The sequence below is a fragment of the Zosterops lateralis genome (assembly GCF_965231275.1).
Source record: "Zosterops lateralis genome assembly, chromosome: 2".
In the NCBI taxonomy this organism is placed as follows: Eukaryota; Metazoa; Chordata; class Aves; order Passeriformes; family Zosteropidae; genus Zosterops; species Zosterops lateralis.
In genome coordinates this window covers 86,980,643-87,046,711 of record NC_139763.1, presented here as the reverse complement: position 1 = coordinate 87,046,711, position 66,069 = coordinate 86,980,643, and the positions used below count along the sequence as shown (strand labels likewise).

Below are 66,069 nucleotides of genomic sequence, written 5' to 3'. Positions count from 1 at the left end.
GGGAGTTTGGGGGGTTTTCTTTGGTTTTTTTCTTGTTGTTGGGTTTTGTTTGTTTGCTTGTTTTATTCTGCCTGTTCAAAGGCTAAAAGCAAAGATCTATACTTGCACCCCTTAAATCCCACTGACTCTAATAGATTTGGCTGTTCACGGTGCTGTATGAAGAGAGTTGCTGCCAATTAGCAGATGAGCTGATTATCCAGCCTGAATATTTGTTGCTAAGTTCATGGAGATGGACGAGACAATGAAGTCACTATTGAAGCTGTGGTGGGTGTGTCTCTTCTGTGGGTCACTTTTTTAGGGCTCCTCTGATGAGTCCTCAAGGGGACTTGGACCAGGGTTGTGCTGGCATGGGAGAGGATCAGCAGAAGCAGGACAAATATCTGGATTCAACCTCAGTCACCCAAGAGGAGATAATGTGATGAGTTCAAGAAGAGGTCTCTTCTTGCACCCTCAGCAGGAACAGAGCTGGGAGAATGTCCTCATTCACCTTTTGTGTGTAAGGGGCACATAAAACTCTGTATTTGCCAAGACAGGACTAATGTTCTGTGAAGCACTGTGTGCACTGGATAAAACATCCCAACCTACGAGCAGAAACTTTGTGGATTCACTTTAGACCTCTTTTGTGATCACTGTAGTTAATTTAGCATCTTGACTCCTAAACTCCTTTCCAAGGTAAGTCACCCCCAAGCTGGATATCTCACCTTGCTCACATGCAACACCCAAGGCTCTCAGTGCATGACACTTTCCAGCTGCTACAGCAATACAAATAGCCACTAAAAACATCCAACCTCATTAATCATCTTCGCTCACACTGACTTTATAATTAGCATGCAAGAGGCACACACCAACTTAATGAAATTAGCAGTAATTAGTGGCCCTGACACGCATAGAGCCAACAGAGGGACCAGCTGGAGCGTGGGATGTGCAGGTCCTGTGGACCTCATGCCCACAGCACAGCACCCAGCAACACCTTGGGATATCAAGGGTGCTGAGTGATCTCTCATCCTGGAGATCAGGTAGGTGAATGCTAATCAACAGCAGCTTGCATGATCCCACAGAAATGGAATTAAGGAAGTTACTCTGCTGATGTAAACTGATGTCAAACCCCTAATATTTATAGGTTGGCTGAGTATCAGAGCTGCAGTGATTTATGGGGATGTCTAACCTTAGCACTGCTTTTTCCTCATAGCTGGTGTGTTGACTCAGTGCCGAAGAGCAGAACGGAGTACATTTGTTAAAATATTGCAGTAGTGTGGAAGCCTGGGGATAAATCCAACTTTTCAGGTAGAAGTGCTGAACAGAAGAACAACCAGATCTTCTCTGCAGCCAGGCAAACCTGTCCAGGCAGTTGTGAGTCATTGCTTCACAGGGTTTTATTGCTTAACAGGGTTTTGTTCATTTAGAGCCCTTTGGGAGTTGATTTGTTTGGGTTTGGTTTTTTCTTCAATTTGTTTGGGATTTTTTCTTTAATCATCTCATTTTTAACATCCCACCTTGGCTGAAATGAAAGCAAGATTAAGTGCTAGTTACGAAATGAAAAACAACAATGAACCTGCAAGCCACAGCATGAAAACAGAGCTGCTGCAGAAGGCATATTTTTATGCAGGTTATCTGAAAAGCAAACAAACTCCAGCTGTTTTCTTGCTGCTGACATTAATTAAAGCAGGAGGGCTGATTAATGCTGTGGACTTGTTTCTGCTGAAAATCTCTCTGCCACATCCCCCTGGATTTGACAGTTCACTATCAATTTGCTTTGCTACTGAGGCACACATGCACATCCCTCCAGAGTGGTTGTGGCTCTTTTGTGACACCCAGGACATCTGATACTAAGTGACTTTGTCCATATGCTCACGTCATGTAGTGTTCATGTTCAGGATGGAGTAAAAAGCCTTTTTCCCATGCCATGAGCTGTGTTACATCCCAGCAGATCCCTTCCTCTCCAGTAAGCACCACAGGGCACATCAACAGCCTCTTGTAAGGTTTGTACAACCATGAGAGCAACAACCCCAGGTCAAACTTGTGATCATGAGGCTTTAGGGGAAATCAATGTCTAAACATATGCAGGGCAGAACCCTAAATCAAAATAAAAACCTGGCCTTTCTTACCTTAATTAGATTCAACTTTGCTAAACACAGTGCTGGAGGCAATTACCTTCAGCAAGGATGGTGATTTATATCTGGAGTAGAAACATCCTCACGTGGGAAGACTGGAGGTAAAGAACATATCTTTACAACCTCCAATTTCAAATGAAACCTTAGTGTTAATTTGCCTGAGTCCATGCCCGGCTTGGCTGTCTCTGCTTAAAATGTCATAGTTTAATTGTATATATATACACTGTCTGATAATATCAGAGATAATATCAGATCAGCTTGAAGCTTCAAGCTCCTAAAGCTTGAAGTTGGAAGTCAGCAAACTAGAGAGGGCAGAAAGAGTCTCGTTTTATTCATTAAGATGTGACAGTAGTTTTCAGTCTCATACATGGGTCCTGGGAAGGAACATACATCTTTATGAGCTGTGAAGGTATGGTTCATGTCAATGTGAAGACTAAAACTCTACTGCTCTGGTACTAAAGGATATTTTTTTTCCATGGCTTGGCTAATGAAAAGTGACTGATGTGATTCCTGCAATCACTTGCACTCACCCAGATATGAGGCCGTGGGACCTTTCCTGACAGAGACCTCAGGCTGACAACATTAATCTATTGGCTTGACTGGAGCAATGCCTCTTCAATCAAGGTGCCCAGAGGAAGGGACAAGCCCTGTGTCCCTGGCTGAAGTAGCTCACTGGTTAACCCAGATCAAAACTGGCACACAGTTGTGCGTGGCAGTGGGAGCTGTACCAAAAGCACAGGGGTGTTTGTGCCTGGGACTTATTTTGATTTATTTTGTTTCCCCTTGGGGGATGAGATGGGCAATGAGGGCTGGCAGGATGTTTCATCCCTACAGCTGCCCTGCACTAGCACAGCTCAGCCTCTTTGAAGCCTCTGGTGACAGGGATCCTACAGCCTCCCCTGCCTCCCACTCCAAAGCTAGACTTGGAAAGTATTCTCCAATAGCTCAGTTAGATACAAGCCTTGTCCCTCCTTTGGGCTTTTTACCCTGTAAGAAGCTGAATATGAAGGGGAATTTCATCTTCATTTTTCTCTGAATTATCAATGTCACTAAACTGGTTTTTTTTTCCAGTCTTCAGAGTTGAAATAGAAACTTTTGAAACACTTTTTCCTCTATCTCTTTTTGGCTTCAATACCTTCTTTCTGGCAAAGACATCTAACAATGAAAAGACATTTCAATGGCTGTGTGTATCAGCCATTAAAACACCATATGCAAAGATGAAGTAATCTGGATGCTTTGAGATGGATTTATATCCTTGGGCAGTAAGATTTCCCAGCCTCATACATGGTGATTGGTCTTTCTGTGCTATATAACTACTGCTGGGTCTGTTTTTTCTCTCTTTTTCCCTTTTAAAATACATAGATGTGCATGTGAGACAGTGCTCTCCCCCAGGGAGATCTTTGAGCAAGATCAGGGGCTCTCAATGGATGCAAACCCCAGGTCAGGCATCCCAAACCCCTCCCACCAGCCTCATGCAGCAGAAATTATCTCCTTCCACAGCCCAAACTACCTGAGGTCCTCTATAAGCACTGTGGCAAGTCCTAGGCTTTTAGGTTGCAAACACTTGCCCAGGTAAAACAAGAGGCTCCACTGAGAATTAAAGGTAAAGCTAATAATTTTGTCTTTGCTTTTCCTCACCAAATGCTTCACACAATTGTTTGCTAATTAACACAAATGGAAAGTCAATAATATGACCTGAGTTACCAAAAAATAAGGAGGACTTCAGATTCTAAGGAAGACTGCTGGATGCTGTCTCAGATTGCTAGCCTGTATATTAATTATTTTCCTGCTGATTCAGAAGGAAGATAGCCAGGCTATGAATCAGCCCTACCTTCTTGCAACACCTATCATTTCCCTAGATCTCCTCTCCAAATCCCAGCCAGGTCTGGCAGTGCTTTGTTAATGAGATCAGTAATTGCAGCACGAGCCATATAGTTGCAGAGTCAGGAGAGAACTGGAGTAACTCTGCTTTCTTCCACATTGCAAGGAAAATGCTAACTGTGACCTGGATATAATTTTCTCCAGAAGATGGATTGATATTTACTTTTTTGCAGCATCAGAGGGTTCCTGATTTCTTTGTCATTGTCCAAAAAAAAAAAAAAAAAAAAAAAAAAGCGCCTGAAACAAAAAACAAGCCCAAATTCCCAGCTCCTGACCACTGTCCAGCAGCCAAGACACGCCTCCTTGTGTGAGTGAAAGTAGATATGACATAGATTTAATGATGCAACCGCTTCTTGGCAGCACCACAGCTCTCCTCAGAAACCGTATTGTTATTCGCTTACTTGACTAATACAGTTGTGTTGTGCAAAAAAATGGGAGAAAGCTATTTGGAGGGCCAAGTAAATAAGGTTTGGGAAAAAAAAACCAAACCCATAGCTAAATCAGCAGAATTTGCTGAAATTTAGGCAGGCCTTGGACATATCATAATTTTGGGGGTTGTGGAGAAGCATTTTTGGGAGCCCTCTGAAAACTTAAGGGGTCTTGTCACCATATCTGCAATGCCTGAGGTTGCATTGGTGATACAGGGCATCTAAAATTAGAATCATGGAATGGTTTGAGTGTAAGAGACCTTCAAGATCATCTAGCTCCAACCCTGCTGCCATGGGCAGGGACACCTCCCATTAGACCAAGGTTGTTCAGAGCCCCCTCCAACCTGGCCTTGAACACTTCCAGGAATGGGGCAGCCACAACTTCTCTGGGCAAATATTATTATCATATTTTCCTCGACCGAAATATTACTGTTCTCTAAAACTCTGTAAAAGAGGGAAATCGAGGTATATAAGATGCCATTGGTTTAATTAGCATCCAGATTACTGATGTGTGAGGGGACTGTCTGCTCTAAGTGCCAATCTCATCAGCTGTGCTGGATAATTGCTGCTTTTCCCAGTGCATTTTAAAAAAGCATATCCGGAGCTTTTAAAATTATGCTTGAGTTCGTTTCTCAGACTGGCAGCAATGAAAAACTACTGGTGTCAAAGATCTCTGAAAAAGTACATTTGGGAACATCTCCTTCTCCTACATAGCCTTTTTGGCTACAGTACAGTATTTGTCCCCTAAAACATAAAGCTTGGAGAGGAGGAAGCGGCAGAAGTCAATCACCAGATGCAAGAAGCGAAGATGATTTCTGAGCAAACGTTGAGCACCCAAGTCAAGGCTCTTGTGAACTCCCAAGCACAGCATCTCAGTCACAGTTCAGGGCCTAGATGAGGATGTTAAGAAGTGCTTTTCCCCTGGGGTTTTCACAAGGAATTACATCACTATTGTTTTTCCCCCACAGCCTACCTTTCCAGCCTGTCTGTACTGCAGCAAATAAATCTTGACTGGGCTGATGGTTTTATGCTTGCCTTGTGTTTGAAGCTCAGCCCGGATGAAACTGAGGTGTGGAGGTGACCTCTCCAATTAATACCCAAGCAATTTCCCCTGAGTTCTGTAATCAGAGACACCTGGGAGCAGATTTTGGCGTTGGTTTCCTCACCAACTGCAGGAGTCAGCACAAGTGCTAGAGTTGGCTGCACACTGATGTTAGGTCAAGGCTAGGCTGATAAACAATACATAGAAGGAAGTACCCTACAAGCCTCCAGGACATGTCCTAGAGATGTTCTTGGCTGAAGAAGAGAAAGCTGTAGAATGAAAATATCTGCCTTGGAAGTGGTGGGTGTCATGGGGGATAGTGATGAAAACATGAGGGCATGGTTCCTGGTGCAGAGGGAAAAAAGGGACCATTGGAACACATGACCAATGTGGCAAAGTATCCTCAGCCCCTCCAAAACATCCATTTCCTTAAACTGCAATGGATGTGAGTGGCCAATCCATGGGTCCTAGAGTATGTTGGAAAGTAAGAAATATATTGCACAAAGTTAATAAATTCCTGGAGAAATTTGCCCTTTCAGACCACTGGCTACTCATCTTACTGTCTTGTTTTGCAGGGAATCATCTGAGTCACTTTTGTGTTCTTCTGGGAGCTTTGCTCTACATTAGTGGTAGCATGGACTTGGTCAAGGTATTCCCATGAGGTCCAAGATTTGCCTGGTTCTCCTCCCCTTTGGTATGGCCACTCCAAAAGCCAAGGAGGGCAGTCTAGAAGTAACATCTGAGGATCACTGCCTGGAAGGACAAAGCCTTCTGCCACAGGAACCAGGCAGTGCTTTGATGTATCTACACCTTAAAATGGCCAATATTGCTAGGCAACTGGGAAACAAGGGGAAACTCAAAACACAGCAGGGTTTTCCAGAATTTCCTCAGGAAAAGCTAATTCTCTCTTTCTGTGAGTCGTTCAGGAGCAAGCCACTGCTTTTGCATAGAGAGCATGTCTGATAGAACAGGGAAGCTTTTGTCAAGGTCTCTATTATACCAGTGTAAATCCAAAGTAATTCAAGTGATCCAAGAGATGATTTAGGCTTGTCAAGCCCAGATCTTATATCACAATATGCTACTTATCTGCAAAAAGAGTTTTGTGGAAGAGCCTTAATATGCAGCTCTGCCTTGCCCAGCTCAGGAGCTTCTGGAATTAGGAGTCTGTGTGCTGGGAGGTGAAGGCAGAAATGGTGGCAGAAGGGGAAAAAACTTTTCCTTTTCCCTTTCCTTTCCTTTCCTTTCCTTTCCTTTCCTTTCCTTTCCTTTCCTTTCCTTTCCTTTCCTTTCCTTTCCTTTCCTTTCCTTTCCTTTCCTTTCCTTTCCTTTCCTTTCCTTTCCTTTCCTTTCCTTTCCTTTCCTTTCTTCTTTTTGTTTGTGTGTGTGTGAAGAATAGGATCAACAGGAAAATTGCCTGAAAAATGCTTGTCAGGACTGTTTGGAGTCAGCATTTGCTAGGGTGACTTCTGACCTGTCATCAACAAAGAGCAGTTGAGAGGACAGTGGTGCCATTTGCTCCTTTCATTCCTCTCCACTCTAGGGAATGTAGGATTGCTGGCAATCTGCTTGTTTTCCAAACAGTCTTGCTTCTCACTGTGGAAAATCCTGTATAAAAATCAAGGTCATTGACTGAACATCTATAACACTGTCTGCTCTCAGGCAGAGGTGCAGGTGCTCCCTTGCCAAAGCAGCCAAGCCCTGGCCCCCTTCAGGAGGGTGGTCATGGCTGAATGGTGACTGAAGTCCCCAAGGGTTTGTGGCCAGGGATTGTAGAATGGTTTGTGTTGGCAGGGAACTAAATGGCCATTTAGTTACAGACCCCCTGCCATAGACAGAATACTTTTCACAAGACCTAATTGCCCCAGGCCCTCATCCAGCCTGGTCTTGAACACTTCCAGGGATGGAGCAGCCACAGCTTCTCTGGGCAACCTGTGCCAGTGTCTCGACATCCTCACAGGAATGAATTTCTTGCTAATATCTCATCTAAACCTTCCCCGTCACTTTGAAGCCATTCCCCCTTGTCCTATCACTCCATGCCCTTGTCAAAAGTCCCTCTCCAGCTCTCTTGTAGCCCCTTTAGGCACTGGAAGGTGCTGTAAGGTCTCCCTGTAGCCTTCTCTTTCCCAGGCTGAACAACCCTAACTCTCTCATCCTGCCTCTGTAGCAGAGGTCCTACCCACCCCTGTGTGTGTTCAAGGGCAGGTTGGATGGGGCTTGGAGCAACCTGGTCTAGCAAAATCTGTTCCTGTCCAGGGCAGGGGGGTTGTTATTAGGTGATCTTCAAGGTCCCTTCCAACCCAAACCATTCTGTGGTTTTGTGAAGCACTCACGTAGGAGATAAGAGCAATGCAGGGTAGGAAAAGTGTTGGAGTAAGTCCAGCTCTCTTCTGATTATGCAGTGCTGAGCAAAAGGCTGCTCACATGGCCATGGGACTGGGGACCTCAGCCCCATTTCCCATGCTTGTGTCACCTGGTGTCACCCCTAAGGAGAAGGATTCAAGGAGGATTCAGGATAGAGGAGGTGCTTAAGCAGCCAGGTGCTGCCAGAGCTTGGTTTGTGATACCTGAGTTACCTTCTGTAGATACAATCCCAGATAACCTTTCATCTGCTGATTTACCTAGTTAGATTTTCAGGGAAAGGCCAGTCTCAGCATCTCTCAGGGCCACAGCTCCCACCCTGATCTCAGGAGCAGCATCAACCCTCTCCTCCAGTACAAACCCCGATGCCATCATTTCATTCCTCTCATCAAGGAGCTTCTTGCTGTTTGCCTTCCATGTTGCTTTACAAGCAGACAATCCATGAGAGAGCTGCTTGATTTGTGACCGTGTAGAAGTGAGTGCTGATAAAGACAATTAATTAACGGTATGGATTTCCCAGCAGAGTTCTCAATTAGTGTGAGCTGTTTGCCAACCGGCTGTGGTGCAGATCATGGTGCATGTGTGCCCTGAACTGTGGCCAACGCGTTCAGTGAGGCAGAGGCTGGATTTCATCAAAACTTATGGTTTCCACCTTGCATTGCATGCAGAAATTGGGAATAAAGGGGTCTTTGCATAATGAACAGTTACAATACGGATCTTTGGGTAGAGATGCCATTGCTGCCATTAAATACTTGGTTGTCGTGTTCATGCTGCTCTCCTGGGGATGGTCGTGCAAGAAGCTACTGGGCTGCCAGTGACCCCAGGTTATCCCTACCTACTTTATGAACAGAATTTCCTACTTAAACTGGTCATAGACTTACTGAAGTTGGGAAAGTGCTCTAAGGTCATTGAGCCCATCCATTAACCCAGCATTGCCAGTCCACCACTAAATCATGTCTCAAGTAGTGCATGGTGGAGGAGAGGCCTGACCCTAGACAATTTTAAACTATGACGAAAAGGGTATTCTGAGGTCTCATAGTAGCAAGAAGATACTGATGAAGTTCAAATGGGAAATGAAATGCAATATTAGCAGAATTGATATGCAGCTTCTGAACTGTCAAGAGAGGTGGCAAAATCTCAGGCAAGGGGCTGTCTGCATGAGTGACCAAAGTTATCCCCAAGTACCTTAGGCGTCCTCTGAGACCTCCTCCCTGCTAAGCACCACCCCAGCCTCTGGAAAAGGTATTTTGTGGAAGGAGGATTGCTGAGTTCAGCCCTGAGACAGGCTTTGAAAGGGGAAAGTCCCCCACCCATGCTTTGTCGGGCTCTACACAATCTTGCTGAACATCACAACTGCCTTTCAACAGGCACAGCTTCTCCATCATGGTCAAGGGCAGCATTTGGCTTCTCATCCAAAAGCTACTTCTGCCAAAAATATGAAGAGCTGCTACAGCGTGCCTTTTTGTTACAACTGCTGGTCTTTTGGTCACCATGACCCCCATAAATAAAAGAGCCAATTAATGCCCATCTCCTCCCACCGGTGATTGACTATGACCTTGAGTGACCTTGCTTAATTTAACTTTCTCAACCAGCTATTTTTGACAGCGAATAATTTAACATCCTTGTGACCCCAGTCTTGCGTCTCTCCTGCCAACTGGCTCTGCAGTTTAAATGAACAGCAATAAATAAATACATATCTGCAGAGGGACCTAAATGACTCCCATTACTGGAGCATCTGAAGGCCTGCTTAAATAAATCAAGTGAGTAGGAGATTATGCTGCAATCATGTGGAGAGGGAAAGGAGAGAATACATTACTGGCATTCCAGAGGCTACAACTCAGGGGCGAAAAACTTTGCAGATTTCAGAACAATGAGGTTTAATTCAAGTGCACATGGACACAGAGGCTCATTTTGTCTTCAAAGAGGAGCAGCAGATTGCAACCTGGAGGGATCATCAGTGCTTAGAACTCTTACCAGGCAGCTGCTGCCTTAGGGATGGGGCTGTTGGAGGTTGCTCCCTCTATCTCCATGGCATTAAAGTGAGGATACCACTGAACCAACCGCCCACCTGCAGTCATCATCTGACTTTTCTCACCCAAACGTGCCCTCAGGAGGGGAAGGCTGGCCTTGCAGGAGCAAGAATGGCAGGATTGAACAGTTCTTCAACTTCTTTGAGCAGGCAAACACTCACTTCAAACCATCCCGGGATTAAATCTCACCTTGGAGGGTCCCCTGCATGAGAAGGAACAAATATTCCTGGGAGGAAGGAAAACCTCACTAAGTCATCAGCTTTGAAATCCCAGAGTGAATAAAGATATTCTATTTGTTGGAGGAATCACCAGCTGCAGCTTTTCTCATCCACTTTGCCTTTTACCTTATTCCTGCTTATTTTTGGGGTCTGGTTTTAAAGCATCGTTATTTCATTCTTTCTTTTCCCTGTGCAGCCTTCGTGGCAGCCCTGTCACTGTGGCTTCATTTGCGTGACACTGAGGAGACATGAAGTGTCATGATAAATCGAATTTACGTAACTGCCGAGGCTGAAATCGAAAATGCAACTAAGTTAATCAGGAAGATCTGGGCCAGCCACGAGTGCAGGCTGGGGCTCCACGTCCCTGTGGGGCAAGAGGAACGTCTGGGGACCCACTTGCTGCTTAAATGTGCTGGAAGAGCTTTTCCCTAATGTTTTCCAGCTTTTCCCTAGTGCTTTCCAGCCTGCTAACAAAATAAAAGCCAGGCTCCTGCTGTTGATTTGTCTCAAGGGTGAGTCCTTTTTCTCTTCTCGTTTTTCCTCTTTTTAATCATTTCATCCAGCTCTGCACAGAATCACCCACCACCCCTGTGGGTGACAAACTCCTCCCTGTGCCCCTCTGTCCCCCTCCCCAGCAGTGAGATCCTCCCCCCAGCAGCTCAGGGGTCAAATTGGTGAAACAGCTCAGCAGGAAATTACTTTTCATTAAAGCAAACCCACAGTGGCTAACCGGGCAAGAGGTACTTCTACTAGTGAGAGACAGGATAGATAGTCAAATGAATTAATTTACACTGATGGAGTGTCTCAATTAAAATACATCACAAATCAAAAGAGGCTTTATGCTCTCCTTGTCCTCCCAGGGGGCAGCAGCAGCACCATCCATCCCTGCCCTAGTCTGCCTAGCAGTTGGTTTTAAGGCTATTAAGGGGATTCTGGGGTTGGAGACCTGTTTAGGACCTACTCTCCCCCGTTAAAAATCTTCAGAGACTGAGGGTTTGTCTTTTACTTTGGTCTTTGCCTTTTGCTGCTGGAGTTTCTCACGGAGGAGGAGTGATGGTTCAGCACTGCACATGGACAGGCTAGAAACCTAAATACAGCAGGGGTTAGAGTTAATTTCCTCAGTGATTTTGATGAGAGGAGAGAACAGAGGTGTATGAAACACCTGGTTTTGAGCAGCCCTGAGATCTGTGGGGGAGAGGGGAAAACAAGCAAAGAGAAGGAACATGTTAGAAAACAGCTTTTGCTGCCAAACAAAGAGTTCGTGGAACTACAGCTTTTTTGCTTTCCTATTCATTTAACTAATAAATGAATTAAAATAATTGTAGGACAAATATCACATGAATTGAATAAGTAATGAAATTACAAAACTAACAGGAAAATACATTCATATGAAAAGTTCAGGAGCGTTTTGGATAATGAGAAACCGGAGGAAATGGCTGGTCCTAGAGGAGGTGAATCACTCATGTGATTCGTGGTGACCACTTACAGCTGCAGGTGACACCTCCATGGGAACAGAAGCCTGTGCCAGGCCAGTGCTGCTCTGGGCACGGCCTCCTTTCTAATTTTATCACCAAAATTTCACTGCATTACCGCTAATGTGGCAAGCAGATGTCCCCAAGCATTCACGCTGTCGCTGGCAGGCAGCAGCTAACCCTTAGGCCTGTTTCTTTGTTGTTTAGAAGAGTCTGATCACCCATGATTTTAAATGTGAGAAGTTTATTCTTGTCCCTTCCAAATGTTTTCTTTAATTGTTCTCCCCTTGCCATCTATTTTTGGCTTAAATTATGATCAACTATGAACACTACCAATGAAGCTTGTGTGTCAGGTCAGCACATCAGATCAGAGCTGCCCCTGACAGAGGGTCTGTAAAACTTCACTGGTTCCTTCCCATCGAGGGGGAAGTGCTTTTGTGTGGCTCTTGTTTAGTTTTCACCTCTTGAACGTCATTTTGTGAGCTGGGAAAGCTTTCCACCAGTCTGGACACCATGGCCCCATCACCAGCCCCGTGATGCCTGTTGCACATCGAGCTCCACGGATGTGCAGGTGGGCCAAGTGCATGCTCAGCTTTCAATCCCCCCTTCCCACTGCCTCAGCTTCCCTCTTATAAAAGAGAAAAGGGGATTAACCTTGGTCTTGGGCTGGAAATCACATCTCCTCAACCTCTGTGATCATGCCCCATGCTATTCCTTACGGGGGATGTGCTCTTTGCACCCAAATCCTGCAACCTCTGATGACTTTTCCCTGCACCCTCCATGGGTAATGTCCCAATTCTTCCCAGCTCCCTGGTGTCTAGGTGGCCCAGCTGGTGCTGGTGATGGTGCTCCAGCTTGTTCAGCTTCCAGTGCCAGTGCAAGGCCCCAGGCAGTGCCAGCAGGACCTTGTCCTATTATCCAGTGCCAGGGCAAGGCTGGGAGAAGTGCCAGTGCCTGGAAGGTCCCAGTGGCTCGTGCCAGCTCCAGGTATGCAGGTGCTGGTCCCAGTTCCAGTTCCAGCTGGTGCTGCTGGTGTCAGGGTAGTCCCAGTTCCCCATTCCTGTTCCCACTGACGGCCCCATTTTCTGGATGATCCCAAGTCTTGGTGCCCGGGCCCTGTTGGACCTGGATCCCGGTTCCCGGTTCACCAGGCTGGTCCCCAGCTCCTGGCCCATCGCCAGCTGGCGCCGTTCCCATTTCCCACTCCCGGCTGGTGCCAGTCCCCATTCCCAGTAGTGACCACAGCTCCCAGCAGTGGGGAGTGCCGGTTTCCGGTGCCAGTTCCCGGTGCCGGTTCCCATTCCTAGTGAGAGTTCCCGCTGCCGCTTCGCTGTCCAGTTCCCGATCCCGTTCCCGGTTCCCAGGGCCGGTTGCCATTCCGGATCCCGGTGCCGGCCCCCATTCCCGGTGCCATTGGCATCCCCGGCGGCGGGCTCTGTGCCGTGTCCCGGTGCCGGTTCCCTGGGCTGGCGCTGGGTACCGGCGGTGCGGGGCGCAGGCGCGGTCCCTGCCCGCCCGTCGGGGCGGCGCTTGCGGGAGGCGAAGCGCTGCGGGCAGCGGGAGGCGCGCCCGGAGCGGCGGCACCGGCACCGGGCAGGTAAGGCAAGGCAAGGCGGCCTCCGGCCCCGGGAGGGGGTGGCTGGTCCCTGCGGCCCCGCCGCTGCTCCCTCCACGGGGGGATGTGTCCGCGCCCCGCCCCGCCCCGCCCGGGGGTCCCGCCGCCTCCTCGGGGGATGCTCGGGGCACCTGTGGCTTTGGGAACCGGGGAGCGGCTGCGCTCCGGGGTGCGGGGCAGGGTGTGTTTGTGTGTGAGCGTGCGTGTGCCTGGAGGGTTTTGGGGGAAAAGAAGCCCGAAGCAGGCAGCCTCCTCCTCCTCCCCTGCGCGGAGCTCGCTGCTGCCCTTGCCTTCAACAAGCGCTGGTGTTTGGGGGTGCTGGAGGTCGGGGGACATGGGGAAGTTGCATCCCGGATGGTTAAAACTCCACAGCTGCCCCCTTAGTTCAGCTTGTGGAACCGGGCTGGACAGAAACTTTGAGCACCGAGGCCTCGGCGCTGGCTGGAGAGCAGGGTTTCTGCGCTTAGAAAAAATCGTGAGGTTTCAGTATTGTTCTTTGTTCCGTTTTTTTTTGGGGGGGAAAAACGCAGGGGTTTATAGAAAGTCTCCTGGAAAGTTAAGGCAGGAGAGAGCTCCTGCTCTCAAGAAAGGCTGACTCGCTGCTGGGATGCAGGAGACTGATGGCTTTGGGGGTTTCCAAGCAGAGATATGAATCTGGATTTCCCAAATCCCATCCTTTTCTCCCTTCTCTGAAAAACGTTATTTTGAGCTTGAGACACCAGCTTGGTGCTTTCTAGCTGAGGGTGTCCCATTGGTTGTGGCTGTGGTCTTGTATCCCCCACCTCCCACTCTGGTAGCTGCAGGTGAGTGTGGGCTGCACGCCTGGCTCTGCAGATCCACCCTGTGTCCTGCTTGGATACATTACCAGTTATTTATCACCAGGTACCATTTCTGCCTGGATGCTGTGTTAGCTCTGAGCTTGGTGGGGAGTACAGCCACGGCAAATGGAGCTGGAAGCAGAGCAGCGAGCTCAGTGTGTGGTGGAGAATGCTCTTAAATCCTCAGCTGCTTGTCTTCTGCATCCAGCAAGGACCATGCTGCAGGCTTTCCCCAGGGCACCTTTTATCTCCATCCCATCTCATTTCTTCGAGGGATCCTCCTGCCAGGGTCAGCCTGGGTTCCAAGCGTCCTGTACTGATCTTATACTGGAGGGAAGGCAACATGAGGTGCCTGGAGGTGCATCTCTCACCCCTTGCTCTGCACATGGATAATGGGTAGCCCAAGGTACAGGGAGCCTGGATGGCCCTGCTGCTCAGGGTAGCAGTGAATTGAGGAGGAACAGATTTTGGGATACAGGTGAGAGCAGGTACCACCTGCTGGCAGCATCCTTGGGGCAGCAAGGACTAGGGCAGGGGAAAAGCAGCAGAGTCAGGCATGGATGGAGGTGCAGAGCCTGATCCAAGTGCTCACCACTTAGCTCCTGCTTGGTGCAATATGTTGCTACAGGCACATCTGTCCATCTGTCCTGGTGGGATCTATTTCCCCCTGTCCTTCCCAGGAACATCAGCTGCCTCCTACTTATTTAAACAGTTCTTTCATGGGAATCACCTGGGGCTCAGCTCCAGTCCCTGAACCAGGCAGTGGGGCTGTAAAACTCAAGAGGGAGTGAGGGATGCTCTTTCAGAAACCCTGTCTCTACCCTTAGGAGTGGGATGTGAGCTCTAAACCCCTCCTGCAATGGGTGTGTGTGCACAGGTGCTGCTGTGTGCGTGGGGGCTGGCTCGCTCAGGGCTGGTGCTTGCCAGCAGCCATGTGCCAGAACTGGTTGGGAAAAACTTTCTTGCTGGCACCAGAATTAAGGATCAAGTCATGAGTGAAAGGAAAAGCAGGTTTTGAGGAAGCCAGCAGGGCTTGCTCTAGCAGGCCCTGCTCAGAGTAGAAATCAAGTGCCTTTGTCGTGTTGTAAGGACACCATGGTGACACATAGGAGGAATAATGCCATCTGCAAAGCAGTGACACATGAAATGGGGCAAAGTGACATGACCAAGGCACTCAGGAGGTTTGTGGCAGACTCAAGTCCACCATGCCATCAGCACCCCAGTCCTTGTATGACATGACTTAGGTGTGGCTTTGATATGGCCACAAGCCCAGGAAAATCCTTGCCCAGCTGCTGTGTCCACCATGGCATTTTCTGTTCAAGGGAGCTTTCAGCTGGTGATGGGCAACTACCGTGGGTATTCTCAAGCTTCTGAGGTGGAGGGAGATGGAAACCCAGAAGGGTTTCCTGTCCTTACTGAAGGGACAGGTCAGTACCTGTAGCAGTGCTCTCATTTTTAGGGAAAGGAGATGCTCCGGGTCTCTGTGCCAGCAGTTTATACAGTGCTTGTGAGAGTATGTCAGTGGAGAAGATTTCTGCCGGGGGTGGGGCCGGGGGAGGTTACAAAGGGCGCTGCTGGACAGATTAAGCCCACGCAGGAGAGTTTAAATCTACTTAAAGCCTTTAAGGGAGGATCTGAGCTTGTTCTCATTTTTCATGCCTGAGATTCGCCTGTGAAACCAAGCTGAGAGGTGGATGAGGTGCTCATCCAGAGGGGAACAGCTGACCTCGAGGAGGGGTTTCAGGCCATGGGGACGTCTCCAAAACTGTATACCAGCCTGTACCATGGGGCACGCTATGTCTGGACTTTGTGCTGTGTTTAGAGATTAAATCGTATTGGGATAGCCAAGACTGCGGGTTCAGGGCTGTTTTGGTCCTGGGTGCCCCCAGGAGTGTTGTAAAAAGGCAAAGGGAAACAGGCTAAGGGTGTTTGTGGGACATGGGTACGGAAGAGTTAACGTGGAAGGACCAGTCTCTTCGATCTGGTGCTTGAGAGGGATTAACTCAGCCTGGAGCAGGTGCAGGGAAAAGGGCTCTGAAGCTGCTCAGAGGGATGGAGAGCTATTATACGAGGCTATAAAAGCCTAGAGAAACAAAGGCAGAGAGGGGATGTGCTTGCTGACTCCAAATACATCCAAGGGGTGAACTCCAGACAGGCAGAAGAGAGATTTAAACTGGGGGCAGTGTCAGTGCTGGGGTGTGAATTCATTCAGTTCAGCTTAGGAGGCTTATCTAGAGGCTCTGCAACTGTGTCACATCAGAGGAGAGTAGGAGAGTGTGAATTAGAGCACATCACCTCTCTTGCAAGGTGCTTGGCTGTGATATAAGGAGGTCTTAGCATTTGTCAGTGTAGGAGGCTGGGACTCTGTGGTCCAGACACCTTGTCCTGGTGTCTCCTTTGGGAAGGGCTGTGTTAGCCAAGCAGGTCTCACCATCTTCCTGATGTGGGACCAGACCAGCCATGAAGCAGAAGCCCAGCTGAGATAATTTTTTGTCTTTGATTATGCCTCAAAAAAAAAAAAATGAATCCATCTCTCCCTTTCCTGGTTGCTGTGCAGATTAATAACAAAGCATCCATGCTTTAAAGAAGGCTTTGGCTCTGATCCCAAGAGGAGATTTAGACAGTATTCGTGCTGGGGTATGATGATACAAAGAACGGGTGCATCCTCTAAATCTGCTCACGCTTGTGCATTAATTATTGGATGTTTTTGGCTGTCCAGAGATGCCAAGATTCTTCTCCTAATGCCTTCTCCAAGCAGGGCAGCATCAGGTTAATACAGAGAGGAGAAGGATGCAGCTGTGCCTTGAAATCTGGGATCAGGCACACTCTCTCTTCCTCCTCACTAATTTCCAAAGGTATCAAGTCCTTTTTCTGCAGATGTGCAGAGGTGAAACCCCTTCCACAGAGAAGCCTCCTCAGCCCACAAAGAGGGATTCGTTTTCCTCTGCTTGTGCTGTGGTAGTGCAGGGCACACTTGGACACCATTTACTTACTTATGTCTTCATGCCTTCACCTGCTCCTCTGAGGGGCTGTGGGGCACAAAGCCTTGACAGTGGGCTTGTACTCACCTGCTCCAGGCAGGATGGTGCTCCTGCATCTCCCAGCCCTGCAGGCAGTGTCACGGGTGGGGAATAAGGGGCGGTGATTACTCCGGCTCTGCTCACTTCCAGTTGATTACCCAGGGAGAAAGGGCCAGGCTCTGGGCACTGCAGAAAATGGACACAGACCCAGTGGCTTCATGGAAGCTACATTTTTCACCAGTCAAGCATCTGTCTGGCTGCATTAACCCTTTCCTGCTCTGAGCTCTCCTTTTCACGCCATGGAGGCCTTTCATCCGTAGCTTATTCCTGCTAAATTGGCTGACACTGTAGGAGGCACCCCTTCAACATAGGGGAGACTTCTTGAGGTTGTGGAGAGAAATAGGAATGGTTGCCACTGAGTTTTTCACCCTCACTGGGAAAAAAATCCTTTCTGCTCCATACTCTGTGGCCAAGGATACTTCACAGTTTTTTGCCTTTTTGCTTGATGCATTGGCTTTTTAGCCAATACTGCAGATCCTCATGCTTTGGGGATCTTCCTGGACTGGAGATGTGACAGATGATACCCCTGCAAAGCCGTGCTGGGAGCCCGCGGGCTTTGCAGCATCTAGGTCAGAGACTGGCTTCTTTGGGCCTGGTCCAGCCCTTCAGAGGGGCTGGACTGTTCTCCTCAGCCCCTGCCTGCAGCTTTTGTGTCCCAGTTCAATAACACTTTGATGCATTTTCCCTTAAAATACTCCTCTGGCAGAGAAAAGCTCTCCCCGCCCCTTGGTTTGCCCTTGTGCAGAAATGTCCAGTTTTAGTCCTTCCACCATCCATCTGAGCATCAGCTCTGTTCCTTCCTGTCCTGTGACTTCCACCCATTGGGGATGAAGGTTAAAGGGAGAGGGGACTATAAAGCATCCCAACCACCTTAAGTCTGCCCCTTGCTAGGAGGCTGGAAATCTTAATGTGAAGCTCTGAAATGATTGTGGGAGAGGGCTCCTTCTCTGCACCATGCAGGGACTTTCTCAGCTTATCGTGGCCCCCAGCAGAAGACAGATGTGTTGGAAAGACACCAGAAGAGGCCATGAGGATGGTCAGAGGGCTGGAGCACCTCCACTATGAAAACAGGCTGAGAGAGTTGGAATTATTCAGCCCAGAGAAGAGAAAGCTTCAAGGAGACCTTAGAGCACATTCCAGAACATAAGGAAAGCAAAAGAGCTGAGACTTTTTACAAGGGCATGGAGAGATAGGACAAGGGGGAATGGCTTCAAACTGACAGAGGGCAGGTTCAGATCAGATGGTAGGAAGAAATTCTTTCCTGTGAGGATGTTGAAGCACAGGTTGCCCAGAAAAGCTGTGGATGCCTCATCCTCAGCAGAGTTCAAGGCCAGGTTTGATGGGGCTTTCAACAGCCTGGTCTAGTGAAAGATATCTCATGGCAGAAGGGTTGGAACTTGATCATCTGTAAAGTCTTTTCCAATCCAAATCATTCTATGGTTCTATGATTCGATGAAATTTTCTTCTTACCTGGCTGCAGCTCATCCTCATGTGAGGGAGACTGCAGCCCTAGTTGATTCCTTCAGGGTTTATCCTGTAACCTGGACATGGCTATCAAACAAGGCTGCAGCAGACCAGGGCAGGGCCATGCTTTTGCCATCAGGAAAGGAACACAGAATATTGCTTCCTATGTAGCTACAGCATGGCAGGCAGCAGCAGGTCTCTCTGAGCTCTGCTTCTGCATTACCTTCCTGTAAACCATGATGCACTGTGCTTTGGTGGTTGTTGCTGGAATGTTTTTGTTACATCTCCAAGTAATCCATACAGTGATTTCTCTGGGTGACAAAAGGCATCCCTCCCTTGCAGCAAGCACCCTCCGTCCCAGTTTTCATCACATTTCCACTGGTTTGAGCTCCCCTGACTCCAAGTTGCAGGATGCAGGTGGCTCTGGTTGACTCAATCCCTTCACAGTCCCTCCACCATTTCCTCCAGTCCTGTACAGAGATGAAGGATGCATATCTGTTTGTCTCTCAGGGTTTGGGGTTCATTTGTTTTTTCTGAGGCACACCCTGGTAATCAAAAGCTTCCTATGAAATGTTTGCAGGCTCATTGCTCCCAAATCCTTGAAGAGCTGGTCCTACCAGTTGTCTGAGCATATGTAAATATTGTGAAGATTGCTTAGGGGTGATTAAGGGAGATGATTTCTCTGCTGAGCAAAGGGAAGCCTTGATTTGATAAAAGCTGCAGCTGCAAACTCTACTTTTTCAGAGCCAGACCACCCTATCCTGGATGAGTGCAGGATGGGGATGGTGGCCATTGGCTGCTTGCCCTGCAAGTGTTGCCTTTGGATCCTGGCAGGTCTTCATGCAGGAGCAGGAGAGGTGATTTATTGCATCTAACACGGGGCTGCGTCAGGTTCCTGTCCCATGGAGGGGAGTGAAACTCCTCCCTGTGTCACAGGGTGTATCTCATGCATACTCTGCAACTCGCTGCTCCAGCTCAGAGCTGCTGCAACATGACAGTGTCTAAAGAGATACAGAGCAGGGACTTGTGGCAGGGTGATGTCTGGGAGAGGAGGAGGGGGCTTAATCCTGATTCCAGAGCTCTGTGCTCAGCCCACACTCTCCTGCTTGGTGCTCAGTGTGGGTTAGGAACATGCTCTGAGCCACCTCCTGAAGACAAGCCAGGCCGTGCAGAGAATCCAGACAGACATCAGGGCAATGATGGGCATTTTAGTTTGGGTGACAGCAGGGTGATGGATCTGGCTGGCAGCCATGGCAGCTGGAGCAAGCACCAGCCATGCTGGGCTGCAGCAAAGCAATAGGTCTTTGTAAGAGGAGATATCCTCATCTGAAAAGTGAGAGGTCTACCTGTCTGTGGCAGAAGGTGTTGGACTTCATGACCTTTAAGATATCTTCCCACCCAAACCATTCCATTACTCTGTGATCTGGAACACTGAGTGGGGAAAACATGCAGTGCTCAGCATTGTGACCTGTATCCATCTCCCTGGAGGAGAAGAAAAGCTTGTGTCCAGTCCCTGCCCAGAGAAAGCAGCAGCCTTTCTGCTCCAAGGATTGTATGGCAAACTCTTACCTCTGTCTAGAGAAGGGCAGCACTGCTGAAATGAAGGAATAATGGGGGGAAAAGCTGGCTGGAGGTTGGAAGAGTTGCAACATCCAAGGCAGAAACAGTTTGAAGAGCTCAAACTAAGACAGTGAGAACTTACATTCAGACCTTTCAGCTTGTAAGAGCTGAGTGGATCCAGTAACAAGGATTTCTAATAAATCTCACCAACTTGAGGTGGTCCAATCTGCCTAAGAGAGGCCTGTTCAAAAGCACTAGCACTATGAGTTGCTGCAAGCCTTTAAATATAACTTTCCTGCTCAGGATGCTTTAGAATAGTCCCAGAAAGAAAAAAAATTCATTTAAGGCAGAGAGGGAAAAGGAGATAAATATAACTTAAATTAATTTTAAACTAGCAGATCTTGTTGGGCGATCCTGAAAGTTTTACAGACAAGGAGAATGTTCTTATCAGTCAGTACCCAGGTGTGGTCTGATATTTGCTGTTGTGGCTTTGGAATTTATAGGATGTGGGTTTCAGGAAGCAACTGGCAAGGGGGTCGAGGGACTGTCAAAAAGAAACTGAACACAGAGGACCCAAGTCAGAAGTGCCTTGGTGCTTTTATTCAGGTTTGGGTCAGGCAAAGAGAAAATTCTAAAATGGTTTCTTAGCAAAAGTTGGGAGTCTTGGCAGAGGTTTGAGACCTGACTTGGGCCAGCAGCTGTAGGGCTGGGGCAAAGCCTGTGGTGTGGAGCCTGTTGTCAGAAGCAGTGGGGTGCCTCCATCAGCTTGAATTGCAGGAGGTGATCCTATCCTGCTTGAAATGGAGCAGGTCAAGAGATACATTTCTGGAATGGCCAGGAGTCTCTCAAGTGGAGACCTGAAGGACTTGCCTGCAGCAAGGGATGAAGGTGATGGAGAGAGAAGAAACCCATTGCCTTGGGGATAGTGTTGTTATAGAATCAAAGAATGGTTTGGGTTGGAAGGGCCCTTGAAGACCCATCTCATTCCAGCACTCTGCCATGAGCAGGGACACGTTCCACTAGACCAGCTTGCTCAAAACCCCATCCATCCTCACCTTGAATACTCCCAGAGAGAGATAGGACATGTTATGAAGTGAGCAGGGCTGAAGCTGCAGGAAGGATGCTCTGAATCAGCCAGAAGGACAAACATCACAGCTAGCCTGGGAGGGATGATCTTGAAGGGCCCAGCTGCCTCTCCTCACTCTCCTCCAGAGTAGCTGCAGCCCCGTTATCTCTGCTGCTCCTCCCGCCCGTCTCTGTGCGTCGCTTAGAGTTCAATTGCTTTAATCATCCCAGAGGCTGCGGAAGCTATTGAAAGCAGAGCATTTGCATGGAGACGTGCTGCATTTTATCTGCACTAATGATGAGTTTTCTGAATGAATTTTCCATTTCCATAGTCTCTCAAATAAGCACCTCTGTGACCCATAATGCCCAAGAAAAAGGCTCACACGGCTACGTCAAGCAGTACCCTGTGACTCTTCTGTCCTTCCCTCTGTCCACCTCAGAAAGGTGCAGGCCTGCCTTTAGACCATAATTTTTTTGCCCAGCTGGCAAGGAAGACAATGTGAGTGTATTAATGTGGTGCAAGGCTTCCAGTGGAGTCAGTATGACTGGATTTAAAAGAAGCTGATCTAGCAATTCAGTTAGAAACACTGAATAAATAATAAAAATACATTCTCAGTCCAATCTTGCAAAGATAGCATCCTCTCCTCTCCTCTCCTGGTGATCAAAACGGATGCTATAGAAGGGCACAGCAGCTCTGTGACCTCATAGGGTTTGTGGTTTGTGTACAACATGATCCTCATGTGGGGTGACAACCCTCCTGGGCTAAGTAGGAGCCATGTAGTAGGATGACCACAGGTGCAGGTGGCTCCATTCTGTATGTGTGAGCCTGCTCTTCCTTGGTTGTATTTTTCCAGTGCCTGAAAACCTGGTCTGCGTGAGCAGTGTCATGTGCTGGAGAAGGTTCCTGCCTTCTCTTGCACAAAGGTGTTATTTTGGAACCTGCATTAGCTGCTGAGTGAGCTTGGAAGTTGCTCTGTGCTGCTCCTTGCAATTATTAACCAGGGTCAGGGTGTGCTGAGGCATGAGGGGTTAGTGAAGTCATGGTTGTCTCCAGGGATGTGGCATTGGAAAAGCCCTTTAATTCACCTTTTGTTATTTGTCCTGCAACTCCTTGTGATCTCCAAAGGTTTTTAACCCTGATGTGGCCTGGGAAACAAGCCTAACATAACACAACAGTAATGCTGGCTTAGGGATCAAACAGCATGTGGAAGGTGCCCAAAAGTTAGCTTCTACATTCTCCCCAGACCAGGAGTGGATTGGGATGAGCTGGTCCCTGAGTGGTGAATATATTCAATATATCTCTGCTTTCCCCCAGCCAAGGCTGGCTGCCTGGTGGCATGTTACTGCCTTGTTCTTTACACTTTTGGGTCTGTCCTTCTGCCACCACCTTTTGCTGTTGTTCCATTCCTATCCCTGCTATTCCTGCATCCCTCCAGCTTCCTGCATTTTCTGATCCAGTGGGAGATGCTGCCACCAGCTTTGCTTTGAGCTTGTTACTCCTTCCTCTGCCAGGATGCCTTCAGACTTGTGTCTTGGTCCCTTCTTATCTTAGAGTCTGCTGAGGGAAGGGCCAGTCTGGCTGGTGCCACGAGCCCGATTTGTGTCCAAAGCTCTGGGCAGGCAGAGCTCCAGCCAGCACAGGATTATGAGTGTGTTCCCAGTATGGGGCTGCCTTTTCTTCTGCAGCTCCAACATCTGACTGTGTTTGCAAACGGTGACTCATAGCTGCAAGGAATGAGGAACTCCCAAGTCAAAGGCCTCTGTCCCAGTGTGAGTCATCCAAGCAGAAAGGGAGCTCCTGGGCAGCACACCCCGCTGGCTCCTGAAGGAGATGGGTATTCAAGGATGCCCAGACCCTCTGTTAACACTGGCCTTCCCAGGAAGAAAAGATCTCAATCCTGCACAGACATCCAGACCCACTGACTGGCTATGTCTCTCCCTGTCCTGTCATCTCGCTTTTAAGCAATAAAGGAGTGATGTTCTGGTGGAAAAAAATCCAGAGGAAGTAAAGCCAATGTGATAAAAATCACTGTGCATTGCTGGAAACAGCCTCCAAGCGTGACATCTTATCTCCAGTTGATTTTGTGCAGACACTGACAGCCAGGCTTGTTTTGGTGATATGGAGTCACTTGCAGTAGATTTCTGCCAGGATGTGTGACCCTGCCCTTTCCCTGGCCAGGGTGCAAATGCACTTTTTAATGAAAGATTGCTCTTGATTCAGACAACCCTAGAATGGTTTGGGTTGGAAGTACCTTAAAGACCTTCTAGTTCCAACCCCTCACCATGGGCAGGGATACCTTCCACTGTTCCACCTTCCAGCATGCTGAGAGCCCCATCCATCTTGGCCTTGAACACTTCCAGGGACTGGGCAGCCACAGCTTCTCCAAGCAACTGTGACAGTGCCTCACTCCCTTCAAAGGGAATAATTTCTTCCTGATATCAAATCTAAACCTACTCCCTTTCAGTTTAAAGCCATTCCAGATTGTCCTATCACTGCATGCCCTTGTGAAAAGGACTTTTTTTTTGAGTTTATTTTCAGTAATAGCCAGCTGTTAGACAGCATCTTCCTTTGCAGGTCTTGGAGTGCTTTGTGGAAGGGACCAAGATCTGCAGAATGCAGAGGGAGAGTGATGCATTTTCTTGCTCTGTAGAGGAGGAGGATTCATCAGGGAGCATTTACTGTACTTACATGCTTGTGAAAAGCCAGAGGGTTTACTCACTTAGAATAAACACCCCTTAGCCCCTTATCAGGATGTTGTTTTGGGCTAAATCCACCACACTGAATAGGGAAGCAGCTAGTCCCTGTGGTTACTCATGCAAGATTAACCCTCAGGCTGAAAGGTGCCATGTTAAGGTGTCCTGATTTGGATGCTATTTGTGCTGCAGCAAATCACTGATTAAAATCAGAGCTTGATAGAAACATAATTAAGAATAAAAATTATTATTTCACCTTTAGCCTAGTGGAGCTTTTAGCTCTTAAATGATAACAGAGGTATGACCTGATGAAGAAAAGAGATAAAGGCCAGAAGGGGACATTCAGTGCTCTGTTCTTCAACAGTTTTGTTTCAGCAAATAACCGCTGTAAATGTTCAGTAATTTGCATTTTGGCTAAAACAGCTGCTCTTTAAAGATGTACAACTGTGCTCAAAAACATCTGGACACGAGCTACCTGTAACTTCCCATGGGAATTAGCTTCCCTGGTTAACCACAGTCAATTTGAGAAGAAATGATGTCTTGTTTTCTAATTTCCGTCAATGCGGTTTCAGCTTCCCCTCCTTGTAGCCATTGCTAATGCAGGATGCTGCACTGTGCTGCTGGCTCTGGGCCATATGGGGTGTAGAGAAAACCTTTGGTGTGTGCACAGCTGGCAGTGGGAAAAGGCTTTGGGAATGGCACAGGCACTGGCACAGTTTGCCCAGAGGAGCTGTGTGAGGAGAGTTGGAACTAGACGATCTTGAAGGTCCCTTCCAACCCAAACCATTCTATGATTCTAAGATGACTTGGGGCTTTTTTTTTGTTCATGGTTGGCATAGAGTTGTTGGCCAAGAGGTGTGGAGTGCTTATCTTGTGTTCAGTGTAAACAGTGAGTGACAATTCAAGTGTTGATACAATCCTTGTATCAACAGGGTTTCCTCTGCTCAGCTGGACTTCTGTGTTGATAGTTGAAAGGATAACCCTGGTGTTGCTACATGTCTGTCAATAGAAACACCCAAGAAGGCTGTAAAAAATTATTTAAATAACATATTAAGAAAAAGCCTGCCAGCTGCTCTGAACACCTGCTACTGAGCTCCATAACACTGCACCTGGCTGAGGACTGGGCAACAACATGCCTGGTTCCTGCTTCATCTTCTTCTTGGCTGCTCCTGTGCTTTTGCAATGTGATATCAAAGGCCTCTCCTGTTTAGTGGGAATGGAGCTGAAGGGCAGCAGATCCTGTCCTTTATAACAAAGTGTTTTATCTGACCTGGAGGCAGGCAGCTGTAGGATCTACAAGCAAGGAGGCTTTTCTCTTGGCCGGGCTGCAGCCTTGAGATAACACAAGCTTGGTGAGCCCATGCCAGCCATCTGAGAAGCCTCTGTGCTGGAAGGCAAGGATAGGAAGATCTTTGGAGGGAAGGAGGAAGAGCCTTTCAGCAGGTATTTGGTCCTGGCCAATGGAAACACTTTCAATCCTTCTCCCTGTTACAGTTCTTAGAGCCATGACTGTTACCAACTGGCAGGAGCTGGAGCTGGAGCACCTGGATGATGCTGGAGGTGAAAAGGGGAGTCCACCACACCCCTGAGTCTGGCTCAGTCTTCCAGCAAAGTCATTTCTTGTTTAACTCCTTCATGGCAGGACTGAGGCTGTGATCAGACCACAGTTTATAAAAATTCATGCTAAGAGTGGTGAGTGCAGATTCCTCTCCCCACTCACATGCAAACACATGCATATGCAAGTGTAGGGTTGTTAATTCAAATCAGGCATGAAAACACCCAGTTCTTGCACTCCTGGAGCATCTGAGCTTGGTCCAAGAAGGCAAAGACTAATTAGACAGCCTCTGGGCATTTTAATGTGACAGAGGTGAAGTTCAGCCTGGTAAGCATGAAATGCTGCAAATTAGAGAGAGTAATGAATTTTAACACTGCCCTAAGAACATTTCCTCTGCCCCTTTCTTTTAATTATTTTGCAAGGTGGTGGGGTGTGGTTTTTTTTTTTTGTTTTGTTTTGTTTTGTTTTGTTTTGTTTTGTTTTGTTTTGTTTTTAATGATCCTGAACAGTATCCCTTCTCCTTCTGCTTGGCATTTCCTTTGCAACTCAAATCCATCTACACACTGTCATGTGAGAGTAGCCCTGCAGCGAGGACAGATGGCTGGCAAGGTGACAGTCACTGTAGGGTGGGATAGCAGGGCAAAAATCAGGCAAATTCAGGCATCAGAAAGGCTGGAACTCCTTCACTGAGATGACCGTGGTCCTCTCCTCCTAGGGATGGACATTGCACAGGGTGTCTTGTGGAAGTCAATGTTGCAGGGATCATTGGAAAGCACAGCTCCAAGCTGCAGGGGGTAGCAGTAATTTTATGAATGAGTAGCCAAGTGCCATCCCTTGGCCATGGTACAGGCTGCAGAGCAGCATCCAGCATCTCCTACATCGAACCCAAAACCCCTGCTTTTAACTTGAGTGTGGCTTTTAAAAAGGCACCCAACCTCCCTCCTTTCCTCCTTTCCAGGCTCCCTTCCTAATCCCGCTGGTTTTCTCTGCACAGCCTCCCATGGAAATGTCCTTTGGTGTCTCTCAGCCCAGTTCATGCACCAGTCCAAGCAATTCATCTTGCATGTCAGCTAACAGCATCTCCCTCCTCTCTCAGCCTGTTGAATTCCTGCAAAAGGCAGTTGCCAACCATCCTTTCCCAGCACTGCTGCCTTCCCTGTGTCTCTCTGTAGCAATGGGTGCAATCACTATGAAAGTCTTGGCCTGACTGTCACTCAAAAGGGGCTTGTTCAGTGCCAGGGATGTCCCCATGACCTCCCTGGGTACATCTCCCTTATTTTTCCCCCTTCCTCTGCTGGAGATCTGAAGGCCAGTGCCTTCCCCCTTCCCTGGCCCTCTTAGCAGGATGGATTGGACAACTGGGTGCATTCCCTGACTGCTCAATGAGGCTGTCAGCCTTTCCACAAGGAGTGAATTTGGTGTATTATTTGGGGGGTTTATATCAGGCTATTTATTTTTAAGGCTTTTCTGAGGGCAGGTGATACATTTGGGCCTTTTTGCAACATCTGGGATGCTACAAAGCATCTGGTACTGATGGGAGAGAGAAAATCCCCATAAGCTGCTTTCACAACTGCTCCTCAGTAGCACAGACCTGTGGAGCAGCCAGCAAGGGGATTATTTTGGGTTCACTTAAGCTCTGAGTAATGAGCACTTGTGTTGCTAATCAAGCTGATAAATGTTGTCAATTAAAACCTGTGCTTTGCTCTTCAGCTTTCCATAAGTGAAGTGTTTTTGTCTCTCCCAGAGGACAGAAGGCTGGCTGGGTGGGCAATGCTTCTGGAGCATCAGAATGGGCATTAGTTTAGCACTCAGACACCTACTTTTCTTCAGCTAATCCTAGTGCTTTATTAACAAGGGATGTGACACTGCTACTTAAATTGGTGCCAACCATAAGTGATCATATAATCCTTGGGATTTTGGATGTTTACAAATTAGCTGCTCCCAGTTGGCCATTATGGCAATGTCATTATCCCACCACATGTTAGGATACCACAACAAGCATATGGTTTCTATATGTCTCACTAGGAGGGATGAGAGGTCAGCTTGCTGGATGCATCCACCCACTTGATGGGTACTCTTAGTTTTACCATGTTGGAGACTAAAGCTGGGATTAAGTCACTTAGGGGCGTGCTTTAGTGGTGGACATAGCAGTCCTGGGTTATGGTAATGATTGGCATAGGTGATCTTAGAGGTCTTTTCTGACCTGAATGATTCCTTGCATCCATGGTTATGTGGCACACACATTCCCATTTCTTTAGAAAATGACACTAGACATTTCCAGACTGAGGTCACTAATGGTCAGCTTTTGAACCAGGACATCCTGTTTTGGGGAGAGATAAAGATTGTACATGAGTGTTATAAATGAATACAGAGAAACTTTAGGGAAGGAGTTTTGAAAAATGTCTGTGATTTGGTATTGGGGAACTATGCAGAGCTCCCCTTTTCCTTGTGCCTGTGCAAAGGGGTTGGTACTCAGTGACCTAAAAGCAGGGGTGATGGAGCAGTGATGGAGAGGTGCTGATCTCTCTCTGGGGGGCATTCGAGCAATGGTTTCCTGCTGTTGTCTGGATTGCTAAATTCATATCTCTGCCCTGCAAGCAAGTCGCTTGTCAGGAAAGAATAATTAATCCAGAAACATGTGGTGATCTGCCAGGAGACCTTTTTTTTTAATTAAAACCTGATCAGATAAAGTCTGCTGGCAAATTGGCATCTCTGACAAAATCATGAAATGCACGATTTTGTGAGTTGACGCCCTGTGGTGGGGTAGGGCTCAGCCCCCAGAGCTGTGCACACCCATCTTGCAGGGGGTGTCTTTTCCTCCTTTGCCTCTGAGGTCTGTGCTTTTCTTGAATGAGTTACAAATTTGTTAAGAAGCAGGACACCAGTTATTTACTACTGCTGTGCCTGGTTTGGTGTTGTTTGGCCAGCTTGGGGGGTAAACAGGAATCCCAAGCCCAGGGGATCAACAAGGTACACTTGGGCTCAGAGGTGGTTGTCTTCAGGCACGATGTCTTGGTGCTGCCACTCAGATGGTGCAGAGGAGGACTGAGTGTCCCTGGCCAGACCGTGCCCTGTCTCATTCCTGCTGTGCCTGTCCTGCAGACCCGGTGGGGAAGGATGTTTTCCTCCGTGAAGCCGTACGAGAACCAGCGCTACGCCTCTCTGAAGAAAGAGTGCCAGCGGCGCAAGCAGCTCTTCGAGGACTCGCTTTTCCCTGCCAACGATGACTCGCTCTTCTACAAGTCAAGGATTCAGGGCATCCAGTGGAAGCGACCCAAAGTAAGTGCACCCATCCCTGTGCCCCTCAACACTGTTTTCCACCATCTCTGCTCTCAGGCAGAGATGATGGAAAGCATCCTAAAAATGCACAGTGCACCCTTCACCAAGGCTGTCAAGCCGCAGTCGACATCTCCTCTCCCCAACAGCATTTGTTTATCCAGACCTGATATTGTGAGCCTCTAGGGTGCCAGGAGGACTTTCCTGCATCCAGTGAAGTCCAAGAGCAAAGGAGGCTTTTCTGTGACTCAGTTTCCCCATGCATAAATCAGAGAGATGGATTGCAGATGGGTTGGTATTGTGTACTCCTGTTAGGCTGATTCAGAGTGTTATCTCTGAATCACAGAATGGTTTGAGTTGGAAGGGACCTTAAAGATCTAGTTCCAACCCTCCTGCCAAGGGCGGGGACACCTTCTGCTAGAATACTCTTGGTGGTCCATTTGGAAAGGGAAAAGAAGATAAGCTTTGGGTAGGTGAGGTGGTTTGGGGATCTTTGGGGAAGAGGGTGGTTGTTCCCATCCTTCCTCTTCTGTGCAGAAACCATGTCCTCTGTCTCTCCTCCGTGCTGCTGTGTCTGTCATGAAGGCAGGTTGTGGGAGGCTGGGGATAACATTACCTGTCCACAGTGTTGCCAGTCCCTCTTCTGGTGTCCTCAGTGCCAGTCCAGAGGATACACATCAGGACCTGAAGGCACTATGGGAAATTTGTATGTCTTGTTATGGCTGTCTGCCTGGAGTTGACCATGAGAGCAGTGCTCTGACTGCCATGAAGCACAAGGAGTCCCAGGTAGCAGTGATAATTGTGGTTGGGGAGCGGCAGTATCCCAGCATCTCACACACCTGGGTTTCCTTCCTTCCCTGTGGGAAGCAGCAGCCCTCTCTGCTCAGCCTGTGCTTTTCCACACGTGACTTGGTGGCATTTGAGTGTTGTAGGGTTGCCTGAGCTGCCGTCGTCGTCGTCGCCCCCGTTGACAGGCCAGGAAATCAGCTGGCCTTCCACAAGACAGTGCTGTGCCTGTCTGGGCGAGGGCAGTCTGGAGGGGGGTGGACAAAAGGCTTTGTGTGAAGGGAGAGATGGAGCTGAACTGACTCTTGTTGTATGGCCAGAGGGGCTGAGCCCCCCAGCATCTCACCAGGCTCCCTGTGAGAGGAGGCCTCGCTTCCCTCTGCTCTGCTTTTGTGTCTTCCACTCCAGCTCTGCCTGGACACTGGATTTGTGCAAAGCCCTGTGTGTGTTTTAGTTTATTCCTCCTTTCTGCTGGAAGGAAAAGAGGCTTTGTGCACAGCTGCCTTCTGGAGACAGGGCCGACCATGTTTTGGTCTCACTGTGGGGGTCAACATGTACACACTTTGCACATTGTATTTGTACAGCAGACAGGTGATAGCTGAGACTTTCTAAACAACTTTCTCTGGGACTAAAAGGTAGGGATGTATTTGAGACTCCCTTGCTGGTTTGCAGCCAGGTCACACACATTACTTCAGCCCCATGTCTAAAGACAGAGGGTTGGATCTCTTTGGAGACAAAGATTGCTTGTGTTCTGCTGAGCTTTGCTCTGTCGCCTTTTCTGGCTTTCATCTCACTTGCACCCCTTGGTTTTCAGGCAGGTATTATCCTCTTGCTGCCTTGTTCTTTAGAGCATGAGGTCTTGCTAAGAAAGCTTTCTGAGCCTCACCTGCAAGGTGTCATGCTCACCTACTCCAAACTCATCCCTGCTGAAGCACAGAGTGAATTCAAACTTCTTGCAGCCACCCAGCTCTGCAGTTTCATAGGAACATAGAACTGTTTGGGTAGGAGGGGACCCTTAAAGCAATTAGCATAGAATGTTGAACGAGAGCTCTTTCTGGCATGGGCTGTCAGTGGGAATGGAGGCTGGAAGTGGGTCCCATGTGCCAGGAAGGTCCTGTGGCTTAACAAGAGACAGAGGTGGTCCTTGTTTAGCTGCCTCTGCACCAGATAAAAGGAACTTTGCCAGCAGTGTGGGCATCAGAAGGAATGCATGCTGAGCAGTAGCAGACTCATGATGCCACTGTCTGGTAGGATTGTTTGATCAGACCTACTCAGCTGCCTTGACCACAAAATCACCATTAAAAAAAGAATTTGAGCTCACACCTGCCTGGTTTGCTGCTGAAATTTCGAGAAGCTTCTTTCTTAAAAGCATTTCTCTATGTTCTTTCTCTCAATTGAAATCTCTCATTTCAGCAAAAGTAACTAAATTTCACAGAGAGAGTTGCTTTGTGCCAGCAGACAATGCAAAATGACATTTTTAGTTGCTGGACCTGATTCTGCCTGAATTCATACTGGCTTTCTAAGGGAGAGAGTCCAGGAAAAATCCCAGCATCTTCTGCAAGAAAGCAATTGCTATCTGCTTTTCCAAGTTAATGCAGGATTCAGTAGAGTCCAAAATGTCCGTGAAGTTTAAATCAACTGTTCTGTTTGTGTGCTATTGAATGGCATGGTGCAGTTATTAAACCACAGCATCTTGTTTCTATTACAACCAGCAAATCTCTTAGGCAATCACAGGCAAATCTCTTTAAGAAAAAAAAGCAAGTAGTAATACTCCCAGCTTTTGGCAGATGCTGTTTTGGGGATTTCCTTACCAAGAAATGGCATCCCAGTCCCAGGAATACTTTCTGCAGGGAAGGCATGGTGTGTACACACTTTTATCTCTCAGGGCCATGGCCATGGGTTGTTTTGGAGAGTTTCAGCTAAAACTGTGATAAAACATAAGAGCTCATCATGTCTGTAGCTTTGTGAGAACAGAGTGGGTGGAGAATGGAAATAAAAGCTGCCCATTATTAAACATAACCACTTGCTTTCATGGAAAAGTTGTCACTTGTGATCTACGGAAAGAAATCAGACTTAGGACATAAATTGTGCCCTGAGAAGCTGAAGCTGCCCTGTCTCTGGAAGTGCTGAAGGCCAGATTGGATGGGCTTTGAGCAACATGGTGTAGTGGAAGGTGTTCCTGGCCACAGCAGGGTGGTCAGAACTAGATGATCTTGAAGGTCCTTCCCAGCCCAAACCATTCTGTGATTTCTCAGATCAAGCACTTGCATGTGAAAAGTAACCATAATGAACTCACTGGGGTGCTGAGAATGCGCTTTGGCAGAGGCAGGATCTTATTTCCGTGTACTTCCATGGTGCTAGCATGGATCCAAACAGTCCGTTCTCCATGTGTGCATCTCTGCTTTCCCAACTATTCTTCCAGCATCCTCTCTGTTCCTCCATGCACTCTGAAAGCTTGAGGCTGCTTTGGCAAAAAAAAACCCAACAAAACAACAACCCCCCCAATCTCTGCAGTGCTTTCCCTTTTGCTTGAGGTTTTTCTGAGCAAAAAGGAAAAGGAGAGGCAGATGAACAGCCCTGGTCCTTTCCCTGGTCAGGCTATTTTGCTTAAACTTCCTCCTGCATCCAGCACTGCAGCCTTTCCTGGAACGGGCTCAGCATTATTATTTCCAGCAGGGTGTCCTCCCTCCCTCCCTGCTTTCCTTGGCCTCCAGCCCTGCTCTGGATGCCAGATCTTTGCAGAGGGAGCAGCTGTTTGAGCCCTCTAATCGTGTTTTGGCTCCGGTGGTTGTTTGCTGGACGCCTTCGTGATGCGGCCCAGCAAAGCCAGAAAGCCAATTACTGCAGTGCTTCGTAGGGAGGGAAACCACAGCATCAGCCTGAGCAGGGAAGGGGGTCCTGAAGAGCCCTGTTCAGTGAATCCACTTAAAAACAAAGCTGGCTGCTTGTTGCCTAGCCAAAGCAGATTTTGGAGATCACTCAGGCAGCATCAGCGGCTCCTTTTGGCAGCAGTGCTCGGCTGTTGCATTAGAAATCAAACAGAATTTTTGAGCTTAGCCCAAATCCCAACACCTTGTTCAAGACCTCTTTCCCTTGTGCTCTGTGTGGTGCCATGCAAAGGAGAGGGAGATCTGTATCCAGGCGAGTAGTAACATTCCTAGTGGAAATCTCAGCCTGATCCTCAAGCTCTGAGTTTTGCCCTCCTGTTTTGGGACAGAAATGCTGGCAGTGCACCTTGGAAGTGGGAGGTTTGGTCTGTGCATTGAGTGAGCTGGTCTGGATGTTTGGGAGGTGGGAAATAAGAAGGGGTGGCACAAAAATGAGTAGAAGGGGATGGATGAGGTGCAGGATGGATGGCAAAGATAAGGGAAGATTTGGGGCATCTGTTGTGTCTGTTGATCCCCTGTGAAAAAAACATGATAGTCTAAGGTAGAGGAGAGTCATCTACCCTGTGGGAGAAGAGTTAATATCTTCTAATCATCACTGTCCCAAGCTCTCTTCTTGGGTACAGAGTGCTTCCAGTGATGCCATGGGATTGCTACAGGCTTCCATTAGGGTCTGTCTTTAATACCTCTGGGCCTTACCCAGGGCTTGTTTTCTCTCTGCAGCAAGAGGCCCACTTGGTTCAGGTTCAGCCCACCAAGCTATGACCTGCTGCTGGGACAGGTCACCAGCCAGGACAAATTTGGGCATCACTGCACCTTTCATGGGAAGCAAATGAAGCCTGGTGAGAGGCTTACATCCTGCACAGGTGTGATGTTGAACTACATGAGTCAGGTTGAGCATGGAGATGTTTTTTTCCTCCCTGTTCTAGGAGTCAGGTGGGCTGCTGTGTGCTGGGTGTATTCCTGTCCACGATAGTGTGCTGCAGGCCATTGCAGGAGCACCTCATTGTCCTCCCTAAGATGTTGAGTGGCTGGGACATGAGATCCCAAAGACACTTGGAGGGTTTCAGGTGAGATCTCCATGCTGAGCTGTACCAAAGGTGCTGTAACAAGAAGCTGTGACAAACACAAGGATTTCCAAGCCAGCTGTTGTCACAGTGACTGTGTGGCTCGAGGTGACGTGTGGTTGAACCTGAGCTGCATCTCTGCACTGTGAGTTCAAACCTGTATGGTTGCAACCACCACAGAAACTCTCTTGGATGAAGTCTGTACCCTCCCAGTCTTCAGGGGAAGAGTTTTTCCCTCCATGCCTGTTTCTCAGTATTTTTATCTCTCTCCAGTATTTACTTGCAAGTGCTGAATTATCTCTGCAGGAACTAATTGTCAGGGGAGATTGTCACTGATTAAAGAGCATAAAGGTAGGTTCATGCTAAATGGTAATATTATTTTGTCTGGATGAAGGCGATGTCATTTGGAGGGGAAAGCCTAAGAGAGTAGTTGGGGAGAGAGAAAGGCCAGGTGTTTTAGTTGTGGAAGCAGGAGATCTTAGGGCACCATGGCATTTTCAGCCCTACTGTCGCATGGGACAGATGTTCTCAGTCACAGCCCTGAGGTTTTTTTCCAGACAAACAAGAGAAATCTTGTTTTAGAAACCAAGAAAATAGGATTTTTTAATAGCCACTCCCTGACTGCCTGGTATATATTACTGTGACTTGTGTATAGGGGTTTTGTCCATTCACAGAATCATAAAATGGTTTGGGTTGGAAGGGATCCTAAAGATCCTCTAGTTCCTTGGGCAGGCTGCTCAGAGCCCCATCCAGCCTGGCCTTCAGCACTTCCAGGAATGGGGCATCCACAGCTTCTCAGGATAACCTGATCCAATGTCTCACCACCCTCACAAGGGAGACTTTCTTCCTAATATCCAATCTAAATCTACCCTATTTCACCTTAAAGCCATTCTACCTTGTCTATCATTCAGGATACATTATGTCCATTGTCTCCTGAACTGGATGCTGTTATCTTTGGAGGAGATGTTGCAGGATGGAAGCCATCTCTTAGCTCCCCTTTTCTTTACATTATTAAGCACTTAGCTCTTTTGTCTTGCTGAGTGAGGATTATACAATCAATCCCCTTGGGGGTTTCCTTGGAAGGAGAAAGGAGTCAATGAACTAATTCACTAAAAGCAGGACCAGCACTTCCCTGGCCACAAGTTTCTGCATTAAAAGGTCTTTTCCCCAGTGTGTAGTGCAGGCTGGGAAGCTGACAAAAACACAAGAGTGAAGATAATGGAAAAGAAAGAGGTTAAGTTCTTGCAGTTCTTTGCTCTCTGAAGCTCACCAAGAGTTTAGCAGGGAGGCACTTACACTGGCAATGACAATTGGGTGCAAAACATTCCAAGTGTCCCACTTGGAGGTGTTTCTTCCAGAAAGACTAAAATACTAACTTCTGTGCTCCAGGGGTGTCTTTACTGAGCTTTTTGCAGTGTCTTGGCCTGTCTCTCACAGTTTTGGTCTCGTCCAAAGAATGCTTGGTGTTAGTGTTGGTGCTGGGGCTCCTCTGTGCTGCTGGATTGACTGAGAGATCATCTCCTCTGAACAGTCAACACATTCTGTCTGGGGTCCATCACAGGGGTTAAAATCCTTTCAGACCTTTGTATTTCTCAGCTTAAGAATTTATGAGCAACTTGCCTGTTAATTTAACTGCCGTTTTCAGTAAAACTGGAGCTGATTGCCAGACTGGCTGTTCCTTGCCAGGAAAGGATTTGGTCATCATTTAATGCAATCTCTGAATTGACCTTGTTTTTACATTTTTAAGCCATTCATAGGCTACCCCATCCCTCAAGGATGAACAAGAGGTTCATTGTTATTATTTGTACTTATTTTAAAAGGTCTCTGCTCCCATTAGATGTGATGCTGACCCTGGCTGCATTCCAGCAGGTCTCGCCAGATCCTCCCAGGGCCATGGCCTCATGGTGCCAGGCAAACACACTCTCCCCATTAGCCCCAGTGAGGACTAGATTTGATAAGCTGCTTGGCACTAGTGAAGCCTTTGATAAGAAATTTCCAGCAGTCTTCTCTGTCCTCAGCATCAGAAGGACATGGCCTTAAAAGCAAAAGCGACAGTAAAATCCCTGGATTAGATTCATTGTGTGCTTCTTAGTGCAGCTGCGTGTCGGTGACAAGAAATTATTGTATTGGTAATGAGTTAGAGCAGAACAATAGCAGAGGGTGTGGCAGAAAGGAGTCCTGGGCATCCACATCTTCTGAGCTCTGTGGGAGGGAATGTGCAAACCCTCCCAGACTCAGCTCTGGGGTCCTGGAGGGGCACATTCAACCTGCAGAGCGATTACAGAGCTGTTTATCATAGAAGCACAGAGTGGTTTGGTTTCAAGATCTCCTAGTTCCAACCTCCCTGCCATGGGAGAGACACCCTCCACTAAAACTAGTTGCTCAGTGTTAAGGAGGGTTTCTCTGTCCATCCATCCAGGAGCCACTCTGGCAGTCACACTCCTACCACCTGAGCTGGGGCCAAAACCCTTTTACATCAGGCAGCTCCAGGAGACAGTGGGTCAGACAGTCAGCCCCACTTGGCTCCCTACACTTATGGTCAGACCAGGCTTCCTTACTGTGACCCCAGCTTTCCCATAACAGAATCTCAGGCATCTCTGGATCATTAAAACTACTTCATCTTGGTGCAGTGATAGAAAAATGGCCTGAGCTGGTGCCTCTGAGGAGGGATCCTGAACAAAGGAAACCTTAGGTTTTTATCCTCTCACTGTCCAATCATGGGAAAGCCTGGAGAGTCCCTGAGTGTCTGCCACATGGGTGAGACACAGGTGCCCTTTGTTCTTTGGTCAGCAGTTCACACCCCCTTTCTCAGGCTTGGGCTCCCTCTCCCCAGAGCTAAAACTGCAGCTGCTCACCAAGATACCTGCACTGAATGTCTTCCTCACCAAAGCCCTATCCAACCTGTCCTGGGGATGGGGCATCCACAGCTTGTCTGGGAAGCCTGTGCCAGTGCTTCACCACCCTCACAGGAAAGAATTTCTTTCTATTATCTACCTTAAACCTGATTTTATTCAGTTTAAAGCCATTCAAGCCATTCCTCCTTGTCCTGTTACTTCACGCACTAGTCAAAATACCCTCTCCAGCTCTCTTGGAGCTTCTTTAGGCACTAGAAGGAGCTCTAAGGTCTCCTTGGATCCTTCTTGTCTACAGACTGCACAGCCCCAACTCTCTCAGCTTGTCTTCATAGCAGAGCTGCTTCAGACCTCTGAACATCCTCTGAACTTGCACTATGTCCTCCTTGTGGTGGGGGTCCCAGAGCTGGATGCTCTGAATCAGCCAAGGCTTTTAATCTTGGTGCAAGCTGGGAGTTTCTGCACTGCTTGTGAGCTCTAATCTTTGAGGCCTCAAAGAGAATGGGATTTGGGGTGATTTGCCTGTGTTAGGGCAGGCATTCCTGCTGGAGCAAGTGTCTTTCACTGAAACCCTTGAAAAGACTTGATCAGGTATTGTGCTGCCACTTGCAGAAGGAAAATAAGACATGAAGAGTGTGTGAGAGTGTGTAACTGTGTAAGTTTATGAGTGACTGTGTGTGTGTGGAAATATAAAACAATGGTTCTTTGATATTTCTGGATCTTTGTGAAGAAACCACTTGCTCAGTGATGCATTCCTCCCAGTCCCCATCCAAGAAGGAAAAGGATGAACAAACCATCTTAATGGACAGTGGTCATGGATGGTTAAATTTTGACTGTGGTCTGATGCAAATGTCACTGACAGAGTTACATAAGAATTAATGTCCCTTCTCCCAGTTAGCAGAAGCTCATGACTCCACATCTCTAGAGGGTGTTTTTCTCATAAAACAGGATTCTGTTTGTAAAGCTACACCCAGTGTATGAATAACCAGAACAGGCGTGGGCTGAAAGTAGTTTCTTTAAATGGCTTAAACTCACGATAACCTCATTTTTCATTGTGATTGCATAGTCAGGGATTAATTTAGATTGTGGTGAGGTCAAGTCCTGTTTTTTGAATGGAGGTGCTATGAATGGGACACAATCACAAGCCAAAGGGTATTTCCTTGCCCCAGGACAAGGAAATGAAGAGAGTGTGGCTCAAGGGAGTGTGGGAGGTATCTCCACAGAAAAGCAGTTTGGAGATTTTGATCTGAGATACACGCAATGGAGTGTGGAGGTAGTTTTCCTTTGCAGCTTCCAGTTCTTTTCCCATTGATAACTTGACTCTTAGGTTAATTAAAAACAAACAAGCAAAACAAACAAAAAAACCCTGCACAATTTAGATTTCTAAATCCTGTTTTAGAGGATTTGCTTTCAGTGGGTGTCAGGGTCCACAAACATATGCGGGGAACCTGATGGTTCGTTTTGGAGATCTCAAAGCGCAAAAGACACAACAGGGGACAAACCAGTTTGCTTAAACAAAAAATGCACTTTTATTTAGTGCCCACAATGCGATAGTAGGGAGAGAAAATAGAGAATAGTGAGAAAGATAGAGAAAGAGGGGAAGGGGGATTATAGCTACCACGTGGAGAGTCGGAGGTCCTCAAGACGTAGAGATGCCCATAGACGCGATCTTCTCCAGTGGGGTGTACACAAAGGGTGCACGGGATCCGCAGCGTCTTTATAGGCTGGTCAGGAAGAGGACCAAGGCGAGTGGAACGGAGCCAAAGAGGGCACTGGGCCAAGGCAGGCACCTGCGTCAAAGTTGGATGCTCAGGAACAAGCGGCAAGCTGTACCCTTCTAGCACGGTCAGTATAGTCAGCTCAGTCCACTGTAACGAGCTACTATTGTTCTTGCATTCCATTCTCGTGGAGATGCGTATCAGTCCTCGGCAAGGCCCCACCTCAGCCAGGCCAGGGGGTCTCTCCAGTCTCTCCGGGGGTCTTGGTTTTCAACCATCGGAGACAGTTGTGAGGCATAACACATCCTCGGACAGACTCTGACAGTGGGACACAGGATTTGGGATTCAGGCAGGCCAGTTGCTGAATTATGTTGCTTGGAGGCAGAAACAGTGCAGCTGAGCTTGTGGCAAATCACTTTGCTCCAGGATTTCACATAAGCTCTGTGATGAATGGCTGGGTTTGGACCATTCCTCCTGAAATACTGTAGTTTTTCACAGCAGGACTTACTTGGATAGGCTCTTCCCTTTCCACCAGCATGCCCCCCCCTCTGTGTCCTCCAGGGTGGGAACCAATGGCTCAAAAGTGGTGCAAGATATGGAGCATCCTCAGGGCTCCTGCCTGTGGTTTGTGATCCCTCACTTGTACCTGCATGACCGTGATCCTCCAGCTCTGGGGCTTGATGCTTTTAGTTCCAAGCCAAGACAGTTCCTCTGTTTGAGATAAAACCCCACAACTAAAAGTGTTGGAGCAACTGAGAGCATGGTGTGCCATGTGAGAGGACAGGCTTTGGAGTGTGGGTGTAATTTAAACTCACAATACTACCAAATCAGGGTTGGTTCACCCTGCAAGTCCTTCCCAAGGGAAGCTGGTCGAAGGAGATCTGTAGGAGAGCTCAAGACTGGGATATGATGGAGGATGGGGGAATTTGGGCAAAGGTGGCCAGCAGCACTGTGCTGAGTCAGAGGGTGTTAAACAGCTTTGGGAGCTTTTTTTCTTTCTCTTCCTCCACCTCTCTGGTGTAGCTCCCTGAAGCCTGTGCCTACATGGACCAGGATTTAAGGAAGGAGATCCAAGTGGAGCCATCTCTGAGAGCTACATTTGCTCAGTGTCCTCTCCACATCTCAAGACTGTAGTTGTGTGCAGCTGTAAGTTGGCTGCCTCAGGTGATGCAGCATGAAGGGGAGCCAGGTGATATCGCTTCTATGAAGAAAGGATGGTTCCCCTGGTGACTGGGCTGTGCTGGGACTGGAAGCACAGAGGGACCACTTCTGTCTCATGATCGGGTGACCTGTGGCACATCATCTCACTGCTCTGAGCATCCCACCCCTCAGTTTGTCAGTGAGCCATGTGAAGACTTTCCTGCTTTGGCTGTGACTTCTGCAGACCTCAGGGCTATTAGTATCCAGGGAGTATTTCTTTCCTTAGTGGCTTTGCCACCAGACAAAAGCACTTGCTGTGGGAGAGATGGCCTCAGGAGGGCTGTGTCTGGATGTGTGGTAATGCTAAAAGCCAGGCTGTGCCAGCCTCTGCATCAGTCTTGGCTGGGTAGAGACTGAAGAAGTCCTGGGTGGATTAATGGTGAGACTTCCCAAGAGTGCATCCCTGGAAAGGGCATGTAGTGGGAATGACAGGTGTGGGGTCTCTATAGTTGTGCCATTCTCTTTCCAATCCCTCTCCATCTGCTCCTGGGGAAGTGCAGTGCTGTCACAGCCTTCTGTGTCTCTCCAACTCTCATTGTTTTATCCTTTTTTGGATATCTCTTTGTACTTTGGATACCCGGAAGATAAAACTGCAGAGGGATCTGTCAAGGTCCTGCAAATTGACCTTTAGATCTTGTTTGCTTCTGTCTCCACTCTTCCTGGTGCCAAAACAAACACTGCCCCCACTCTTACAGGTGCCAGAACAAATGCCATTTTGTGATGCTGTGGTACACAAACTGAGTGGAGGAGTTTGTGGGGAGCATGTTTTTTGGATGCCTCCCTTCACAAGCAAGTCCTGTTTGCTGTGGGTGGAGTGTCCAGTGCCCTCTGCATGGTGTGGGAGCTGATAACAATACAAATGTGTACACACTGAGATACTGTGAGTGGATTAGCATTAGGGATGCCTGACTGAGGCAATACAAACCCTCACAAACAGTTCTGTAGGGTGTAGATATTCCCAACCAAGCCTACCCTTCCATGTGTGTGAAGCTGATCTGCCAAGCATATATATTTTTTTTGTAGAGCCTGTAGTGACAGGACAAGAGATAATGGTTCTAAACTGAAAAAGGATGGATTAAAACTAGATATAACAACACAATTTTTTTCTAGTGAGGGTGGTGAGGGACTGGCACAGGTTGCCCAGAGAAAGTGTGGCTGCTGCATCCCTGAAAGTGTTCTAGGCCAGGTTGGATGGGGCTCCGAGCAATCTGGTCTAATTGAAGGTGTCCCTGCCTATGGCAGAGGATTGGAGAGAGATGACCCTTAAGGTCCCTTTCAACCCAAACCACTCCATGATTCTATGATCCTATATTAATCCATCTGAAAGCATAGACCCCTGGTATTCTAAATTCATTTCCATTCCCTTTCCACTGTGGTGCAAATTTTATTAATTGCCCTTTTTGCCAAATTGCCTCGCAGTTGCAGGTACCTGCAGCAGGGCAGCACAGGGACCTTTGTGTCTGCTGTGTCACTGTTGCTTGCCGTGCTTGGGGGCCTCTTGCTCTCTTGCCTGTCTGAGTGACATTTAAGACAGGATCCTTTTGGTTCCCAGCTGCCCAGAAGGGAGGGAGAAAGCGCAGCCCTGCTAATAGGTTATTTTGCTGATTTTGCAAGTCTGAGTGAAGGCATTGTTCTGAAACAGCCAGGCTCTGCAATGAAATTAGACTAGTCTGTTCCTTACAAAATCTTGTTAGCAAAAAATGGTCCTGGCATGCAGCAGATGTTGTATCTCCCGTGGTTATTCCTCTTCCCGCTGCAGCTTTTTCTCTCCCCACATCTGGTTTGACATGATCCAGATCCCCGGTGAATCTGAATCACAGACACCTGCACTGGGAAACATGTATGGTAAAACAGTCATCAGTTATAAAGCAAATTAAAGAGTGACTTTCTCCTTATAACCCTGTGTGGAATTAGACTGGCTGGAGAAGATGAGGAAGATATTTTCTGCTTTAAATGCATTTGGAAGAAAATTGTGTGCCTTTTGAGAAAGTGTCACAAAAGGGAGAACAGAGGGAAAGACCATGTGCTTTTGGGTGGGAAGCAAAAAAGTACAAGATAATTGCTCTGATTGGGTTTTTTTTGTTGTTGTTTTTCTTAATGAACTTCAAAAACCCAAAGCCAGAGGAAGCAAACTGTCCCAGTCTGGGCTCTCGTAAGCCAGACCTCTGCAATCAACCCCTCATTGACAGGAACCTGCTCTGGCTCTGATTTCCACCTCTGTCCCACATCCAGTGGAGGAGGGAGGATATGAATCACCAGAATTTTGAATCACTATTTTGGCCCTCTCTGTGTTATCAGTCTGATTCGTTCCATAGAACCATCCACACAGGCTTTCTCTAAATTGTGTTTTGTTGCCTGAAGCTCAGCAGGCACTTCAGCAGACAATTTTAGGGAGGGCAGATCATCTCTGATGGTGCTTAGGATCCTTGGAATAAGGATCCTAACACATCTCCAGAAGTGTTCAAAGAAAATGTGGGTGTGGCACTTGGGAACATGATTTAGGAGTGAACATGGAAATGTTGGATTAATGGTTGGACTTGGTGATCTTACGGGTTTTTCCAGCCTTAGTTATTCTGTGATTCTTGGGATCCTCCAAGACAGGTTCTCCTTGGGGGTTAAGAGACATGGATGACTCCCTTGGCCAAAGCAGAGTTCAGAACCACACATTAAAGTCATAGCTTCCCTGCAGCCATAGCTTTTGGCTTCCCCTTGTTCCTTCCTGTTCTCCATCTGTGTCCAGACTAGGAGCAACCAGGACCTAGGATCTGGCTGTCATGAAGGACAGAATGAATAAATGAAGGACAGAATGGACTTCCTGTCTGCTGAAGCCTCAAGTGGCAAGAGGCAGTTTGAGCTGGTTCTGTGGTGGCTGAAGCCTGAGCCCAGAAGGGCCCAGGGTGTATGTGGGTGGAGATGTTGGTGTGCTGTCCTCCTCTGTCAGGGTTATGGTGCTGGGAGGGTGACGTGGTGTTTGCTGCCTGGATAAATGTTATTACTCACCTGGATTCTCTCTGTTGCATGGTAGGGAGGGGAAGAAACCAAGGTCATGGGCTTCTCTGGTCAGGAAATCTCTGCTTCTCCTCTCCCTTTGCAAATACATGTCCCAGGCTGTGTAATTCCATCTGGCTGCAGCACAAGCTCCTTATCACTTCCAGCACTTTTCACGGGAAAAGGAACACTAAATGTTCCAAAGCTTTTCTTGGGTTTTTGACCTAGTTTCCACTGGTAGCTTGTTCTCACCTGTCTGTGTAATATCATGCAAACACCTCTGCACATGGGCATGGTGCTCCATGGCTCTGAGTGTGCTTTGCGTCACATACCAGGGCCCCACTGTGCTCCATGCCACCCTGGGGCATAGCAGCCTGGCCTGAAACAGTGCCTTGGTCCTTGGCTCCCACCTCAGTACAGCCAGAGAATACAGGGAATGTCATCCCAGTGGATTGAGGCCACACAGTCTAGACCAGGTACAAGACGTATGAGTGGAAACTCAGCAGCTTCAATAGGGATTGAAGAATCCAGGTAATTTAATATTGGTAAGCTCCAGTCTAAAGGAATATGGCAAACCTTCCCAGGGGGGTTTTGCTGGGGAGACTGACCCATGGATGAGACTCATCCCAATAGAATCATTCCACAGCATTAGAACAAGAAGGGAAGCAGTGGAATCACCATCCCTAGAAATATTCAAGAAAAGTACAGATGTGGTGCTGAGAAACATGGTTTAGTGGTGGACTTGGCAGTGCTGAGTTAATGGCTGGATTCCATGATCTTAGAGGTCTTCTTAATGGTTCTGTGATTCTTCACTCTGGAGAAGAGAAGGCTCAGGGGAATCTTAACCATGTCCATAAATACTGGATAGTCAGGAATGAAGGAGACAGAGCCAGACTTCTTAGTGGTGCTCGTGACAGTACAAGAGACAGTGTGTGTGAACTGAAAATCAGGAAATTCCGTTTAAGCTTGAAAAGACTTTATACCGTGAGGGTGGTCCAAAAACTGGCACAGGCTTCCCAGAGAGGTTGCAAAATTTCCACTCCTGGAGATATTAAAACCTGACTGAACACAGTCCTGAGCAACCTGCTGTAGCTGACCCTGCTTTGATTAGGGGTTGGGGACTGGATGATATCCAGAAATTCCTTATAACCATGTTGATTTTGATTCTGTGCTTAGGATCATTGGGAGTCCACTGGGCCAGGCTCAGTCCTAGGGCTTGGGCAGGGTGTGTGGGCCTTCTGCAGGGAAGTGTGGTAGTCCTGCTCTGCACTTCAGGGCAGACCTTACTGCAGCTTCTCTGTGCTTGAAAGGGGCTTGTAAGAAAGATGGGGACAAACTTTTTAGCAGGGCCTGTTGGGATAGGATGAGTAGTGGTTTTAAACTGAAGGAAAGTTGATTTAGACTACCTGTAAGGAAGAAGTTTTTTGTAGTGAGGGTGGTCAGACACTGGCACAGCTTGCCCAGAGAGGTGATTGATGTCCCAGCCCCAGGAAACATTCAAGGTCAGGTTGGGCTGGGCTCTGAGCAACCTGATCCAGCTGACAATGTCCCCACTTATTGCAGGGACTTGGACTAGATGGCCTTTTAAAGATCCCTTCCAACTCAAACTATTTTGTGGTTCTGTGTTTCTCATGATTTCGTGTTCTCACCTGTCTGTGTAACATCAAGCAACTCCTTTATTGTAATCTGCAGGTCCCCCCGAGGGCAGAAGGGGCAGATGTGGTCCTCAGATGGAATAAAGAAGGATCACAAAGAGCTGATGTTACAGACACCCCCACCACCAGACACATCCCCACTGCTGGGTGCTTCCCCGGTGCCATGAAACAGGAGCTGAACCCCACTGCTCCTCTCTCATCCCTGCATGTGCTCAGCGATGCTGAGAGGCACAGGTGGCTCCTGCCTTTGCTGGTGTCAGCTTGCCTCCCCCTAGCGCTCATCCCAACATCCTGCAACACCAGCATAAGGAGATTAGTCCTTTTCCTTGAGTTTGAGCCTGGCCAGTTTGTGTCAGGTATTTGGTGCAGGCTGAGCTAGGTGAGTCAGGAAGTGCTTATGGTTCCTTTTCCTCCCTGTGATGGAGCCTTAGGCTACCTAATCTGGTGGGTGAGGTCTCTGCCTAGAGTGCAGGGTTTGGAACTAGATGATCTTTATAGTCCCTTCCAACCCAAACCCTTCCATGAATCTATGGGTAGAGGTAATACAAGTCCTCATATGCAAAGTCAGGGCAGGGGAACATATTATAATGGGTACAACCAGCCTGAAAAACTGAGAGGTGTGGGGGAAGAACGATAATCTATTTTCCTTTTTCTTGTTCAAATTAACTATAATAACAAAGGGGAAAAGGTTCTTTCAGTTGTTTTTCTGTCCCATCTGCTCGTGGCCTCCAGCTGGACATGAAGTTACAAACCAGATTGAGCAGAAGAAAATACATTTTTAAAAAAGTAGTGTGTCACTTGAAGCTTGCTCAACACTCTCTGTTATTTAAGTGCTTTCTTGGCCAGGCCCTAAGTGGGAGTGGGAAGCAGGGAGGGCAGCCTGGGAGGAGCCAGGCAGAGAAAAGCCTGGTCTTGGTGCATGTTTGGAGGGATGAGCTTATCTCCCAGCTGCCTCCTACCCAAGTTTCTCCATTCATGGTGTCTATGCACAATTCACCATCCTGGTTTTGGCAGCAGAATGAGTATTTAATTCTTCTGGCCCACTTACAAAGCTTTTGGCTCACCAGATATTTTAATCTACTGTGCTGGGACCTGGAAGAGCAGATCCCTCACCCTTTGTAAAACAGTCATGGAGTAGAGGCATCGGAAAGAGGAGACTTAGAAGGGCTGTAATGGTGTGAAAGCACACTATTACCAACAGGGATAATTATAACAAAGCTGCACTGGTGCTGGGACAGAATAGAGAGTAGGCCTTGTGATGCTGCCCATGTCCTGGGAGAGCAGAAGGCAGGACAGGGTCCTTCTGCTGTCAGCATGATGAGTGAGGCCAGCAGAAATCTGCAGGTCAAGTTTACATGGAGTCTGAGGAAGAGAGGGAGTGAGTTTCCTTTGCCAAGAAGCCCTGCTCCTGTCTGCTGTCTGACCCAGTGTGTCTGTTTTTCTCCTGTCCCATAGGAAATCTGCAATGATCCACGTCTCTTTGTGGATGGGATCAGCTCCCATGACTTACACCAGGGCCAGGTGGGGAACTGCTGGTTCGTGGCTGCCTGCTCCTCCCTGGCATCCCGGGAGTCTCTGTGGCAGAAGGTAAGTGGTTCCCCATGGCAGGAGAGAGCCTGTCTTCAACTTCTTGGCTTTGCATTGTGTTTGTCCAAGTCAAAAACTGGTTGTCAGGGATGCCTCATATCCTGAAAAGCTGATAATGTGCAAAAATTTTCCTAAAAGACTGACTTGCAAAGGGCATTCATCATTATGACTGCAGTCACCACACTTGGCCAGTTTCTCCTTAACCAAGTGAATCACATCTCATCCTATTTTTGACATCCCAAATTTGCCTCTTCAAATTCCAAAATAATCTAAAAATTGACAAGAAGAACAAAACTCAGGATGCTCAGCTGCAGCATTTGGCCCTGTTTCCCTCATTCCCATGGTGTCCCCTTTCTTTGGCTGTTTACTGTGTTCCTACCTGGGCAGTGAGACACCTCATGCTGGGGCAGGTAGGTTGATTTCAGGGTGTTAGCATCTCTCCCAAGTCACTGCTTGCCCAAAGCATCCATCCCTGGCACGTCCCATGGCTGGATGGCACCATGTAGCAGTGTGGGGTCCAAAGGGCCTGCACTGTGGGCCAGAAAGCCACCAAGGAGCTGCACCAGAGTGAGGGGCTGCAGACCTGTGGAGCAAGCAGAGAGGTACAGAGGGAAGGAGATGCTCAGTGCCACGTCCTTGGACAGTCTGTGCCCATCTCCACCATGGCCTCAGGTGTGCAATGTGTCAGCCCTGTGAAAGCAAAGGCAGGGGGACTTCAGACTCTGGTGCAAGAGACCAGCAAGTTGTGAGCAACTTTTCCCAGATTTTACTGTAAAAGGCAGTCAGTGTGTGCAGGTAGCACCAGCAGCTTCACCCACAGCCTGCTACAGCCACGGGCCTGAGACGATTTCCTCCACCCCACACCTTTATATCTGCTCTGTGTGCTGTGGTTCTTCCAGTCTCTTCTTCCTGTGGTGAGCATGAACATCAAGTTCATGGATTTCTTGCAGGATCCCCATTTCCTGTTAAAATCAAGGTTTTTCTTTATACAGGAACAGGATAGCTGTTGTTGCCTTCTAGATAAGCAATAAGGCTTCCGGCCATGGTGGCTATGATAACTGCTGTGGCTCTCTTTACGAGGGTGATGCGCAGGGTTGTTTAGCTTGTTCCTCACCATCAACATCCCCCAAGGGGGAGTGTGAAAGTTGTCATCCTTCCTCACCATTCACTTCCAGCTCTGCCCTGGGAAATGCCAACCAGAGGCTGGCTCCCTTTGGACACTTCATTATTTCAGTTTGCTGGGCATTGCTTTTCCTCCCTTGGCAATTTGGCTGTGGATGTTTGTGACTTCTCATTTTCCATTGCTTTAACTCTCAGAGGCTTTTTTTTCACCTGCCCTCTCTTTTCTTTCAGAAAGGTTTGATTTATAGTATTATATAGGTTGGAAGGGACTCTAATGATCATTTAGTTCCAGCTTCCCTGCCATAGGCAGGGACACCTTCCACTAGACCAGGTTGCTCAAAGCCTCATCCAACCTGACCTTGAACACTTCCAGGGATGGGGCATCCACAAATTCCACAAATTCCCTGAGCAACCTGGGTCAGTTGTCTCACCACGCTCACAGGGAAGAACTTATTGGCTGAAGATCTCAGAGACAGAAATAACGGGCCCCTTTGTCCTAAGTGTGGTTACACATGCAATTGTGATAACATTGCTGGACACCAAAATGTCTCTGTTTGGGGTCTGTCAAGAACTGAAAGATGCTCATGCAGGCTTTAGTATCTCTAAAATATCAGCCCAGGAATCTTGGCCCAGATCACCCATGGCTACTAGAAAATGTATTCCTGGTATACACCAGGATGTAACATAAGCTCTTCAGGTCCCTTGCTCCATTTCACACAGTGCAACTGTCTCTCTTAAGTCTGGGAAGCAGGAATACCTTCAAGAAAATAAGGCAGGCCAGCACATCCCTGTGTATCCCAGGTGGTTGTTTTATTCAAACATTTTCTTCCACCCTGCTTTCTCCATGTCTCTGCTTCCCATTATGCCTGTGTGGTGTAAATCACTGAATTTAGTTGAGAGCTCTTTTCGAAATTCCTGCATCTGGGATGACCCTACATGGCTCTAGGTGTGATTGAGCTCTGTAACACCCTTTCTATGACCCTTCAGACGTGTCTAGCTTTTATGAAAAGAAATTGAGACATTAAAATGCAGGACAAAACAATGCCAGGGTGCTGGTGCTGACTTGCTGCTGCAGGAGCAGTGTGGTGTCTGACTCCTGCCAGCTGTGCCATCCAGAAGAGGGCACAATGGTCATGTTAGTTTGCTATTCATTGAATTAGAGTCAGTTTGTCCCTTGGGACCTTCAGGTCCTTTTCTGGATGGCACAGCCTGATGGAGGCCACCAAAATGGTCAGGAGGAAAGAGGGTTTTCACCCAGGAGGAGAGAAGTTAAAAGGGGAGCTTGTTGCTGTGTGCAGCTACTTAACCGCAGAATCATGGAATGGTTTGGCTTGCCAGGAACCTTTAAAGATCATCTACTTCCATCCTCCCTGCCATTAGTAGAAACAACTGCCACTGGACCTTGTTGCTCAGAGCCCCATCCAGCCTGGATAGGGGAGTGTGGACAAGATGGAGCCAGGCTCTTGTGGGGATGCACAGTGCGAGGACAGAGGACAGCAGCACAAGCTGCAGCTTCTCTTCAGCATGAGCTCTGTCAGACACTGGAACGGGGCCCAGAGAGGCTGTGGGACCTTTGTCCATGGAGATACTCAAAGATGGACTGGATGAAGCTCAGAGAAACATGATTTAACCCTGAAGTAAGTCCTGCTTTGAGCAATAGGTTGGACCAAACTCCTCCAGGGTCTCACTCCAGCTTGAATTAGCTGTGAACCTACACTCAGAGAAAACCACTGCAACTCATCCTTGCCAAGGTGGCATCCCTGGCTTTGTTTTGGGATAATGAGCCATGGTTGTCAGGGAGGTTGCCAAGGTGGCTGAGATCAGGCATCCCTTCCCTATAGATTATTGTGCACAGCAGCACCAACAGTTCTGAATCTGCAAATGAGTCAGGAGGGCACTCAGGGGCAGCCCCGGAGGTGTTTTGCGTCACTGGCCCAGGTTGCCTAGCACTGCTGGGACTATGGAGAAGGGACACCAGCTCCAGGGGCCTATCTGATCTTTCCCCCTCCTGTTTGGGAGGCACACACTGCTGAGCAGGGAGCAGAGGAGCAGCTGAGGTGATGGCAGCTGAGGCGAGGGTGCTCGAGCTGCCCTTCACCCGCGATGAGCAGCTCACCTGGCGCATGCGGCTGCGGTTCCAGAGCCTGCAGCAGAAAAACCTCAGGCCCCAGGATGGGGAGAAGCTGCTGCATCCCAACGAGCACATCTACCGAGTGGATTTCATTCAGCAGCACCAACTGCGCTTCCTCCGCTGGGACGTGCAGCTGGAGAGACCTGGGAAGGTCACGGTGACCGGCACCTCCCAGCACTGGACTCCTGATCTCACCCACCTCATGAACCGGCAGCTGCTGGAGCCGGTGGGCATCTTCTGGAAGAAGCCAGAGGCCAAGGAGGTGGAGTGCAATGAGGCAGATGCCCAGGAATTTGGGGAGAGGATAGCAGAATTAGCCCAGATCCGCAAGGTGATGTATTTTCTCCTCACTTTCACTGGCGGCCTCGAACCAGCTCAGCTGAAAGGCTCCATTGTTTTTAAAGCCTGATCCCCTCTTGCTCAGCTTTTCTTGCTCCAGCTATGCTTCTTTCAGCTCAGTTCTTTGTTCCATTTTTACATCTGTTTTTTTTAATGAGAGACAGCACTGTGATAAAGCAGAGAACAGCTCAGTGCTTCTGGAGCCCCTCAGCACTGTGAAATATTCCCCAAATGCACTGCCCTCTGTCCAAATGATGGGGAGAATAGGACCATGAGCTTGCTGCTGCACTTGCCCGGAGCATAAGACTGTGCTTGTGAATTCATCAGAGATTCACACAGAGTCTTACTGGCTTGGAAATATTAGGCTGCCTTAAGTAATGTCACTGTAGCAACTGCACACCAAAAACCTGCTGGAAAAATAAGTAATTGTCATACCAGAAAACAGCAGGGATCCCTGGAGAGAGCCCTGATTTCCAGTTTCCATCCTGGCCGTTAAAAAGGGAGGACTTGTTTGTGATGGAGTTTCTCTCCTTGAAAGGTGCTGAGTGCTTGCAGGCTCTGGTGACTTGTGCTGCTGCTGTGGCTGCCTGGAGTCTCTGGAGACCAGACCCATGGAGAATCCACCTTGCTGTGAAGCTGAAGTACATTCACTTGGACTCACTGTATTCTGCAGATTGTAAACCCACTGGACTAACAGGGAGGTTGGGCCAGCCTTTTCTGACCACTGCCAGCATTTCCTTCTAGGAGGAAGATGGAATTTGTTTGTCCAAGATGGATTGGGACAGATGTGTGCGTGTGTGGGCAGAGCCAGCAGCTCAGAGGAGCCCATGCCAGCAATGAGTCCTCTGCAGCAGAGCAAATCTGTGCTTTGTTCTGCCCTTAAGGCACCCACAAAAATATTTACTCTGAAGTGTCTGTAGAGAGCCATGAGGCTGCAGAGCACTTTGCAAGCCACAGAGCAGGAACCTGCTGCTTCTGTCCCCAAAAAGCAGTGTCTCCTGCCCTCTAAAACACAGGGAAGAGTGTCTGGGTGACCATGGGAGCAGAGGGCAGTGGTACATTTACAAGTATTGGAACAGGAGAGTGTTTTGTCCAGCTTGCCCCATGACTGTGAGTAAACTACTAAGTTTCCTTTTCCTCCACCAAAGGATATTTCCTTTTCCTCCACCAAAAAGTAGAGAGTACTTCACTGAAGCTTCTTGAGACATACAGATAGAAAAGTCCATTGAAAGTGCCAAATATTATTACAGTTGGTCCTTTGCTCAGACTGCACTCAAATGTGTGTGAATACTCCTCAAGGTGCAGCCTGACATTTTCCCAAAATGAGTACGGAGAGAGCAGTGATGGGAAAGCCAGGGCAAGGTGACTTTGTACCTGTGGCCAGTGGACTTCCACAGACTAACTCCAAAATGAGTCCAACCTCTTCTCCAAAACCTCCAGAGATGCAGACCCTATGCCTTCCCCAGCCCAACAATAGTGTGTAAAATGATATGCACAAGTTATGCCAGGCAGAGAGAAGATCAGCTGCTGGCTGGAGAGATGGTGGGAGCTCTTGAGTCCCAGAACCGAAGCCCAGCAACCACCAAATCCTACAGCCATGCCATGGCCACTGCCACAGAAGTTGCTGTCTTTGTTTAGACCCAAAGAAATGCTGGACTCAATGAGTAGAGAGAAAAGTGAATGCATCCCTGCTTGGCCAAACACATCTCTAGGGTCCTAGCAGACTTTTCCTCCTTGTACAACCCAGAGTTCCTGACTACAAGCCACTTTAGATGAAATAACAAGAGCCACTGGCAACATCCAAAGGGGTTTTTGTGTGCTAAGTCTCACAATATGCCATTGCTGCGTTGCTAGGGTAGAGTTCTTGCTGCAGATATCTCACTGGGTATTGGTGTACCACAGTAAATAAGAGCCTAGACAATAGGTTCCCCTTAAGGACTGTGGCTGTTTGTGTCTTCTTCATGCTCCCTTTGAAGCTGCCCTCATCCTGCAGGCAATAAAGCACCAAATTTCAACTCAATATTGATTGAGTATTATTCAATATTGTTGAGCCCCTTCTAACTTCCTGTAAAATGTAAGATGAACATTTACCTTCTTCTCTCTTGGTGTGAAAGGCTTCATGGAGTGTTTTGAGCAGGTTTTTTGTGGCCAAGAGGAGGTTGAAGCTGGGGAGGGGAAATAGTTCTCAGATGTATCCTTGTTTCCTTCAGAACTGGGGAGGGAGGTGAGGGGACCCGTGTGATCTCTCTGTCACAGAAACTACCCCTACACAGTTTCAGCACCCCATAAAGACTTTCAGATACACCATCCTGTCCCATCTCCCAGGGGAATTTCATCCCAGTTTGTACCACAGTTCAGCAGATTGGTACAACTGAGTGGCTCTCTCCTTATCCTGAACTGGCAAGTTCCCAGCAGAAGGCTTGGAGACCTTGGCATGTACCAAATTCTTCTTCTAATCAGGGACATTTTTTCCCAGGGCCACAGGTGCCTTTTCCCTTAATTAACCACTCTTAAGAAAATTGAAAAAAGCCCTAAATCAGTTTAGGGAGGTGAACCTGGCATTTCTGAGCTCCCAATTTATCTGTCTCTGAACCCTTTCACTATAAAATTGTCACACTAAAATAGTGTTGCAGCATCAGATTTTGTGAACCCCTAAGGAAAAAGCATCACAGCTGGGTAAAGGAGAAGAATGTGGTTTCCACTGCCCCAGTGTCACGCAACCAAGCTGAGTCCAGGACTTGTTGGGATCCTGGGATGGGTGGTCCATGGCATACTCTCCAGCAGGGAACACCTGTAGAGATCAGACTCCTCTCATTTCCTCGTGGGTTAGTAGAAATACAACCAGTCCTTCCTCCTGGACCCTGCTCTGGATGAAAGCTGACCATTTTCTCTGCCTTCAGTGGTGGAGGGTGCTCCCAGAGCTGTCCCCAAGTGAAGAATTGGAGGACAATGGTGAGGACCTGTGTTCTGCCACCAGTGACAGTAGGAGCAAGTCTCAGACCCAGCCAGCTGGAAGCTGTCACCACCAGCTCTGCCTGACAAGCTGCCTCTAATCAATACTGGGCTCATTTCTAAGCCCACATTAATAGTGAGTTGATTATCATGATGGTCCTCTATGACAATTCATTAGGATGAGCTCCAGTCAGGAGGGAATCAATGGGCACTGATGGAGGGCTGGCTGACCTTTCCTGGCAGTCTCCAGAGAGGACTCTGGGACATAGTTGTTAGCACTCCTATAAAACACCAAGCCCTCTAAACGTGTCTCTTTTTCATGGCTTTGTCTGCTCTGCTTCTATTGATCCAGACAACTCAAGAGTGCCTGTGAGCTTGCAGGGCTGAGGGCATCATTAATATTTCAGCATAGGAGCAAAAAGAGCCCTGGGCTGGATCATTGCTGGTATCTAAGGAGTCAGGGGGCTCTCCAGAGGGAATTCTCTGCACAATTCTTGCTTTGTGACAGCAGACAAAAAAAAAAAAAAAAAAAAAAAAAAAAAAAAAAAAAAAGAAAAGAAAAGGGCAGTTCTTTTGGCTGGACAAGGGGCCAAAGCACAGTAAAGGTGGTTTCACCATGATCTGTGACTTCTTGAAGAGGCTCTTTCCAAGCAAAATAGTTGTGTCCTCTCCTATCCCACCCCAATACGCTCAGCTCTCCACAGGAAAGTGATTATTTGGTGTACTGAAACATAATGCATGCTTGCATGGACTCCTTGGGTTTTTTTTATCACTGAGCTCATGACCTTTTGGGAGCAGGTAAGTGAAGTAGCAGGGGTATGGACAGTCAGTCACATTACTGCTGCTGTGTAAGTCAGCACTTGTCAGCCATCAACTACAGTAACTACACATGGCCCCACAGCCTGCCCTGGCCATGCAGTAAAACCACATTGCCTCCCCCCTCAACAAAAGCTAAACTGTGGTGGGGTAGCTCCTTGCTGCGTGCCTCTGTGTCCTGGTCCTAAACAAGGTGCAGATCCCCCTACATGTAGCATCTGTGCTTGGCTGTGCTCATTTCTGTTCCAGGTGGGTGAATTTTCCATCCAAAGCAAAGCTGGTGTTGCCTGCAGCCATGATGGGCCGTGGAGTTACCCTTTGTGCCTGTCCTGCTGGCAGTGACAGCAAACCTGTGCCTCCTCAGACCCCTCAGCTGCTCTAGGGTTTCTTTCAGCTCAGGCCTTCTTTTCTGTCTTTCATCAAGTCACCTCCCTGTGCTTGCCTGGGTGAGCATGGTAGCTCTTGACAGGGAAGAATGGAGACCTTGAGGGAATAGGGATCCTGCGTTTCCCACTTTTACTTAAGGTAGATTCATTCAGAGTATCTGCTGCCTGTTTGTTGGCACCAGGTAGATGAATACCACACTTGCTCTTGGGCCAGTCAAGTCACACCAGAATCAAGTAGGAGAATCAAAGAAGGTGCCCTTTGTTAGTGGCACCCTACTGCCACTAAAAAACCCAAAAACGTGGTCATAAAAATAACCATCCCTGCTTATACAAAGAACTCATCTGCCCCAATACCCTGTCAGAAGTAGATGGCAGCAGATATCCAGGATAGGGTTATAAGAAAGAGGACAAAGGTCTTTAGCTCCACTTTCCAAGGGACAATGAAGTCTAAACTATTCCAGTACATGTTAATTTAGTCTGCATTGGTGGAACCAGGCCCAAAATGTGTCCCCCACAGACTGTAAGCAGGTCTGTCCCCCTCATATTCTTCCATGTCTCTGATACTGTCTGCATTAGTTCCAGGATGAGAGTCAATCTGAGGAAAAAGGGAATAATTTGGGTATATGTGCCTTTCCTTTTGCAGGTCATCCCAGACTGGAAGGAGCAGGAGTGGAACCCTGAGAAACCTGAGAGCTACGCGGGGATCTTCCACTTCCAGTTCTGGCGTTTTGGTCAGTGGCTGGATGTGGTGATCGATGACCGCCTGCCCACACTCCACAATCAGCTCATCTATTGCCATTCCAACTCCAAGAATGAGTTCTGGTGTGCCTTGGTGGAGAAAGCTTATGCCAAGTAGGTACCCAGGCAGTTGTAGGATAAAGTGGGACCTGGGCACTCTGTTTTTCCTCTCCGTTCATTCACCAGCTGATTTGCAGCAGTGGAAACATCTTCCCTGTGAAGATAAGGGAGATAAACTCAAACAGACAAACACTAAGAAAAAAACCCCTTCTCTAGCCCTAATTTACCCTCAAAGCAAGATACTCTTCAATTCTTCTTTAAGTAGCACCTCTTCTAGAGACTTCAAGTTCCTTTTACTTTGGTCCTATGACAGCAAGACTGCCACAAGGAATGTGGGTCCTATTTTTTCACCCTAGTGTGCTGTCCTCTCCCACTTGAAGTTCAACTGCAAATTTCCATTCTTGTGGCTGCCCCAAGAATCATCCCCGACCCCTTAAAATGTCAGGCCAGTGTTATGGTATCCCTGTCCCTCTCTTTCAGGTTGTCAGGCTGCTATGAGGCCCTGGATGGAGGCAACACAGCTGATGCCCTGGTGGATTTTACTGGGGGGGTCTCTGAACCCATCGACCTGACCGAAGGGGACTACATCACTGATGAAGCAAAGCGAAACCTCCTCTTCGAGCGTGTGCTGAAGGTGCACAACAGGGGGGGCCTCATCAGCTGCTCCATCAAAGTAAGCAACATTGCCAGTGTGGTCACACTCCCATGGGAATAGGCATTTTAGCATGCAGTTGTCTTACACAGTCATAAGCTTCTAAATTAGATTAGTTAAATTGTGGCCAAGGGTTCAGACTTCTTGATGACAGCAAAAGGAGTGAATCCTGAATGCCAACCCTCCTTATTCCTCGTTGCTATGTCCAAGAGCCCAGATTTATCCCAGCACTCTTTAATTGCTAGGGGGGGATCCACTCCAGAGAAAGGTCTTTTGGAGTCTGCATCTGGGCATCTTTACAAATGCTGGTTTCCAGACCTCCCCGTATAAACAGTATGGGAGCCAGTATGGGAGCTCAGAGACCTCATGAAGCAAAAGAAGAAAAGGAGGGATCCAGCACAGAAAATGGCATCTGAGATATGCCAACTGGCTCTCTCTCTGGGTATTGATCCTCTTCTTTTTGGCTTAAAGAAGCCAGCAGAGAAATCTGAGTTGCTTTCTTTCCCAGCCCCTGCGGAGGTGGCCGTGTCCCCCTGGTCTGAGCACTGTCTGTGTCCCCCTGCCAGGCCACATCAGCAGCTGACATGGAGGCTCGCCTGGCCTGCGGGCTGGTGAAGGGCCACGCGTACGCAGTGACGGATGTGCGGAAGGTCCGCCTGGGCCATGGCCTTCTGTCCTTCTTCAAGTCAGAGAAGCTGGACATGATCCGCATGCGCAACCCCTGGGGCGAGCGGGAGTGGAATGGCCCTTGGAGTGACACGTGAGTTGTGATGGACAGCTTGTTTCAGTGGGAAATTCTTCCCTGGGAGGGTGGTGAGGAGCTAGCACAGTCCCTCAGAGGAGTTGTGGATGCCCTATCCCTGGAAGTGTTCAAGGTGAAGTTGGATGGGGCTTTGAGTGACCTGCTCTAGTAGAAGGTTACCCTACTCACAGAAGGGAGGTTAGAATGAGATGATATTTAAGGTCCTTTCCAACCGAAACCAATCTGTGATTCTATGATTCCGTGTTCTTTCTTACTAGTGGAGGATGTTCATAGATCACATTTGTGCTCCCAGTATTATTCCAGCAAAACAAGCACCCAACAGCATAAGCCTCTGCCACCACTAACAGTCATGATGGCTGTGGATGAGATGAGGAAACAAGGGCTAGTGCAACCAGAGCCTTTGGCCAGAGTCAATTTTGTTATCTTTATGGATAGGGCTGTGATTGTACTCACAGCCAAATAAAACCTTGCCAGACTGGATTCAACTCCGCTGATCAGGAAGGAGGCTGAAGTTCCAAGTTATGCTGCACTTCCCTCATGTTTGGCAGATAATCTACCCAGAGCAGCATGGGGACTGGCTGTATACAATCCTTGTACTTCAAGTTCTTGCGTGTCTCTTACCGCTGAGTAATGATCCTGTTCTCTTCCCACAGCTCTGAAGAGTGGCAGAAAGTGAGTAAAAGTGAGAGAGAGAAGATGGGAATGACTGTGGAAGATGATGGAGAATTCTGGTGAGTCCCTCCTGGGTTTGTCACCACAGGCCATGCCCACAGCATCCTCTCACCCCATGGAGCATGTACATCTTTTCCATGCATACACCTATCCAGAGAAAACAGGCTTCCGAGCCATAGGATCTCTAGTGAAGCTTCCTCCTTGATCCCATGGGTGTCAGCTTTTGATGGCCATGACCCTGGAATTGCAAGGTGCTCTGCATCACTTGGAGGCCAAACCATTTCACCAGGGTACTGAGAACCTGTCATAAATGTGCTGAACTTCACAGCCTCACTAGGAATATTTCAGTACAACATTTACCCTTCTCTAGAGAAGGGGCCACGGTGCTGCTTCTCTCATTCCAAAACACAGAGATCTGTTGTTTAAACTCAAGAAGTATTTACTGCAGGCAGAGAAAGGTATCTCCATCTCTTTTGGAGATGTTTGATGAATAACTTTTGCTATTCATCAGCCATCAGTGACAACCCACACTCTCTAACAAGTGATCAAGAAAATCCCTGCAGTGTTCCTTTCCAGGGAATGAAACAGCTTAACCCAATTCTGCCCTTTCCTGACTCAGGATGACCTTTGAAGATTTCTGCAAATACTTCACAGACATCATCAAGTGCCGTCTGATCAACACCTCCTACCTGAGCATCCACAAGACCTGGGAGGAGGCAGTGCTACACGGGGCATGGACTAGAAGCAGTGACCCCTTGAAAAACCGCTCCGGAGGGTGCATCAACCACAAGGACACTTTTCTGCAGAACCCCCAAGTGAGTAATGAGGCAGAGGGCCTTCTGGAGCCTTCACGTGGGCTTCCAAGTGTTTAACTCTCCTACAGGGACCTAGAAGGCTGAAATAGCTACCAGACCTCTGATAGATTATTTGTGCTTGTGGCAATTCTCTGGCACAGCATGACCAGTATCAAGGCCAATTCTATTAACATTATCCCTCTTATCAAGGAGACTGCATCCAAGTGCGTAGTGTAGAGCATCTTGGCACAAGGTAAAAACAAACTGTGCCATAGGGTAGCAACATTGGCTGGTTCCAGTCAAACAGAGCCAGGAGTCATTTCCAACAATCTGGACGTCTGAATGACCAAATTCCAGTTTTTGTCCCCAAATTTTGATGCTGTTAAATTTGCCAGGAGAGGTGTAGCCCATCGAGCCATTTACTTCTAGCTTGAAGTTTGCCTCCTGGAACAAATTTTTCTGGAGAAAAGGAGGCTCAAGGGGACCTTATGGCTCTCTACAACTACCTGAAAGGTGAGAGTTGGTCTCTTCTCCCAGGTAACAAGTGGGAGGACAAGAGAAAACAGCGTCAAGTTGTGCCAGGGGAGATTTGGATTGAATATTAGGGAAAACTTCCTTACTGGAAGGATGAAAACCTTAGGAGAGGCTGCCCAGAGCACTGGTACAGTCACCATTTCTGTAAGCATTCAAAAGGCATGTGGATGTGGCACTTGGGGACATGGTTTAGCACTGGACTTGGCAGTGTTGGGTTAAGGGTTGGGCTGGACGATCTTGGAGGTCTTTTCCAACATAAATGATTCTGCAATTGTCTAGTCCTGCTCTGAACTGGGACTCTCATGATCACAAGCCTGGTCCTTTTGAGTCCTTCATCTAACAAGCAGTTGAAGGATGGTCTGGTCTGTTGCAGGAGTTGTCATCAAGGATGTGGAAGAGTTGTTTCCACTTCCAGCTCTGTATTAGTCTTTTGAAGCCAGGCTGTCCCTGCATGGAGGTGGACTGGGAGAAGCTGATGTTAGATCTGTTAAATCCACCCCCACCCATGCCCAGGGATCCTGTATTAATCCTCCCTTAATTTCCTCTCTTTGCTTCTAGTATGTGTTTGATGTGAAGAAGGCAGAAGATGAAGTGCTGATCTCCATCCAGCAGAAGCCCAAAAGGACCAGTCGCAAAGAAGGCAAAGGAGAGAACTTGGCCATAGGATTTGATATCCATAAGGTAGGCTGGGATTCCTGCATGCTGGCCTGAATGCCGCTGGAAATTTGTTGGTGGTAGAGTGGTACATCAGTCCTGCATGACCATATCATTCATTTAAGCATTATCTGGGTGCTTCTGGGGTGCCATCAGCACAGCCTGCCCTCCTCTAGAGAGAAAGAGGGATATCACAGGGGACAGTATGGACAACAGGTTGCCCAGAAAAGCTGGGCAATGGTAGATGCCCCATCCCTGGAAATGTACAAGCCTAGGCTGGTTGCAGCTTTGAGTGAGCTGTTCTAGTGGGAGGTGTCCTTGCCCATGACGGGGGATTGAAACCAGATGATCTTGAAGGTCCAAACAGAACCATTCTATGATTCTGTGCAGTTCTTCCTAAAAGTAATGATTAGTCTTTTCTCTCCAAATGTTGAAATCTGTTAGACTAATCCTTATGTGTTGTTTGCTGGGTCCACAGTGTTAAGATGGGATGCAAGAGATGGGTCCCTGAGTCAAAAGAGTTTGGAAAGCCACATCCACACTTGCTTTCCACCCAGCACAGTTGAGACCGTTTTGCTGGTTCTCTTAACTCCAGGTCTCCTGGCACTGTGGACTCAGTCCCTGCAATCTTTTCCTCCCCATGGTGGATACCAGTACCTTTTCAGCCAGTGGCAATCCACTGACCATCCCGCTGTGGTCTCTGCCCAGGTGGAGTTGAACAGGAACTACCGGATGCACACCCTGCAGCAGAAGGTGGCCAGCTCCATCTACATCAACTCCCGCAGCGTCTTCCTGAGGACAGACCTGAAGGAAGGCCGCTATGTCATCATTCCCACCACTTTTGACCCTGGTCAGGAAGGCGAGTTCCTCCTCAGGATTTTCACAGATGTGCCTTCAGATTGCCGGTAAGGAGCACAAGCAGGGATGGGGAGTAACTGGCTCTTTGGAGACAGCCCTGTGCTTTTGATCTGTGGTTTTCCTGCAGGGTCATAGCCTTGCCTGCAGCTGCTCTTTGGCTTTCTGTTAGGAGTGGTCAAGAGACAGGACATCTTTACAGGTCTCTCCACAGACATGCAGAGAAGCTCCCACTCTGCTTCAAAGCATGATGTGGGAGAGCATCCCAAACCCTGGTTGAGGAGATTGGAGTGGGGAACAGAGTCTGACAGTGAACAGTGTGTAGTCACAAAATTGCAGAATATTCTGACTTGGAAGGGACCCACAAGGATCATCCAAAGATCTTAAATGAATGGCCTGTACAGTCCTTCATCATGCCAGAGCAAACTCTTTGGGATCAGACTGGGCACCTCTCAAAGGCCACATGTTTTTCCTTGCAGAGAGCTGACACTGGATGAGCCACCACACACCTGCTGGAGTGGGATGTGTGGCTACCCACAGGTAGTATCCCAGATCCATGTCCTTGCTGCAGCTGGGCTCAAGAATCAGGACTCCCAAGGAGGTACTGGTCTTTCCCTGACTGTTGTCTGGCCCCAGAGGAGTTGGGAGGTGGTTTATGAAATGGGACATAGCTGGAATTTATATCCTCAGATATTTTTTTCAGTGAACGTGCTTGATTCAGATACCAGAGAAGTAGAAAGTCCATGGAGAACTAAAATCACTTCTTGCAGTGGACATGATCTGGGAGCTGTTATATTTAGGCTATTATCTGAGACCCTCCCAAAACTTCCCCAAAGCCCTTAGCAGAGGTCCTGTAACAACCCAAGCTTTCCTCCCAGGTATGAGCAGCTGTAAAAGTCAAGAATTGTATTTAAAGGCTTCTTAGTAAGAAGGACAGAAAAAGAGCCTGATGTGTAGTATTCATCACTGAGGCTGGATAAATGTCTAATCAGCAGAGAGTATGCCAAATTCAGCTCACTTTGGGATGGTGTGGATCTAGATCAGTTCTGACATCCATCACTTTTCTTGCATGGAAGATGGCAGCAGGACCAAACCTACCCATGCCCTGCAGCCACACAGAGGCTCATGGCAAGAGCCCCATGTTCTGTCTGCCTCTGGACCATGAAACCCAGTGGTAGTGATACCTTGTATAAGGAGATTGCTCAGGTTGGGATGAAAGGTCTAGAGGTTGCAATTAGAGAAGCAAATATCTTTCCACCATGGAAATAGACCAGATCCTAGCCTTTCTCCCCCATTTCCTGAGTCAAGGATGTATGGTAATTGTGGCAAGATTTAGCCAAACACTTTCAAGCTGAATTTAAAATATAAAAATTGAAAAATTAAAAAATCTAAATAAAACCCAATTAAATACTTTAAGTACTTTTTTTTCACCCAATAATTATTATCAGGGCTGCCTATCACTATATCCCTGAAAGTAACAAGCAGGATCTTTTCTAAGCAAGGACTAGTTAAGTGTGCTTATTTATCACATGCCACAAATGGAGTCCTTCTACCCTATCTGGTGTTTGGGGAGGGAATTTAACTCTAGGCAGGTGTTTTTTTCTTGTATTATTCACAACAGGTCAGTGCACCTACAGCAATGCAGGGAAAGCTGTAGCCAAAGGTCTCTGAACTGTTCACAGAAACAAGCAGGTTTATCTTTCCTTCAGACAATATGATGTGTGGATTCTGGCATCATAAAGTATTTTTTTCCACAAAAACCCCTTGGGAATTGCTTTCTCCCAGTTGTTTTCCAGCTGTTCAACTCCTGCCACCATCAGTGTGTTTGGTGTTTTCCAGTGCAGTGGCATCTCTCACATATCCCAAGCCAGGCCTTATACACTACTTTGAAAATAGTGATTTACAGATAGGAATTTGGCTCTGGCTGATGGAATCTCAGGATTTAATGGGACATCCCAAAAGACAACGTAATTTGGAAAAACAGCTGTGAAATCCAGCAGCTGTGTCTCACCAGGGGAGCCAGGTCCTTGCAAACAGAAAGCTAGCAAAGAGGTGGTCTGGCAATCAAAATCCCTGACCTTCAGAATGGGGCTTGTTTGTTCCTCCTCATTTCCACATTTCCCATGGACAAGAAAACTTATCCAACTGGTCTGTGTTTCCATCACAGCCACTAAAGTTCATGGTAAGAAAATGCATCCTGGCAGTTAAATTTCAATAGCAATAGCTCTTTCTGTACTGAAATTCCCAAAACAAGCACTTGTTTGGCAAGATGAAAGTATTCACTAATGAGGGACTTTCCTTCTCCTGGAAGCTCAGGTCCCTCCAGCTGTAGGCTGATAGAATGTAACTTTATCCTCCATCTGGTATTTGCTTGTGTGAGCCTCTTTCTCTTCTCCATGTTTTTATTTCTGCCTGCCTCTAAGAGAGCAAATGCTGAAAGGAGGGTTGACCAGGATGGTGTCCTCCATGGAACATCTACCGCAATGGTCAGAAGGGTTTGGGGTGATGAAGGAATATTCCTGTAGAATGTGGAGACAGGAGAGGCAGCCCTTCCATAGAATCATAGAATTGTTTCTGTTGGAAAAGCCTTCTAAGATCATCGAGTCTAACCCTTAACTCAGCACTGCCACTATTAAATCATGTTCCCAAGTGCCATATCTACACATCTTTTAATTTCCTCCAGAGATAGTGACTGTACTACTGCTGTGGGCAGCCTGTTCCAGTGCTTGATAACCGTTTTGATGAATTAGTTTTTCCAAATATCCAGTCTAAACCTCCCATGGTGCAATTTGAGGCCTTTTCTTCTCTTCCTGTTGCTTGTTTGCTTTTTGGGAGAAGAGACCAACCCCCAACTCATTACATCCTCCATTCTGGAAGTTGTAGAGAGGGATAAGGTCCCTCCAAGACTCCTTTTATCCAGGCTGAGCTCCCCCAGCTCCATTAGCCTGTTCCTTATCAGATCTGTGCTCCATCCAGACCCTTCCCCAGCTCCATCAGCACCTGCTGCCCAGAAACAATGTCACCTAATAGAATTAAACCTGAGCCAAACAGCTGAGCTCCATGGACATCATCTGGGGTGTGACAAACCCTTTGGCAGATATCCATCTCCTCCGGTGGGATATGGAGGCAAAGTACTGCATGACACCCCTGGAAAAGGACTCTAAAGAATTACAGAAGCTACAACAAAGAAAAAGTTCCCTTTTCTCTCCTCAGGAGCTGACCCTTATGTGATCATCAAGTGTGAAGGGCAAAAGGTTCGCTCTCCAGTGAAGAAGAACACAGTGTCACCAGAATTCGATGTGAAAGGGCTCTTCTACCGCAAGAAGCCAGGACAGCCCATCATTGTCCAGGTACCTGGCAGCAAGCAGTGGGCTGAGGGATGGATACCCTCTTTCATTTGGACCCCTCACCCTCTCCTTACACTGTCCACAGATCTGTTCCCCAGGCTGAGCATCATTAGTTAATGCAGCTCAACCTCTCACCACCATGGTGGCATCTGGTAAAGGCACGTCCTTCCCCCCTCTCACTACCAGAGTGACACCCCCACACTTCACCATCTCCCTGGTTTCAGCTCAGGGCATGTCTCCAGTGACCCCGTCACTCTAGCTCATGAAGGGTGGCTGCATTCCTGAAGGGGCTGCCCTCATCCCTGTTTTGTTTCCACAGATCTGGAACCACAACTTGATAAGTGACGAGTTCTTGGGCCAAGTGGTGCTGACGGGGGATCCCAGTGACCGGCAGTCGGTGCACACGCTGCACCTCCAGGACAAGGGGAACAGGAGGTCAAACGACCTCCCTGGAACCATTGCTGTGAAGCTGCTCAGCAGTAACATCCTCACTAATGTCTGAGTACTCAAGGATGACTCTTCTGGTGCCACATATGTGAATATAAACATGCACACATACATATATATATATATAGAGACACACAGAGCCTACCTACCATCTGCAAAGTGTATATGAACCATGCATGCATTCCACTCCAAGGAGCCAATCTTGTGTTTCCAGTGTTTAAAAATGGTGCCTTTTTTCGGGGAACCACAATGATCCTTCTGCTGGCATCTTCTGAAGCCCCCCCCAGCTGCCAGGTGCGCTGTGGGACCACTGTGAGCACGCTGTGTGTCCTGACAGCCAGAGCACGAGGCCCTGGGACTGTTTGTTTACACAGGCTGGCACACACTCGTGCCACCACGCACACGTGTGGCCACCGCAGTCCCACCAGCTGCTTCAGTGCATCTTCAGTGTGTCTGCTTGGGTTAAGAGTAGTGTGCATGGAGTTGTGTCCCTCGAAATTGCCATGTAACCGCTCATCTGTGGAGGCACCACAGCCAAGGAGAAGTGGAAAAACAGATCAGGGCCTGTTGGAGGATTTTTGGGTACGAGTTTGCGTGCTGCAACTGCAAGGAAAATGCGCCAAGGCAGCCCAGATCCACAGGGGCAACAAGACCAAAGCCTCCATGATTTTGGGGACAAGTTGTCTCCACCCAGGTCTTGTTCAACCCCACGCAACTCTGAAGTATGGAAAGATGTCAACAGCTGTGGTGGGATAACTGTTCTCTGGGGTCAGGTTTCTGAATCAGTCTGGACCCAGCTCCTGTGGGTGCCTCCTGAACTCCCGTGGTGCCTGCTGTCTCCGTGTCTCCATGCTGTCCCCATCCCAAGAGCTCACCCCAGGAGCTGTGGTGGGTTGTCTGCTGGGGCAGTTCAGTGTTTAGGTAAGAGAAGATTTGTTCCTCTGAAGGCTAAAGTGTCAAGTGCAAGGGATGGGAAGTTTTGCTCCATGGGCTCCATCTGTACTGCTGCCCACAGCGCATCATTTCTCAGTGCCTCGCTTTCTCAAATTCTTTTTTAAAATAGTGGGATTTTAGCTTGTACTAGAGGAGCACTGCTCCCAGTGCAGCCTGAAAATGCTGGGAATATTTAATTCATACCAGTGTCCATCTCTGCACCTTTAATTTCCAGTCTCCTGTCATGGATGATGAGTTGCACAGTCCTAGAGCCAGTCTCACGAGCACAACCCAAATGCATCCTTGGGGACCTGTCTAGGGCTACAATCTGCTCCTGCTTTCCATGAAAACTGGGTTAATCTTTCTTATTCCACTGGGTGGCAGAATCTGGCTTCTTATAAACCGTCCCAGATAAACCAAACAACAACCCATTGTCTGGCCTTTCAGCAGCTGACTAGGACAAGTTTCAAACCATTTTTTTTCTCCTGCTGTTTGGGGTTTTTTATTCATGTGCCTTTAAAGTGGTGCAAGTTAAGGGATTTTTCTGTCAGATTTTTTAAGCAAATGTTTTGCAGTCACCTGCATGCAAGTGGAAATTATTACATATGATAAAATCTTTGAATCTTGGTAAATTTTGATCTGAGCAGAGTCCTTTTCCTGCAACAAAAGTGAACAGGAAAGCCTTCTTTTGCTATAGCAAAGAGTTTCTGCTTGTCCTAGTAAATACCCATGTTTGTCCTGCAAGTCTGTTTGGGGTTTTTTTTAAGTCCCTACAGGTCTTCTAAGTCTGAAACACGGTAAAGTGTTCCCCAAAGTACCTGCTAGCTCAGTTCTTGGTGCAACCAGAAGCAGACAGTGCAACTGCATTGATTTTTGCAGGCTGCTTTTCCCCTTTCCTCATCTTCACAGTCCTGCAGTCATGAGTTCGGTTTTTTTACCAAATTTGCTTATGTCCTTAGGTCTTGTTTTTCAGGACTTAAGGGCAAGCAGAGGTCCCTATGATGCTCTTTCCAAATCTCAGTTTCTCCTGGTTTGCACTGAGCATCCTCCAATTCCAGGTGCCATCACTGGGACCAAGTTTGTTTCAGTGTCTCGCAGAATTGACTTAAATGCTCCTAGTTAGGTAAAGCAACTTTTTGCTCCCAGGGTCAAAGCAAATCCTTGAATTTAGGAAGACCAATTCAGAGATATTTTGATTTTATCCTAGTTTTTTTTTTTTTTTTTAATCAGGCTTATCACTGAAAATAAATGGAAGAGGATTGTGGGGTTAGAAGGTATGATTTGGGTCTTAGGAGAAGATCTCACAGGCTTAAGTTCATAGTGATATGTGAGAGAGATGCCCAAAGATACCTCACCTGGCAGGGAGATGAGCTATTTGGCATTGCAGGAATATGACAGGAGCTTTGCACCACATCAACTGGTGGAAGTGCCTGCATTAGCCTTGTTTTCTTGGGAAATCAGGCTATGGATACCTCCAGCAAAGGAGAGCCATTTGTCCAGGAGTACCCTGCCATGTGCCAAACGGCATCATGATCCCCAAGGAGCAGTGCCAAAGCTCACCAAGGAGTTGTGGTGCCCAAGGGCAGCCTCCTTCCTTCCTACAGAGAATCAAGCCATAAAGAGAGGAAAGGCAGCTTTTTAATAGCTTCTTCAAAAAAAAGTATCACTCTATATCAGGACCAAATTGTCTTAATATCAGTAACATTTGTTCTTTTTTTTAAAGAAAAAAAAAAGAAAGTTTTGGAAAAGTTAGAGCAGAAGCCTTCTTCCCCTACGTTTCCAATGGAAGAACAAAAATTACCTTTCTTACTCTTCTTTTTCTCTTATTTGTAGAGCAGATGAGGGAGGGGAATTATTGAAATGCCATTCCTATTGTTGATGCCTTTTCTCACTGAATGAAGTAAACAGAAATAATCAGGGGGGTTTGGGTTGCTTTTTTTTTTGAGAGGAGGGCAGGTCTGAAAAGCACTTTCCAGTTCCTCATGAGTGGGGTAGGACACATGTCTGATTTATTTCACATTTCTTTTGTTAATCATTTCAATGGTTGCAAGCAGCCTGGCATTACACTCTGTGGAAACCATTTCTTTTTGACATCTACCTGTTAAAACAGGCTGTGACTTGTCTTCATCTCCAAAGGCACTGATGTGTCGTGCTGCACAAGATCAGAGAGTGGTCCAAACAGAATGCCAATATTGTACAGCTGTAAACCTCCTATAAATAAATAAATTGTGTATATTTTATTCAGACTCCTTGCCTTTGAACTGCTGTGTTCTTCCAGAATGCTTTTGATGGGCACAAGGTGGCTCTGCAGAGCCTTTTGAATTTGTTATATTCACCAAACTCCATTCAAATTATTTTCTCTGTAGACTTTGAGACTGAGGCAAGGTGATCTGCATGAGTCTTTCACACAAGGTTACACTCACATTTGCTGACAAAATCCACAGTGGGAATGGGTAACGTCCTCTGACT

The 66,069-nt window shown here is 47.8% G+C and overlaps 2 protein-coding genes across 2 annotated transcripts; both read left to right on the top strand.

Moving 5' to 3' along the window:
* The first annotated feature begins 13,086 nt into the window (after positions 1 to 13,086).
* Positions 13,087 to 65,825, top strand: CAPN5 (calpain 5). The gene is made up of 13 exons (XM_083854698.1): positions 13,087 to 13,137; positions 28,494 to 28,670; positions 45,274 to 45,405; positions 53,795 to 54,003; positions 54,430 to 54,622; positions 55,168 to 55,361; positions 56,018 to 56,095; positions 56,656 to 56,851; positions 57,923 to 58,045; positions 58,727 to 58,923; positions 59,353 to 59,474; positions 62,087 to 62,223; positions 62,540 to 65,825. Exons 2-13 carry the CDS (start codon positions 28,509 to 28,511, stop codon positions 62,720 to 62,722), a joined length of 1,926 nt encoding a protein of 641 aa, XP_083710824.1. The 5' UTR covers positions 13,087 to 13,137; positions 28,494 to 28,508; the 3' UTR covers positions 62,723 to 65,825.
* OMP (olfactory marker protein) lies at positions 48,588 to 49,067 on the top strand (the record flags this gene model as incomplete). Its single annotated transcript, XM_083854508.1, has 1 exon — positions 48,588 to 49,067. One exon carries the CDS (start codon positions 48,588 to 48,590, stop codon positions 49,065 to 49,067), a length of 480 nt encoding a protein of 159 aa, XP_083710634.1.
* Positions 65,826 to 66,069: the final 244 nt, after the last annotated feature.

Bases quoted from the DNA above. Each gene is read 5' to 3' on its own strand.
- CAPN5 (XM_083854698.1), top strand. From the start codon at position 28,509: ATGTTTTCCTCCGTGAAGCCGTACGAGAACCAGCGCTACGCCTCTCTG. The intron at 54,623-55,167 runs GTAAGCAACATT...TCCCCCTGCCAG, and splicing joins TCATCAGCTGCTCCATCAAA to GCCACATCAGCAGCTGACAT. The intron at 62,224-62,539 runs GTACCTGGCAGC...TTGTTTCCACAG, and splicing joins GACAGCCCATCATTGTCCAG to ATCTGGAACCACAACTTGAT.